This window comes from Misgurnus anguillicaudatus, chromosome 15, assembly GCF_027580225.2.
Source record: "Misgurnus anguillicaudatus chromosome 15, ASM2758022v2, whole genome shotgun sequence".
In the NCBI taxonomy this organism is placed as follows: Eukaryota; Metazoa; Chordata; class Actinopteri; order Cypriniformes; family Cobitidae; genus Misgurnus; species Misgurnus anguillicaudatus.
Window position 1 is genome coordinate 30,595,733 of NC_073351.2, and position 72,089 is coordinate 30,667,821.

A 72,089-nucleotide genomic window follows, 5' to 3' on the forward strand; every position below is an offset into this window, starting at 1 on the left:
AGCAAAGTCCTTGATTATTACACCAGAATGAGAGTATAATTTCTAACCATATCTGCCTAGAAAATCTGAACTTTTAATTTTCTGTCGGTCTTAGTACACAATGTAACTACAGAAGAGTGAAGTTTTAAAAAATATCGAAAATCTTTGGATATTTTTGAGCGTGATGCTAATGGTCTAATCAGATTCAGTGGATTATGCTAAGCTATGCTAAAAATGGTACCGCCAGACCACGAGATCGGCTGAATGGATTCCAAAATGGTAAGAATCAAATGTTTAACTCTAGGGGAGCTGGAAAATGAGCATATTTTCAAAAAAAGTGGAGTGTTCCTTTAACGCTACTTTTATGATATAGCTTGTCACACATGGTCATTATGAACCATCATCTTTCAATCATATTTCATTTACGTTTCAGTGAAAAAAAATACAGCAAAAAGGTTTGGGAATATGATGGACATAAATCTGACAGAAATATGTCAATATTCCAACATTTAATCTGAAGAAAAAATTCTTGAAATTCTTCAATTCATAATGTTTTTTTAAGTGTACTCCATGTGGTTAACAAATAAAATTAATCATTCAATAATAATAAAAAATTACAAAAATACATTTTATTGCATTTGGAGACCGATTCACCTAAAATTAAATGAAAAAGCAATAATGGGTTAAACCATGCAGCGTTGGGTCCATATCGCTGGAAAAACAGTTAATTACTATAAATTAATTAAATGTATTGTTGGTTTTTTCTTCTATGTCAGGAAGTGAGGAAGAACATGTTCTGTTAGTTGTCAGTTTTTTATGTATTGTGCACATACATAAATATAATATTTTGACGTGTCTTTTGCATTTTGTTAAGGTATTTAAAATTATTTGACATAATATTAACACTTAATGACATTTAAATGACCGTTTAATGTAATGTTAACCCATAAAGCTAGGTCGTTTCTTACGTTTAATAATTATTCTGCTATATCATGTTTATGACAAATTTATGACAAGTTATGATGTATTGGTTTATGTCAAGCTGTCATAAAGACAATTCAAACAATGTCATCTTTGCATTAAAAATGACATAACTGAACAAATGAAACATTGTCATAAACGTGCATAAAATCTCCTTCGTGTTCATGACACGTGTCATGTCAGTCTTATGAACAAGCCTTCAAGTAAAGTGTTACCACATTTTGCCTTTACAAGAAGGAATAGTTGTTTTAAATATGTTTGAAAACAACATTTGCTATAATATTTAAATCCATATAAAATCTTGAGAATATGGGGCTGTAGACTTGATTGAGAGGGCGACAGGATTTGATTCGATTACGATGTTCGCAAAGCTTTATGGGAGTGGGCTGATGCTGCTTGGATCTATTTCCGTGATTCCTGTTTCCATGGTAACAGCGACTTCTCTCATTGATGGATCTCAGTAAGATTGGGGGTTAAGAAATGTGAGAAACTAACTTAAAACTAAGCCGTCAGTACGGTGATTAGAAATGCATGATTTACCGAAATAATACTCGCAGACCTCCAAAGAACATATTGTATCTTTTTCACAAGAAGTTCTCAAACATAGGAGAGTGCAAACAATCATTTATTACACATTATATCAAAACTAACACAGACACACACGCATACACAAAGGAGAAGTACTGATATGCATCATTTTAATAAAATAAAAAAACAGGAAAGCAAAGTAATGGTGGGTTTAACCTCCAACAAGAATGTATACAAGCATCAATAAAGCTTTTCTTTTACAGGGTCTCATGTCACAGGTCTTAAAATTTCCTGAATAAACCCTTACAGTTCATTAAGTTTCCCAATTAGGTGGTAAATCCAGCAAATGTTTCATGACTTTCGAGTGCAGCTGCTGTTTTGAATGAATATGGTTTCTGTCTAATCTCCTGTGTATTTGCTTTTGTATCGTCCCCCAACCACAATGACACAAGAGGTTTGTCCAGTGTCATAAAAATAGCTGTTCTGGAACGCCTTCTGCGTCTCTGTAATCTCTTCATTCACAGATTTCATTCATTTCAAATGTCATACCCCATTTAAAATGTCCCTGTCCTTCAATGACACGGGCTACTTAATCCAAACAAATACAACATGTTTATTTTGGCTGTGCTTGAACAAAACATACTTTACACGTGTGCGATTGGAAGCGTCTGTCAGTAAAGCTTAACGTCTGGGAGTATTTGTGCTTCCCGCGACCCTCGGCTTTATTCGCTCTGACAGGAGGGAATCGTGTAAAGTTGTGGCTGTCGCTCCGAAAAGCTTACAGAGAAAACTGGAGAGGGAGGGAATTTTCACGCATTTGCAACAGGAAAACGCACACACAAACATGAGAGATGACAAAATAAACCAACTGTGAAGTGAATCGCACACAGTGACGTACGGAGAGATATTCAAGAAATGTGTATGTCCAGGTCCTGAGGGCTGAGTTAACACCGTAACTTCCCGGGCTCTTCTGTTCTTAAGGCCGCTGCGTGTGATATTGTCCATTTTTCCTTCTTTATCCCCACACAGACTTCTCTGTATGGGAGTATTGCAGTTGGACGGCTTCTCCGCTCTTCTTGTTGCCCTAGAAACAGGAACACGGATTTGAAAACGCAGCTGAAATGAGAACAAATCACTGAACGCCGGCGCGACAAATGTACACAAACAGAGCGCAGAATCGCCCTCCTCGGCAAGGTCAGCTCGCTTTGAAAAGCCTGCCCCGCGAAGGCCAAGGACTGTCCGCGGACACTGCGCGTTACCAAGGCAACCCGCATCCAACTCATACAGAGAGTTGTTGTTAAACAGAAAGACAAATGACCTGCAATAGCCTCTGTACGGCCGCGATGATAAATTGTCCGTGCTATTCACACATAAGCGTACCTAGTCCTACCTGGTTTTCATTGAAATGCAAAACCGGTTTCAAAAGATGTTCTTGTAGCTCAGTGGGTAAGCAATGCAAAGGTCATTGGTTCGATTCCTAAGGAACACACATAGGAAAAAAAAAAAGGTAGGCTATATGTGAAGTTGCTTTGGATAAAAGCACCTGCCATTGTGAAAAGTAGGCAGCAGTATTATGATGATATCTTAAATATTTAGTTTTTAAAAATTACTCAAATATGGACAACCCAACCATTGGGTTCAATTAAAGGATTAGTCCATTTTTAAAAAAAAAAACAGATAATTTACTCACAACCATGTCATCCAAAATGATGATGTCTTTCTTTGTTCAGTCGAGAAGAAATTATGTTTTTTCAGGAAAACATTACAGGATTTTTCACATTTTAATGGACTTTAATGGACCCCAACACTTAACAGTTTTAATGCAGTTTAAAATTGCAGTTTTAAAGGACTCTAAATGATCCCAAACAAGACATAAGGGTCTTATCTAGTCATTTTTGACAAGAAAAATTAAAAATATGCACTTTTAAACCACAACTTCTCTTCTTAGTCCGCCAGCGCGACCTCACGTAATTGCGTAATGACGTCAAGAGGTCACGTGTTACATATATGAAACGCACATTTGCAGACCATTTTAAACAATAAACTGACACAAAGATATTAATTTGTATCATTTGACATACAACAACGTCGGGACGGTCCCCTTTCTCCACACTTGTAAACACTGGGGCGTAGTTTCGCATTCATCATCCGTGACCTCTTGACGTGATGACGTATAACGTATCGTCATGCTGGCGCGTCACACGACCAGAGGAAGACGAGAAGTTGTGGTTTAAAAGTGCATATTTTTATTTTTATTACCAAAAATGACAATTGTTTCGCTAGATAAGACCCCTTTGCCTCGTTAGGGATCGTTTAGAGTCCTTTGAAACTGCAATTTTAAACTGCATTAAAATTGTTAAGTGTTGGGGTCCATTGGGGTCCATTGGAATGAGAAAAGTCCTGCAATGTTTTCTTCAAAAAAACATAATTTCTTCTCAACTGAACAAAGAAAGACATCAACATTTTGGTTGACATGGTGGTGAGTAAATTATCTGGATTTAATTTTTTTTTAAATGGACTAATCCTTTAATCCTTTAATTAATAATAAATTTCCATATTTGACGAAACCACCCCAGCACTGGTAAGTTCATACACAGCAGCTGGTTTAACCGTATTTTTCCCAACCCAGCATTTTTTGTAAAGTCTCACATCATGTGTATCTTTCTCAGATACGGCTTTGGAGACTGCACTGCGTCACAGACTTCCCCCATAACACACATCTGACACCAGCATACTGCATGAGATCTGAACGCGTTCCCACGGGAGGTCGTGTGGCTCTCTTTGGAGTGAACGTTTGAGATTTTAAGTGACAGTGGAAGAGAGTCGTGCTCGAAGAAAACTACTTTTAAACTCTTCTAATTGGCTGTGAACGCATGGTGACACGTCACACCTGTCTATACAAATCATCTGTCTTTAAATTTGCTTGAGTTAAACATCAAGGTATATACACACACACCCCCCTAGACTGTCAGCAAACCCCTGACTGCGGTCGCTCGAAGCACGGGTGAAAGAGAGAGCAAACATTTTTAAAAGTACAGGATGAGGTTGAATCAAGGTCATTTCACGAATTCAAGCACTTCCAAGAATGACCAACGGAGTAATAAAACAGAAACTGGTCATGTACAAGTCAACAATGTACCCAAACAATTTTTTTATGCGTTTTTGAAAAGTTTTGCATTCAGGATCCACGAAAACGACTAAAATGCTCTATCATGCATGCCAGGCTATACATTGGCAATGTTACACTATGTCTGACCATTTTATACGCAAACGCATGACATTCACATTTATATAGTTTACATGGGATGATTGTTTTTAAAAACAATGCCGCCCACAACAACACTTATGTAAATGAATAGCCAAAATCTATAAAAAGTTTGGAGTTTTTGTAGTTGAAAATGGTCATATAAACATCCTCTAGAAGAGGGGTTCTCAAATTGGGTCTGGGGACCCCTGGTGGTCCTCAATGCTTAGCCAGGGGGTCCGTGAAATAATTTGTTATAAATTATATAATTGTATTGTATTATAAAAAAAGGGATATACAGTATACATAAGGGGACCGTATAAGAACCATGTCAGTCTTGCTACTTTTAATTTTATGAAAGCTTTAAGATAATTAAAAAAGTTTAACTGTTGAGTCCAAATGTAATTTAAACAAAACAACCCTCTAAAAAACACATAAGTTGAATTAACAATTCAGGAGAGAATGTGTTTTTGTTTCTCACTATGAAACAAATGTAAAAATATGCTTTAAGGCAAGAATACGCTTAGTAACTTTCGAATTTAAAGAGGCTCCTTGGAAACTTCTCTCCTTTTTAGGGGTCCCTGACTGCAAAAAGTTTGAGAAACTAAGTGTTGATGCTTCTAACTTGCCTACATTTTAAAAAGTATTTCAGCAGTTTTTTCAGTAATAAGTACACATCTGTGCAATGCAGCAATGGGTTATTTAAGTAGGAGATATAGGCAGCCGGTTGTTATCGCAAAAATAAGCCCCGACAGTGTGATCAGGACCTGACACAAAGCAAATAAAATAAAATACATTTAATTTGCTCATTTTTAACAAATACAGACCTTCCACAGAAAACCTGTTTACTTTCGGTTTAAGACAAGACATTCAAATGTTACACACTATTTGGTTTAATCATTTGTAAATATGTGTGTATGTTATTAAAAGTAAAAATTTACCTGTCTACCTGTCAAAATGATGTGCAGCATCCGGGTTACTCTATGTCAGTGCTTCTCAATTATTTTCTGTCACGCCCCCCCTAGGAAGAAGTAAACATTTCGCGCCCCCCAACTCTCAGCCGCAACTGTAAATAGTACAATTTGTCTATAAAATGACACATCTGCAAAACACTGTATCCTTATTAAAATTAAAGAAAACACAAAAATAGAAATATCGATCAACTTACAACAAAGAATAACTTTACTAAAATTGTTTTTTAGTCTGTAACAAAAAAGTCTTAAAATGCATCAATTTGCCTGAAAAAAACAATCCTTATTTAAAGTATAATATTTTTTGACCACTTGATACTGAAAAATTTAATTAAATATAGGCCTAATCAATAAATAATAATAAAAACTCAAGCGGCTTATCAGCGTGATTGGGGTGTAATGTCTTTAAGTGACAGTGCAAAAAAATCACTTCCTGAAAAAGTATTTTCCCCGGGGTCTTGCGCCCCCCCCCCCCTGGTGTCGCCTTGAGCCCCCCCTGGGGGTCCCGCCCCACTATTTGAGAAGCACTGCTCTATGTTATTAATTTTTAAAAGGAATAACAAACATGCAAATGTCGCGACTGGCCAATCAGAATCAAGCATTCCAACGAGCTGTGTAATAAGTTTTAACAAAAACCCTTTGCTGTGCTTTGACTCACCTTGGTGGCAATAGCCTTTAGCTTGTCCATAAGAGTAAACTTTTTGGCAAAAACCACTTCATCATCTTCATTCTCCTCTCCCTCTCCTTCCATAATGGCACAGCTGTCTGCCGTTGGTAACTCTCCCTCCTTATTGGCTGACATCACAAGCTTTGAATATTTAAACTCCAGCCTATTAGAGCCCAGAAACATGATGCTTATTAGCATAAACCGGATCACACATGTAATACACCAATCAGGCATAACATTATCACCACCTCCTATTGTGTTGGTCCCCCTATTTGCTGCCAAAACAGCCCTGACCCGTCAAGGCAGGGACTTACACATACTGCTGGATTAACCATTACAGAAATGTTGGTACTGTTAGAGCAGCTGTGGCACAAACTTTACATTGGGTGTAATCAATACGTCTGTGATGGACAGCTGTCATACTTTTTGTTCTTCTTCCAGAAGTAGCAGGTCAAGGAGACGAGCAAAACGGCACATAACGCTCCAAGTCCAGCTCCCACCTTTATCCAAAAGTCTATTGATTCGCACGGAGATGTTTTCTTCAGGGGTAGAGCCAGTCCTCCAGTACATAGACGAGGTTCACTCCACACATACACCGTGTCCTTTGGATCACAGCACACATCATTACACACACTGTGTGTTTTTTAAACATTAGGAGAGCATCAATAAAAGTAATGCAGTACCTGCACTCCTCCCTTGCATGCTCCTTCAATGGTGTGATAATCCGCATCAGTGCAGCGTGGACATGCACCGGAGCTTTCCCATAGAAAGTAGAACGTGCAGCCGTCACACGTACCTGCTGGACATTTACTGACGAAGAAAAAAAAAGACATGTAGTACATTCTCAAAAAAAACAAAAGGTAAACAAGCTGTCACTGGGGCAGCAGTGCCCTTTTAAAAAGTAAACCTTTGTACTCAAAAGTGCACAATGGTACCAAACATATACACTCACCTAAAGGATCACTAGGAACACCTGTTCAGTTTCTCTTTAATGCTATTATCTAATCAACCAATCGCATGGCAGTTGCTTTAATGCATTTAGGGGTGTGGTCCTGGTCAAGACAATCTCCTGAACTTTTCCCATCCTCATCCAAACTGAATGTCAGAATGGGAAAGAAAGGTGTATTAAGCAATTTTGAGCGTGGCATGGTTGTTGGTGCCAGACGGGCCGATCTGAGTATTTCACAATCTGCTCAGTTACTGGGATTTTCCCCCACAACCATTTCTAGGGTTTACAATGAATGGTGTGAAAAGAGAAAAACATCCAGATGCGGCAGCCTGTGGGCGAAAATGCCTTGTTGATGGTAGAGGTCAGAGGAGAATGGGCCGACTGATTCAAGCTGACAGAAGAGCAACTTTGACTGAAATAACCACTCGTTACAACCGAGGTATGCAGCAAAGCATTTGTGAAGCCACAACATGCACAACCTTGAGGCGGATGGGCTACAACCGTACCACTTATCTCCACTACAAATAGGAAAAAGAGGCTACAATTTGCAGGAGCTCACCCGAATTGGACAGTTGAAGACTGAGAAAATGTTGCCTGGTCTGATGAGTCTCGATTTCTGTTGAGACATTCAGATGGTGGACTTAGAATTTGGCGTTTACAGAACAAGAACATGGATCCATCATGCCTTCTTACCACTGTGCAGGCTGGTGGTGGTGTAATGGTGTGGGGGATGTTTTCTTGGCACACTTTAGGCCCCTTAGTGCCAAATGGGCATTGTTTGAATGCCACAGTCTACCTGAGCATTGTTTCTGATTATGTCCATCCCTTTATGACCACCATGTACCCATCCTCCGATGGCTACTTCAAGCAGGATAATGCACCATGTCACAAAGCTGGAATAATTTCAAATTGGTGTCTTGAACATGACAATGACTAAAATGGCCCCCACAGTCACCAGATCTCAACCCAATAGAGCATCTTTTGGATGTGGTGGAATGGGAGCTTCGTGCCCTGGATGTGCATCCCACAAATCTCCATCAACTGCAAGATGCTATCCTATCAATATGGGCCAACATTATTAAAGAATGCTATCAGCATCTTGTTGAATCAATGCCACGTAGAATTAAGGCAGTTCTGAAGGCGAAAGGGGGTCAAACACAGTATTAGTATGGTGTTCCTAATAATCCTTTAGGTGAGTGTACATAAATGGTACATATTAGGACCTTTTTAAATGGCACTGTCTCAGTGACAGCTTCAGTACCTTTTCTTCTAAGAGTGTACTACACATAATCAGTTAGACCTGTGTTTCTCAACTGTACATTACATTACATTTATGCACTTTGGCAGTGCATTCAAAATATACATTTTTGTGGGTATGCGTGTTTCTGTATTGAACCCATGACCTTTGTATTGCTAATGGCGATTTTCATTGCATAGCACCCCACGGTTTAGGTCGGGTCAGGTCGGGTCAGCTCACCTTTCTTTGGCTTTGTTAGCTTTTCCATCGAGTTTAGTAACACTTCAGAGTTGGAGGGATTTAGGCGTGCCGTTATATTTGCGCTGTCTACTGCTGTGACATCATACAAGTGAGAGCGCCGTTGTACATTCCCATATTTATTTATTTATCAGTCTGCCACAAAATTAAAATTGACCACCACAAATAGATGTTTGCACATCACATTTATAACTACCTCTGTCTCACATGACAGTTTCTGTACAAATACCCGTGGCGTCAGTCGACGAGAGCCTCATTTAAGTTGCATATATGCGCACATGCGCGTCGCGAATGTAAATAGTAAATACAGCTCGGTTAAGCTTGGAACCCCAACGAGGTGGTACTAAAAAATTTATCAGGTACTACATACTGCACCCAGTGGAAAAGCCCCCAAAAGTAAGCTGACCCGACTCAAACCGTGTGGTACAATGCAATGGAAAAGCACCATAACACAATCCGCTACCAACTAAGTTGCAGGAGAAACTCTAAGGGTGGTAAGATGATTAAAAAAAGTGACGGCTGAAAATTTTGATATTTTTTAGTGTTTGGTTATTTTTGTGATCTTTCCAGGTATGCCAAGCTTTGAAATATGTGACCCTGGACCACAAAACCAGTCATAAGTTGCACGGGTATATTTGTAGCAATAGCAAACAATACATTGTATGGGTCAATATTAAAGATTTTTCATTTATGCCAAAAATCCTTAGGATATTAAGTAAAGATCACGGTCCATTAAGATATTTTCTCAATTTTCTTACCGTAGATATACAATACTTTATTATTGTAAGTGGATGCAGTTGCTAGACTTCATTTGGACAAATTTCAAGATTTTTTTCACACTCTCAGGTTCTCAAATAGTTGTCAAATGTTGTCCTATAAACAAACCATACATCAATGGAAAGCTTATTTATTTAACCTTCAGATTATATTGACCCTTAAAATGGACCTTATGACTCATTTTTTATTTGCTAATTTATTATTTACACAGTGTTTTTATTAACTGTTGGGTTTGCATTTAATGCATTTTTATATGAAAGAATATACATACAAAATAATGTCAAATAGCTCCCAGGAAAATTCCCTATAAAAACTCTGCAGTCCTTTTATGTTTAGACAAAAATATATTACTGTAATAAAGATCACGAAGAATGAACACACAGAAACACACAAATACATTTGTTGTTTCACCATCACTGTAGGGACTTTCTATTGACTCTTAGTGTTTTTATAATCACTTAATGGTTGTGTTTTTAATTAAATGCCTATGTTTTTAAAGGCATTTGTGCTGTGGGGATAGCGCAGAAATCTTTATGTGGGTCAAATCACAAATGAAAAATTAAATGAAGTGTATGAAAAAACAAAAACTACTTCAATGGCCCGTCCATTGACGTAATCTAAAGAGACATAGGAGATGCCCTGTGCTAAATTTAGACCGCATTAATGACAGCGTGTTTGTTTATGCGTGCGTTTGTGTACCTCGGCACAGATATCTCTCCTCTCGCTGTTTTCTCTGGGTTACAGCGCAATGAAACAACCGCGTTTCTGCCTCTCGGACATGAGGTCGTAACCTGCGTGGAACTTCAGAAATAAAAGACGCCAATAAAGATATAACTGAGAACAAACACATGTTATTATCAAACCCGTGAAACTAAAGCCCCATCATCCGTCTGTGAAAGAGGACACGGGAGGCACTTTGGGCTGATGACAAAATCTTTCTGCCAGTACCGGTAGAAGAAGTGGACATCTGAGACTGTCCTGGATGAGGATGGGAAAAGTTCTGGTCTGGCGGTTATACCATTAAGTGATTTTTCAACTGTGGCTCCTGTGGCACAAACACAGACACAGAGAGATGAACATCATATTTATTATTACAAATGATCACTGCCTTATGTTTGGCAGTTATTATGTGACAATGTGAACTAACATTGATGATAAACATGGTTATCTTTTCTGAATGTAAAATGATTATAAAGGCAATAGAAATGAATAACAACCTCTATTATATTTGATCAAAGGCAAGAGCTTACAGTATGTCTGAGTAATAAGATGATATGATCTTTTAATGAAACGCATCCACATCATTTTCTGGATTGTATAAACACATCCAAGCTTTTATGTAAATACTGCCTTTAATCTCTGTTCAGATATATTTTTGCAGCTAATGTGATTAATTTCATATTTGCTTTTACTGAAAATTCCCTTTAAATGTAAATTTATTCACTTACTTAGCAGAGACTTATCCAAAGCAATTTAGAAATGAATGGAGCATTTAACATCTTGCCTTAAGAGCCAACCATAAGCGCAATACACAGCTATGTTTAACAAGTCGAAATACTGAAGCTTGAAAAATACTAAAGGACACTCTATTTACTAAGTATTTACTCTAGTAAACTGTTTTATATAACATATTACTACAGTATACTGTATTATGCAATAGTATATGATTGTTATTAAACTATAGTATGATATAATTACAAAAGTATATTATAGTGTTGTGTAGTATTTACTCTAGTAAACTGTAGTATATTTGTATAATGTAGTATACTATTATAATTATACTCTAGTCTGATATAATTACAATACTGTGTTAGAGTGTTCTGTAGTATTATTTAACTAAACAGATAACATGTAGCAAATACTGTAGTAAGCATTTATATTTACTATTGTAAAGTTCAAAGACATTATAATATCTAAGATTTGTATTATGCGTGCAAAATATAGTGCATACATATAACAAAATGTAATAAAAACTAATTTCATATTATGGTTTTCACTATTCACAGTGGTCTTGTCATAAACATTAGAAAATAAATCTCATTATGTTCTCATAGGTGATATTGTATACTTACAGTACTGTATTGATCTTTTGAATTTATATTCTGCTAAAACGCTCCACACTGTGGGCGCGATCACATACCCGGCGCAATGCATCGCAATGCGCGACGCAAGTGTCTTTTGCTAGTTTCAACCCGGCGCAATAGAGACAGAGCGCAGTTATGCAAATTTGAAAACCACGCCCACCGGGGGGAATTCAATCCAACCGTCTCCATTGACTTTGTATTGCGAGAAGCCGCCTCCTTGTCATTTCTGGCTTATAACAAAAAACTGAATAATGCCTAAAAGCTGCTGTGTGACAATATGTACAGCTAACAAGCCAAAGAACACAGAAATACGTTTTTATAAGCTGTCGGGCCTAAAACCCAGCCTTTAAGGAGAATAAAGTGGATCGCCGATTACGTTTACCCCTAGTGGACGCAGTTCTACTAATAGAAGTACTATGAAAAGTTGCCTGTATCCATTTTTGTGTCTTTAAACGCTTGTTTTTTGGGGTCGACAGCTAATAAAAACTTATTTACAGATTAAACTTAAAAACAGAATAATACCTAAAAGCTGCTGTGTGACAACAAGGTGTACATCTAACATGCAAAAAAATAAATAAATACGTTTTATAAGCTTTCGACTTCAAAAAACGAGCGTTTAGACACAGAAATGGAAACAGGCAACTTTTCATAGTACTCCTATTAGTAAAACTGCGTCCAATAGGGGGAAACGTAGTCGGCGATCCACTTTATTCTCCTTAAAGACTGGGTTTTAGGCCTGACAGCTTATAAAAACTTATTTCTGGGTTCTTTGGCTTGTTAGCTGTACATATTGTCCCAAAGTAGCTTTTAGGCATTATTCAGTTTTTGTTATAAGCCAGAAATATCAAGGAGGCGGCCTTTTGCAATACAAAGTCAATGGAGACTGTTGGATTGCTTTCCCCCCCGGTGGGCATGGTTTTCAGGTTGTGACGCGCTGCGCTCTGTCTCTATTATCATTTTCACGTTTAGCGCCACGTTGTTTAAATAGCAAATGCATTTGCCCCCAATTTTCGGCCCATGGCCGTTTTGGTCCAAAAACTAAGTGTGTTCAGCCGTATTTTGGCACATTGCTATTTGAGGCAACTAAAATAGACTACACCATTGACCAACTAAAACATTGGTTAAAAGGGACGACATTGGTTTATTGCATGTTACGCCCAAAAAACACCAATTACTCATTACGAAAATAGGAACAACCCTTTTAGACTGTGTGCTTGGCGCATAAACCATTTTACTGTAAGTCATTAAATTAGCAAGAAGTGGATTTGGACATGCCCGTTTAGACTTTTTGACAATGCGCTTAGATCATTAAAATAGGGCCCAAAGAATGCATTTACTTTACATTCATTAAAAGTTTCATTGAGATTTGATTTCTATTAGCCAATAAAATTCAATTATTTAGTGAGAGATTCTGTAAAACAATCTCCAGCTTTCCTTCAGATCTAAAATGATGTTTCTCTTACCCTGAAATGTGTCCGCCAAGCTAATAGACTGAGAAGAAAGGGCTGTTCTTAAGCCCCGCCCATCAGAAGGTATAATTGTTGATTGACAGATAAAGGCCTCCACTGAGCTGCCCACGTGATCGCCTTCAGATTCGTCATTGGGCAGATTTGTAACATTATCTCTGCATGCCGCTGCCTTGTGACCCTTATAAAGAATTAAAAAAAAAAAATAAAGAAACATTCAAAGCAGGTGTGTTCAGGTGTGTGTGTGTGTGTGTGTGTGTGTGTGTGTGTGTGTGTGTGTGTAATACCTCTGCTCCACACAAGCTGACATTGAAGAGGTGGTAATACTTTGTGCCTTTGGCAGTAAAGCTCGGTCCACTCATAATGGACCCTGCGGTGGCCAGAGCACTAAAATCAAACTGAAGAGTCCGATTCGGTTGGATGTGTGTGAACAAACAGTCGCTAAAACACACACTGTGCTCCTGCAATAAAAACAATCAATAAAGACCTTTTATTTTTACATGAATATTGGATTCTGCTTGGTCGCCTGTAACGTGTAGTCATAACGTCAGGGTGATGATAACCTGATCAAGGTTAATTAAAAAAAACTGACTATACATTATCCCTGACTTATCAGACCACTGTGATTAAGAAAGGAAATGGTACAATCTTTTAGTTACTAGCAATTATCTTAAACCACTGGCCATGTGTCTCGCATCCCCCAATACAGATTTTAACAGGGATGAACTCAATCCATGTAGTAAAGGTCATCCGTCAATACACTTATATTCATCATACAAACACATAAACTGCAATTACACAACCTTGTTGCTTTTGCTGCCCGGCCCACATGGTTGGCAGGCGTCTTTGCCATAGATGTGATGTCCAGACAGGACAGTATTTGGAGGACACTCTTGGCACTGGTTGGTCTCTTTATCAATGTAATGTCCAGCAGGGCACGGCACACACGAAGAGCCGGTCCGTTGAGACTGCAGGGCACACGCCCGGCACCCTGACGCCACCCCGTCTACGGCATTAGTGACCGATATGGAGTAAATCTTTACCATATCGTTTGCATACTGACGCACCTGGTGGACAATTAAATTTCATCTACATTTTATAGCAGACTAGTAGTTGAGAATGTAACACAATGTCTTAATATGTAATACGCATGTGCATAACATTGCAATGTACACAAAAACGATAGCACTTTGAAACTCATTCAATTTTCAGGTCCCTCAATATGTTGTTGTGTAAATATACTGCAGAGGGCATAAAAAGTTTTCAGTTTTTAGTAAAAAAAAAACATAATATTGTGTAAACACCCCCTTAGAATACATCTAAACATACTTTCAATCTGCGTGTGCATGCGTGCACTCACATCATTTGCTTGGCTCGTGCGTTGGAAAGCCCATGTGTAGGCAACAGTTGAGTTTTCGGTCATGATGTGCATGTAGCTCTGTTTCATTTGACTCCCTTCCCATGATTCAACTACGTTTGTGCTCCTTCTGTTCATATCCTGCAACGTCAACAAAACCAACAACCTTTCACGTTAAGACGCAGATCTGCCCACGTTAAGACACAAATAACTGCTCACTTTCTGTCAATCAAAGCAGAAAAACAGCATGCAGCTGTTGGAAAACAACACGTACATAAACTCAAAATAAATAGCAACCACCAACACACATAACATTGTGACACGCATATGGTACGTAAACATGCTCACATATATGCAAGTCAACTCACCATCATGAAGTAAAACTCGCAGTCGGCCGAGCAGGTGGTTTCAAACTCGAAAGTAATTCGGCCGTACTCGCTGCCAGTCGCCCTTTGTACTGACAGCGGCAACCTGACACAACAAATCATATAGCTATACTACAGAGACTTACAGCACAGAGCAATACACTACAGAATTAAAGGGACACTCCACTTTTTTTGAAAATATGCTCATTTTCCAGCTCCCCTAGAGTTAAACATTCAATTTTTACCATTCAGCTGTTCTCCGGGTCTGGCGCTAGCACTTTTAGCATAGCTTAGCATAATTCATTGAATCTGATTAGACCATTAGCATCGCACAAAAAAATAACCAAAGAGTTTCGATATATTCTCCTATTTAAAACTTGACTCTTCTGTAGTTACATCTTGTACTAAGACAGACGGAAAATTAAAAGAAGTGATTTTCTAGACAGATATGACTATGAACTAAACTCTCATTATGGCATAATAATCAAGGACTTTGCTGCCGTAACATGGCTGCAGGACGCACAATGATCTTACGCAGTGGCCGAAAATAGTCCCCTGCCATTGAAAGTTACTAAGGGGACTATTTTCGGCTGCTGCGTAACATCCTTGCGTCTCCTGCAGGAGGACATGCAACAACTAAAAAGATTCAAAGTTATCAATGTTACCTTATTTGAAATTACATTGCGGATCTGTATCTTCCCATATACACACAAAGTATTATTGCATTAAAGAGGGATATATGTGCTTTTTGGAGCTTTAAAATGTTGACCCCCTCTTAAGATAACACAAAATTTGTAAGAAAATAATTTTCTATTGTTTATTGTATTGTATATTTGTAATTATAGTGATGTATGTATATATCATGCACTGTCTTGCAACTATGCAACAAAAAAATCACAATGTGTTCTCAATGTGAACTGCACTGAAGCAAACGCAGCATGTACGACAGCACAGGGCTTTTTTTAAACACAGTCAATGAACACAATGTACTGTGGGTAGCACTTGAATACATAACAGTGTGCTTATGAGATGAAGATGGCCAAGTGCTTAGACTCACTTGAATCCAGGTACTCTGAGGGTTAAGATGAGATAATCATTATCTGAACGACCTGTTCCAGAATGAATGTGATCACCTGCTACCTCCCAACCTAACACGCACGCACACACACACACACACACAGCACAGTATTGTACAAGCATAAATGCAATAGAGAAAATACCACAGTGATACTTTGGAAACAATACATTTGGAGAATGTAGAAATGCTAAGCATAAAAAATGTTGTTCCCCCTAAATCTCACATATCAGTGAATAGAAGCACAACAGCGACATCTACCAACCAAAACAGACATTACAACACTGACACCATGCAGTCCTTGTGTAATCTCACCATTCAAGCCATCGCAATTGCTGTTGGCCACGTTGAAGCAGGATGTCTTCATGTTGGCAGGCAGAATGTTCCACCACTTATATTCATAGCCAAGCACAGGTTCTGTGCCAGACGGGCAAGGCTGGCATGCTACGGGTACCACACAATCCATATATTATTTAAAATCACATTCGTATTGAAAAATAAAGAAGTAAACAAAATGACCTTTAACTCCATCCGAATAGGTTCCAGGTTGGCATGGAGAACAGGTAGCCGTGTCGTTGTTATAGAAACCAGGATTACAGGGAGGACATGGCTCGACTTGACCAGTAGATGGCAGTTTTACTGCACCACGAGCCTTTTCCAAACAAATCTGAGGCTCGATCCATTTATAAATGACATGCGTCTGAGATAAAAAGAAAATATTGAAAGAACAAAATCGTAAAAAAAAAATCTGATCAATTTGTGAAATCCAGGCTTACAGTAAGTCTTATAATCTAATGATGACATTAGAAGAATCAAAGTTTGTTTTCACATTGACTGATTATTAATTATTAAAGATATCAAGGTTATATTTTTACAAAATAACGTTTTACATTGTGTAGGATGATTTTATGTAGAAAACAGTAATAACAATAAAATGTCTTTTTGTCAAAGTGTGGGGTAGATTTACAATCCCTAACCAACCTGATGAATCTTTTCACTGAAACAATTTTACAAAGACGCTGTAAAAAAAATTCTAAGAGTCTTGTGATTTTGTTGTATGCATGGTTTCAAGTAGTTCTCATCCTTATCCTAAATTTGAAAGAGGTAAGTGTGCATCATGCTTTCCGATGATGTCTTGATTTCTGCATAAAATGTTGCAGGTTTTTGAATACAAACTTATTCCACTGTGCTCAAAATGAACATTGTTGAAACGGATAAGAGGGATGGAAATCTTCTGTAGCCACAGCATGTTATAACTTTGAACATTTCGGTAAAAGTATTAAGTTACCTTGCTCTCCTTATCACAGGTGCTGTAGGTCTGAATGTAGTCTTTCTCTGAGCATGGTGGTCTGCGTCTGCATACTGTCGAACCTTCAGCTGTTTCCAGACAGTAGAGAGACATAACAAATATTACCATAAAAATGCATTTTATGAAGATTATCACCATCATCAATATACATCAATAAACACACAGTCATTAAAATAATATAATGCAAGTAGTGGAACGTGAGCATGAGGATGGAGACAAATTGATCTGAAGTCACACAGACAACATCAATAAAATAAAATAAAAATGTATAATTTTTCTGTAAAGATTTATGCATGTATGCTTGCATTACATAACATCCAGTGATTAAAACAGTGCATTTGGAGTATACATTTATCAATCCACGCATTACCTAGAAATCAGTACAGTATAGTACTCATTCCTTATATTTTTCCACAATTTATTTTTATTTATAAGTTTATGAGGGCACATGAATAATGAATAAAAATTATGATCCACACAAATAAATTGTTTATAATTAACACTACAATATTTCATTAAAAAAATAAGAATAGTCAATCTGGCTGGTCCCAGACCTCCTATAAGCATTGAAATTTGAAGGGTCCCTTGGTTTTTATTAAAATTAAAATACTACATAAATTTAAAATGATCATGCTGCGCTGCCACAAAGCGAAACTGTCCATTATTTGTCCCAATTTCGCAATAAAGCAATCCAAGAGATTTCTGTCTGAAATAAATGTAAACTCTCAAGTGCGCCTCACACAGATTGACAGATTGTTAGATTAAGGATTTCTCAACCTATTATTTCATACACCTTTGAGGGGTAAGAAATGGTTAGGGTTTGAGTTAAGGGTCATTTGGGGTTTCTTTGATTAAAACATTATTACAGATCCAACAAAACATGTTGATCCAGGATCACATCTTACTTTGCAAAATCACAGCGACCCTTTAATGACGATGATGCTTAAGGGGGTCGCGCAGCTCAGCTAATCGCCGCGCCTTCTAAAAAAAGGCGCCTGTCCGCGCCGCCCAGCTACGACTCAGGAAGTTGCTCAAATCCCTGTCGCGCCACTTACATAGTTTAAAACTAAATAACATCATATTTGTCCCAAATCATTAACGATTAACATTGGCTTCTAATATATATTTTGCATTTTGAAGTAGATGCTATCTGACTAGCTCGCGCTATTTAATGTGCACTTCCGTTGTATGATACCTTCGAGTTGTCCTAGACGCGACGTGGCGCAGCGCAGCACTGCGAGTCCAGTGTGAGACCCCCTTTAGGCTAGAGGACCCCGATAATCTTTGACATCATTCGAAAACTGGTTTTGATTTCATGGGGACTTTAAACATACACCTTCATATTTAAAGATTGTTCACAGAATCATTTGTCAAGTGCATATAAAGCACCATCCTCTAGTTATTGAGCTATTAAAGAAATATATCATGCTTGTAAATATGCCAAAATCACACATATATTTACTCACAGGCGTAATGTGTTTTGGTATTGCAAGGTGTACAGGAGCTGGCTCCTCGGCTGGAATAAGTGTCCCTGGGACAGGACTCACAAGAGGAGGAGCCCGGTGCGCGACTAAAAGTACCAGGCTTACAAGGGAAGCACGCTGATGTGTACGCAACACCTGAGAAAAATAAAGAAGCCTGTGGAAGTCTCTCAATGTCAACGAGTGATTTTCAGACAAGACAACGTATTCATAAAACATTGTCACCTTCAAGCCGTATGTCCTTCAGGAGCACAGGTTTGACTGCTTTAGCCCCCAGACCGACTCTTGTAGTCCTCCAGTAGAGGATATTAGTGCCAGAATTCAGATTAACCTGATCATAGCATGAGGATTATACAGCAATTATACATTTTATGAGCAGTGATAAATGTGTTGTTAAAAGAATACAGAATTAAAAAACAAGCATTTAAAGAGTGAATATATGTGTGTTCACTTACAGTATGTGTCCCCCACTCTCCGTGATTGGTCAATTTGATCCATTTTTTATTTGAATCCTGGTCCATCTCTTGACACTGGTCATTCTGAATCTGTCCCAAATATCATTCAATTATTAAAGAAAGCCTTCTTGACAAATTAAGATACTGATGCATTTTGTGCAGCGCTAAATGATCTGCTCATTTCAAACTTACATAGAACTCAAAGAAGATGCTGTTGTCCACATATTGGTATTCAAAGGTCACCGAGCCAGGTTTCTTTAAATGCACAGTGTAGATCAGAGACACGGTACACTCATCCCTGTGGGACTCCAGATATGACCCCTGTGCAACCCACTTTGCGCTAAATCAACACAAACATATTAAAGAGGACACATCCTGGCGACTTCCGTTTTAAGTTGCATAACAGGATAAAAATAAAAAATCCTACTCTTATGTAAAAAGCCTTGAGAGGCAATTTTTTATTTTTAGTATTTTTTTATATTGTACACTGCAAAAATGATTTTCAAGAAAACATTTTCTTAGTATTTTTGTGTTGTTTTTAGTAAAAAATATAAAAAAAATCTTAAATTAAGATGCTTGTTGTTGAAGAGCAAAACGACCCAAGAAAATAAGTCTAGTTTTTAGACCAAAAATAAGTGATTTTGGGCATAAAACAGGCAAGAGATCTGCCAATGTGGTAGGCAAATTTTTCTTGAATTTTTCTTGAATTTAGTGTTTAAGAAACATATTCAAGATTTTTTTGCTTACCCCATTGGCAGATTTTTTTGCTTGTTTAATCCACAAATTCACTTAAATTTGATATTTTTGGTCTAAAAACTTGACTTATTTTCTTGGGTCGTTTTGCTCATCAAGAAAAAGCATCTTAATTTAAGAATTTTTAGATATTTTTACTTTAAACAAGACAAAAATACTAAGAATTTTTTTGTGCTGGTTTGACAAATTATCTGTCAAATGTAAATGTAGCTGTTTAAAAAAACAAACAAATACAAACTCACTATTATACAAATGCTACGTCTGACCACACCTCCCCATGATGTCACTCACCTGCTGCAGGTGGATGCATTCTGCCCAGTGGGTGAGTTATCAGGGTTTGTTGCCAGACTGCTGAATCCAGGAGGGATTTCGTCCCACTCATCGAAGCGTAGGCCACTGCCCAATGAGTATGTACCAGCAGCACAGGGTGTGCACTCCTGAGCAGACATTTCTAGAAATTCCCCTGCCTCGCATGAGAATGCTGATTGGAAGGGAGGGACATAATGAGCTATAGCCAATCAATGACAGAGTTCACATTGACAAATATATTTAAGTTCTGTCCCAAATGAGGCTCTATACTGAAAATATGCACTATTAATCATTAAATGGAAAACTTATGATGGATTCACACCAAACGCGGTAGAGGGGGCAAAAACGTGCTATTCGCACGTAGTTGGACGCTTGAACATTTTGAGTTTACTCGCTTTATTAACGTGAAATTCTAGTCATTCGAGACATTCAAGCGGAAATTCGCGTCATGGGAGAGGCTTCTGCGACGCCACTCGCTTCCTGTAATCACGTCACTACTAGAACAAGCTCCTGATTGGTTAACGCGGCACGATTTTCCGCCAAAGTTCAGATTTTTCAACTGCGTTTCCCGCAGCAACGCTCATTGAGGCTGATTCACATCTACCACCCCAAGCTAAATGCCTCATTTGCGCGTGAGACCTCCAGACGCACGTTAATGCATCATTACATTGACTTAAAGGAATAGTCTACTCATTTTCAATATTAAAATATGTTATTACCTTAACTAAGAACTGTTGATACATACCTCTATCATCTGTGTGCGTGCACGTAAGCGCTGGAGCACGCTGCGACGCTTCGATAGCATTTAGCTTAGCCCCATTCATTCAATGGTACCATTTAGAGATAAAGTTAGAAGTGACCAAACACATCAACGTTTTTCCTATTTAAGACGAGTAGTTATACGAGCAAGTTTGGTGGTACAAAATAAAACGTAGCGCTTTTCTAAGCAGATTTAAAAGAGGAACTATATTTTATGGCGTAATAGCACTTATGGGAGTATTTCGACTCGGCGCAGTAACACCCTCCCTCTCCCATTATGAGAGTGAGAAGGGGAGCGGACTTTTCAGGCAGGTCAAATTACTCCCAAAAGTGCTATTACGCCATAAAATATAGTTCCTCTTTTAAATCCGCTTAGAAAAGCGCTACGTTTTGTTTTGTACCACCAGACTTGCTCGTATAACTACTCGTCTTAAATAGGAAAAACGTTGATGTGTTTGGTCACTTCTAACTTTATCTCTAAATGGTACAATTGAATGAATGGGGCTAAGCTAAATGCTATCGAAGCGTCGCAGCGCGCTCCAGCGCTTACGTGCACGCACACAGATGACAGAGGGATGTATCAACAATTCTTAGTTAAGGTAATAACATATTTTAATATTGAAAATGAGTAGACTATTCCTTTAACATTGAAATCACTCGCACTTGACACCTCTACCGCAGCTGGTGTGAACGCAGCATTACAGTTCTTAAAGGGATAGTAATCAAGCAAATATAGGAATATAGGAAATATGAGCACCCTTGACTTCCATAGTAGGAAAGAAAAATATTATGGAAGTCAATACTATGTGCTAAAAAACAGTTTGGTTACCAACATTGCTCAAAATAACTTTGCGTTCAGCAGAACAAAGAAATGTATACAGGTTTGTAACAACTTGAGGGTGAGTAAACAATGACAAAATTTTCATTTTTTGGTAACTATCACTTATAAGAAGCATAAGAAGTTTCCCACATGAGGGAAATGATGTCAAACGCATAACACAAATGTTTGTACATTTTATTTTTTATGTCAGTCTTATTTGCGTTTTACACAGTACGCAGCAGCCGCTAGTGTCTGGTGAATTTTCAATAGGAGACATGCGGAAAGTGGCAAAACAAGAGCGTTACAGAGGTAAACCTATACATGGCCCCGGTCATCCTCTCCTTAATACAGTGCAGTCGCCCTGTCCCATGTGCAGAAAAACACTCCAAAGCATGATCCTACCACCCCCATGCTTCACAGTAGGGATGGTGTCCTTGGGATGGTACATATCATTTTTCTTCCTCCAAACACGTTTAGTGGAATTATGACCAAAAAGTTCTATTTTGGTCTCATCTAACCACATGTCTTTCTCTCATGACTCCTCTAGATCATCCAAATGGTCATTGGCAAACTTAAGACGGGCCTGGACATGTGCTGGTTTAAGCAGGGGAACCTTCCGTGCCATGCATGATTTCAAACCATGACGTCTTACCAAGTGTATAACCAACTGTAACCGGTGGTCCCAGCTCTTTTCAGGTCATTGACCAGCTCCTCCAATGTAGTTCTGAGCTGATTTCTCACCTTTCTTAGGATCATTGAGACCCCACGAGGTGAGATCTTGCGTGGAGCCCCAGTCTGAGGGAGATTGACAGTCATGTTTAGCTTCTTCCATTTTCTAATGATTGCTCCAACAGTGGACCTTTTTTCACCAAGCTGCTTGGCAATTTCCCCGTAGCCCTTTTCAGCCTTGTGGACGTGTACAATTTTGTCTCTAGTGGCGGCTCCTCTTTGGTCTTGGCCATGTTAGTAGTTGGATTCTTCCTGATTGTATGGGGTGGACAGGTGTCTTTATGCAGCTAACGATTTCAAACTGGTGCATCTAATTTAGGATAATAAATGGAGTGGATGTGGACATACTAAAGGCAGACTAACAGGTCTTTGAGGGTCAGAATTATAGCTGATAGACAGGTGTTCAAATACTTATTTGCAGCTGTATCATACAAAAAAAATAGTTAAAAAAATCATACATTGTGATTTCTGGATTTTTTTTAGATTACGTCTCTCACAGTGGACATGCACCTACGATGACAATTTCAGACACCTCCAGTATTTCTAGGTGGGAGAACTTGCAAAATAGCAGGGTGTTCAAATACTTATTTTCCTCGCTGTATATACATTTATGTGTGTGCATTTATCTATATAAAGTTATTATACACAGTTCACACATATATGGGTAATTCTCACGAAACCATTGAAACACCACGGCACTAATGATTTTAGCTTTAAAATGTGTAATATAGTAACATTAAAAAGCATCAAAATTAACACAATACTGTGTTCTACCTTGCACAATGTGTGATTTCAACATAAGAATTTATAATTGGAAATTTTATCTCATTTTCTGCTGAAATTCTCATTACCACAATGTGTCCGGCTGTGTTTGGACATGCGTTATGTTGTAATTTAATCAACTTAACACAAAAATATTAAGAAAAAAAATAAATGGATGTTTTGCTAGACTACTTTAGATGACAGAAAAAATATTTAGTGAATATTCATGTATAATGATAATGAAGAAAAATTAGGAAAATGATGTGTCCATGCCTGATGTTCTCATCCTCCGCAACACTTTTTGAGAACAGTTTAAGCACACATACAGAATTTTAATAAAGTTTGATTTTGAGTGACCAAGCACATGGACCAGTTACTTCAAGATGGCTACCAGGTAAGATCATTTCTTTACAGTTAATTTGAAATATTGTCTTGTCAGAATGCTTACACGACATTTTGATTATCATTACCGCAACAGATGCTTATTAAATGTTAATTTAATTAATAGAAGCATAATACGTTGATTTTAAATGCATGTGCAGAATCTCCAAATTATGTTCTTTCAGGTTTGTCATGTCATTTTGAAAGTATGTCAGTGTTGATGTTTTCTGACTGTTGCGGTAATGAGATTTTTTCGGACTAATTTTTTAAATTATGTTACAAAAAGTGTTAAATGATATGTAAAAGTTTTTAAATTAATGTTCCCATTTACTCCAGACTTTGTTTTTCAATGTCTGGTGGGAAAAAAGTAAATTTAAGCAATTTTTACATTTTCATGCTTGACATTTTTAAAACCAAGTTTTTGTGAGAATCACCCATATATGATGTAAACAAAAACTTTTATTCTGCTATAGATTAATCACGATTAATTATTATGCATTCCTATCTCAGATATTTGGGGTCTCTACTGCAGGGGACTATGGATATATTCTGTCCAAGAGGAAATTCCTCTGTGCTGATAAGGGGTGACAAAAATGTTGTTCAGAAGCAAATGCTTTTGTGACACAATTAGGAAAAGAACTTTACATTCACGCCAAAATCCACACTCCATTTCCACATAAACATTATGTGAACCTACTGCAGTCTGTGCCCTGCACAGGGTCTGGTAATCCTGTACACTGATTGGGCTTTAAAGGAATTGCCACCCTCCATCTAGATCCTGTGCTGTCACATTCTGTGTACTGAAAGTAGTAGTCAGTCTGCAAAATAAAAACACAACAGTCTAAAATAAACAGGAAGCATATGGTGATTGAGTTCTGTAAAGTTTGACTGTAAGACAGCAAAGCATGTGATTTTTATGATTTCCAGTTATTGTACCAATTTAATGATGTACCATCTTGATGTAAAAACAAAGGACACACGAAGGCTACATTTACATCACAACAATTGCATTTTTGAAAGATTTTACATTTACACAGCAACGCGTTTTTGTAGTTTACACGGAGACGCCAAGGCCGTTGTTTTCAAAAACTTCCCCGATGAAACCCATCTTCAAAAGTTTGCACTTTCAGGACCCCAAAATTGAGCCAAAATCAAAAAACTGTCCTGCTTTCAGTTTAAAACACTGTGTAAATGGTCCATAATAAGTGAATGACTCATGGTCCATCCTGAGACTGCACTTGTACGTGTTTTTGCATGTCATTTCCTTGTTGCGTTAGTCGAAAGAAACACCCCATCATTCTTTTGATGCAGTGTGAGACACCGTCCGCAAAGCTTTAGATAGTCTCGCAGAGACTTACTGACCATCATCATGAAGTCTGATCTGCTTATTTTGTTCTAGAATTACCCACTTAGACAAAAAGAGATCAATGTAAAACCATCGACCACAGCTTAGATGTCAATAAAGAAGTACAGTAGAAAGATCTGGTCTGCTTATTGTCCAATACGCATCAGAGTAACAGACCCTGGCTGTCCTATTCCAAGAAAAAACAATGGGATTCATGTGCGTCCATGCAGCCTATATACACAAAACCTCAGATTTCAATGTTTCAGCCTTGAAAATGTTCCTCATTGATTTTTGTGATCATATCGACTGATGCACTAAATCATTTATTTAATAAAACCACATTCTTGTGCCGTCCTCCAGCACTTATTGAGTGAGTGGGAAGGAAAGGAACCGCCATCAGGAGGAAACTGATAATGAATCCCAGAATGCCATGCAGGGTTAACATACGGCAGGGCAAAGAGCTGGCTCTCAAAACAGGAACAAGACTTTGACAGTAACTCCCGCTTTAAGACATTACACAAGATACAATACAAAGCACTAGTGTTAACCCGACCAGACTGATTTCTAGAATTTAAACAGTGTACTACCATTGATACGACTGAGCAGAAAATATTACCGTAATGGAAATAAATAAGCAATCAATAATGACATAATTGTTTAAGAGCACATTATTACAATGAATCTCAATTGAAGTCAAGAGAATCAATGCATCAAAAACATAATGTTTTTTTTTCACAATTAAAGGGACAGTTCACCCAAAAACTTTGTCATTATTTATTCACCCTCATGTTGGTCTCCTAATGTCTTTCTTTGTTCTTCACAACACCAATGCAATTTTTTAAAGTGTTGTTTGGGGTTTTCTGTGTGCTATGGGAGTGAATGGTGCCCATCTCTACAGGCTTAAACAGGACCAAAAAGACTCCTCGACTACACGTCATAAATTTTAAGTGAAAACAAAAAAAACACAGAAATACATTGGGGGTTCAAATGACATGAGGATGAGTAAATAATGAGAACGTTTTTGCTTTTGGGTACTGTCCCTTTAAAACTGCACTGTCAAAAAGACTGCACTGTCAAACTGGATTACAAAACATACATAGATTTGAAATAAGTTGTTGCTTGATGTGTCTGTGTTTCTGTGCTATTAGTGAGCACACAAAAGGCCATGAGGTGCTCGGCTCTCAGAGAAAGCTTTTTCGGGGAGACTATATTTAGCATCCTATCACCAGGCTCTTGAGATGGGCACACAGACTATCACTAAAACAGTGCTTGACACCTTATTCAGCTATTAAAATAACACTTGAGATAAACACCTCATTGATAGTTATTTTGTGTAAAATCATGTGTAAAATAATTTCAGCAGAAACTGAGTAAGACATGTTTCAAAGTGGATACCATCCCAAAATGCAATCTGACACCAATCAATATACCCAAAGAAAAAGCATATCAGTGACTTAATCAATAGGCAAGCTGCCCAGTCAAAAACATCAGAATCCTAGTAAGTAAAATTTAACATTGTTGAGGGTTGAAATATGATAATATTTAATATACCTGTATATGACAATTTTTGTGTTTTGTTTGTTTATTAACATATCAAGGTTAAATTGTGTTATGCAATAACTAATATAGGCCTACATGTATGTAAAACAATTTAAAAATCCTATAGTGAAGAGCATTAAAATCCATTAAGAATTAAGGTGGGTTTAGTTACCTTGGGGAGCAATTTTGGTGGCACTGTTGCGCATTAATTTTTATGTGTAAGGCTTTCTTAAGAAATCATTTTTTCAGCTGGGCCCTGAAGTAAAGACAAGAGCTCATCAACAAGCCTACAAATAACTCATAGCATGTCGTTAAAGTGCGTTTAGGGGTTCTCCAAAAAGTTACTGATGCACCTGCTGTATTAATTTAATACAAGGGGGTACCCAACGTGAGAAACACTTTCCGCACGTGTCACTTGGCTACTTTGTTTGGTCCTTAAAGTAAATAGTACACTTACGCTAACACCCATCACATAGACGCGCATTAACTTGCGCATCAAAAACAATAACGCAAATGTACGCAAAAACTCCGGCACTGGTTTCTCTCACCTCTTTACACTGACGGACACGACTTGCAGCCACGGAGGATGGGCTGAGGAATAAAACGCAACAAATCCACGCAGTAAAACTCAACACATAATCCCTTCGGTGGCTGACAACGGGTTTCTTCTCACGATCCATCGCCTGCTGAACTGAATAACCGATCTGTCCCATTATTTCAGAGACGTCAACACACAACGTCATCTGACGGAGCCGACAGAAATGACGTCACACTTCTGTTACCCCAGTCACCTGGGCGCTTTTAAAGTGATGCGTAAAACGAGCATTGAACAAATAAATGTACTACCTTAAACAAAAGGACAAGCAGCCATGCTAAGATGTTATTGTCATAATATAACACAGCTTTGAAATGGAGTGCTATAATAATAATAATAATAATAATAATAATAATAATAAAATTATATTGTAATATTTTTGGGATTAATTTGAATAATACAAAGCGCTTTTGCCTTTATATTCCCCCATGTTAAAAAAATTTACTAGATATGAAAATTTAATTTCTGTTGACCACTAGATGGCAGTCGAGGCAAACCAGAAGCACTAAAAAGTTTCCCTGATAAGACTGCAAGCAGACTAATGTCTGGCTTCTAAAACTATTTTTAAACTACACTAATTCTTGTATACGTATGCATGCAATCATTTCATTGACACATGTTAACAGAGAAAAGTTATATGCACTTTTTTTAAAGCAACCATGTGGACTTCATAAAAACAAAAAGTAAAAAAAAACTATGAAATTGTTAGGACAGGTTCTTGTTAGTAGTTTATATTACACTTTCCAGTTTAAAAAAAAATCATATTGTCTGACATTCTTTCAGATTACAGTTTATTGTATGTTCAGTTATTGTGGTTTTGCATATTCATTAAATATGTAGAAATCAATCACAAACATTGGTCTTTCTAAAAATGGTTTATGGTGCCATCTTGGATCTAAACTGTACATTGTACTAATACCATATAGATCTGTACATTTAATTACCCATGCACACATCTCAGCCTCTTTTCTAGCCTATTCATTACTTCATTAATGTTTTAACAGAGTTATGTTGTCTAGTGCAAGCAGTGTATCTATTCCAAATAATGGTCATCTGCCAACATTATGGAAGTACAGATTAGCACATAGACACAGAAGAATAATGCAACCTATGGAATAATAAATAAGACCACGGAACTTGGGATCCAGATCTCCTTGCCGATACCAGAATATCTGCAAAAAACAGAGAAGCATTAAATATGTATTATATAGTCTTAATAAAACTAAGACAGTACATGCAGCTCCGATTATTGAAGCCGATGGGTTACTAATGTTTGAATAGTGATTTATTTATCATAAAGCACTGGCATGAGCTGCCCCATGGTGGCCAACTTATTTTATTAAGTACAATGTGAAAAAGGTATAGAACAGCAGGTAGGTAAACTTTGAATTTTTAAGCAGAATTTTAAAATACTAAAATTTTGTTGAACTTTGGCGAGTTGGCAAATGGAAATTACTAGATCAACGAACAGATGTTATTCCATGTTCAGGGTTCCCACACCTTAGTTAAAGGAACAGTATGTAGGATTGTGGCCAAAACTGGTACTGCAACCACAAAACTTGTGGCTAAAACTGGTACTGCAATCACACAACTGGTTGCCAATACACAACATGACAACATAAACATCAGTTGAGGGTTGCAACTCCACTTTTTAAATGACAATATCCTGGCCAGACCACTGTTTTCAGTGATATACGTATTTGAAATAAAAATAATTTCTTAATGTCTAGTGACATATCAGGGCCATTTTATGATAAATTGATATTAATTTCTTACATACTGTTCCTTTAACTTCAAATTCATGGACCTTTCAAGGACTTTCCAGGTCCAATAACCTCAAATTCAAGGACTAAATGTGGGGACACATTTCAAGTGAGAGCAAGGTTACATCGTGTTACATTTTAAGATACATTGTTACAGTTCCCTTTCGAGGGAACTCACGCTGCGTCACTGCGGTGACACTTTGGGGACGCCTCCAGGGTTAAGTGCATCTGAATGTGTATATCAAATTCAACGAATGGTGAAGCTTAATGACAAAGACAGGATGACGCAGGAGCCAAGTATATCGCTATCTGAAATATTCCCAAAGTATGGCAAGAGAGACGCAGTGTCTCGTTCCCTTCTCAGGGAACAACAGTTACATACGTAACCCGAGACGTTTTCATGTGTCAAACACAACTATGCAAAAAAGCATTTTGGTATGAACCAACATTCGCTTACAGAAGATATAAGCATTTAAAGCAAAAAGTTTAGTACGTGTGCTTAAACAGTCTAGAATGTTTATGATATTAATACACTACAAAGGGAATAATATGGATTTTTTTTCCAGAAAACTTCTTGCAAAAAATAGATTCAAGCACTTTCAATGGCCTGTATCTATATATGTATATTTTCAAAAACTTCCCAGGGCCATGGATTTTTTCCCCCAGATTCACAAACTTTCAAGGATTTCAAGGACCCGTAGGAACCCTGCATGTTATTGATAAAGTTTAATAGCAACAATTATGCAATGAAAGGGTGCATATTTTAATAATAAATTGTATAAAGCACTAACCAGCACAAGAATAGATGAACAGATCATGATAATGCAGAGCACAAAGAAGATATTTAGTGCGGTGGGAGGAGGTGTGGGGAAAACAAAAGAACTGATGACAGTTAACTGAAAAAGAAAAACACGATATATAGAAATATCAGCAGAATTACACAGGAACTCGGTCACAAAATGAATGAAACAAGTGCGTGCGTGCGTGCGTGGTAGTTTTTCAGCTATATTACTTACCAAGACTAATAAAGATGTGAGTCCACCAACAGTAAGGTTTACAATTTTGTTCTGAAATTAGCAAAACATGGAACATTATGTTTGTTTAAGCATTGAAATTCATATTAAGCATGCTTCTCGTGAACAAAACAAATATGCACCCTGTTTGGGCCATATTCCATTAGAACCAATAAAATTCCCAATAAAACCAATAGAATTTCTGTGATGGTGTCGATTGGTTTTTTAGCAGGGCAAAAAAAAACATGTAAAGTAATTAAACAAATATTATCTATCTCAATTTAAGAATTTTCGGATATTTATACTAGCAAACAAGACAAAAACATTTCTCTTACCCTAACTGTCTCTTCAAACAGCCTGTTGTTTGAACCAAAGATCCGCGTGCGCAAATCATCCATGTTGCTGGTCTTGAGCAGCGGCTGGTCTGTGAGCCCTGCTCCGGCCTTCAGCACTCATAATCATGCCTGCTGTTGATCAGACTTCCAGAAAGAAAACAGTCGTGCCTCTGGCCGTAACAACACTTGCAGGCGTAAAAGGATGAAATTATCACACTTTATCTTCTAAGACAAGGCTTTGTTATGAGAAATGGTCATGAGGTTTATACGTTATGGAAAAAACAAAGGAAACATTGTTTGAAGTGATTATGACAAAATGTTAATGCGCTCTCATTTGTAAGTCGGTTTGGATAAAAGTGCTAAATAAGTTCGATTGGCAAAATGCTGATAACTGTATCATAGAAATAAACAGCGAGGGCGACAGCAGTATGACACGCGAATGGTCAGCCCGAATATTGCACCTCCAATTTAAAGTTCATCAGTGTTATGTTCGATTTTATGGTCCACGGACGTCATGTGCTGTATGGTGTTGCAATCTTACAGAAACATACAGTGTATATACCCTAATCCAAACCACAGGGAAATTTGAAAGTTTGAGGGCTTGACATAAACTACGCTAAGGTCATGTAAACAATCGAAACGGCAAGTATTTAGTATTTAGTGAAAGCCGGCTTACAGATTGACATCAAATATCGCGAGAACAATTCGAGAGCAGACTGCTCCTCATGCTTTGAATCGCTCTCGCGGTATTTTGATGTCATAAGCTGATCGATCTGCGCATCGCCGCTTGAAGTCGAACATACCGTGCCGTCACGTGTTAACTGTTAATTTTCCAAGCTCTGGTCAGGATGCCACAGACAAATTTTAGTCATAATTGCTAGATAATCGACAAGTCCTGTCTGCAATGCATAAGGTTTAGACATTTATGGGATTGTAGCCGAAGAACCACTGCACTATATCACAATGTGTAATAGAAAAAAAAAATAGTATGATTTGAGAGCTGGATTTGCATTTCTGAACCATCATTTGCTCCTTGGAAACAGTCTTTAAAAATACATGCTGAGGTCAGCGGTATTCAAATTTTAAGAGGTCCAGTTAGCGTCCTAGATTGAACGAGTCATACATCCATAGAAGATGGCGCCATATTTCGGCACATAGCATTTACTGCATAATCTGTGATAGCATTTCCGTGGATGCTGTGCATTAATAAGAATGTATTTATTTTTATTAAATCACACACTGCCCTTGTAATTTTAAATAAATCCTTTATTTTACCATATATTTAAAAACAAATATTAGAATTGATTTAATTGGGTTTAGCATACTTATACAATCTCACTTAAAATACATTTCCTTACACATAAAAAATGCATAGACTTATTAGTGTCAAACAGTACATTATAAATATCATTAGATATCTGTTATTGTAGTTATGGACAGGTCTACATAGTAAAGATGTTTTACATATGATTGCGAAGAAATTGTATTAATAAAAATAATCTGTCAGGTCGGTTGCCAAACTTCTCTTTGAGATAACAGTTCAAGCTCAAGCTGTGACTGTATGTCATATTTCATGATTCAACATTAACAAAAGAATATTATAAATATTTACAAAGTAATGATATAGCCACTAAAAATGAACAGCAACATTGAGGTCTGGATTGAATGCAGCTTGAAAAAGGCTTGAACAGCACCTTCATATAGTGAAATAAAACAGTAACATGCACGTACTGCATTATTACAGTTTTTTAATTAAAGCATTTTAATTTTCTATATAAATATTTTTGGAAAGACTGATGAGGGTTGAGAAACAAATTCAAGATAAAGGCAATCTGACCTACGGTAGTACTACTCGAACCAAGAACACAAAAATGTTTTTTTATTGGCAAGAACCAGGCACTTCCGGCTAATTTGATATATTTTATAAAATAAATGATAACCATTGAAAAAAGCAAAATCACAAATTTCACATTTTGGCCTTCAGTGGCACCATATTGAGAGAATTCACAAAGTTTTCCAGAGTGGACAGATATTCCTGAGGGTGGGTACGTAGATGACCCGCATGAACAGACTTCTCCCATTTCTTGCTCTCCACGGTCATGCCCCGACTCCTCCATAACTTCACCATCTCCTCCACACTCTTGTAATCACACAGCACATCATTTTCAGAGAAGAAGAACAGAGCAGGAGACGTCACAGGAGTGTTCCAGAACATACTGATCCCTACGTTGAAATATTTGACTGTCTGGTGTTTAAAGACATGGAAGTACAGAAGGCTAGCCCTCTTCACGAGACCTTCCATCCGGGGGAACATGGTCTTACCGAGACCTGAGGAACAAACAAACCACCCGAAATGATCAGATAACAACAACAAGATTTTAGTTAGTAGTAGACACTGTTATTCAAAACAGCTGTTATTCATAACATGTAGGTTGACAATTAACAGTATGAACACATGAGGGTGCTATAATGCATAAACAGGAAAATCAGCAGGTCATGTTGCCCATTGGCATGGTTAAAAGCAATGATTTCTGAGAGCTCATAAAATACTTTACATTCAGCTGAATGATCAAATTCCTGTAAGGGTCACAAAAACAAATTGCATTGGATCATGTGTTGGATTAAAAGGGGACATATCATTAAAATCTGACTTTTTCCATGTTTAAATGCTATAATTGGGTCCCCAGTGCTTCTATCAACTTAGAAAATGCGAAAAAGAACAACCCTGTAACTTAGTTTTGGTAAACCATTCTCTGCAAGCATGTGAAAAATAGGTCATTGAAATTTAGCTCCCCTTGTGATGCCAGAAGGGGTAATACCGCCCCTTAATCTCCACTATCCAACCACGGCACTGCTATTTAGTGCAGAGATCAGCTCATTTGCATTTTAAAGGACACACCCAAAACAGCACATTTTTACTCACACCTACAAAGGGGCAATTTTAACATTGCTATAATAAATGGTCTATATGTTCAAGGATAAAAAAACTGTAAAAACTCTATGGGGCAGTTTCCCGGACAGGGACTAGACTAGTCCTAGACTTAAACACTTTTAAAAGCTCTCCAAACTGAAAACAACTTGCACTTACATATCTTAAAATACATCAGTGCCCTTTGTTTTACCTCAAAATGCACACAGGTAATGTTTTTAGTAAAGCATGTTTGTTAAAACTAGTTATATTTCCTAATTAAACTACGGCCAAGTCCTGGCTTAAGCTAATCCCTGTCCGCGAAACCACCCCTTTATGTTTTGATCATCATTCTGAATCTGATCTCTAACAAAAGTCCTTTACATAATAATTATGTGTATATAAATATGCACACATGCATGTATAATTTTATATATATATATATATATATATATATATATATATATATATATATATATATATATATATATATATATATATATATATATATATATATATATATATATATTTATTTATTAAGTATTTATTGGGGCTGTCAATCAATTGAAATTTAATTTTATTAAAATTGAAATTTAATTACATACTCTGTGATTAATTAATCTAAATGAATCGCATACATCATTTTTGCTGTGAAAGTAATACATTTTTAAATTTTAATGAATCAAGGAATAATCAGCATTAGTGACATTAAAATTCAAAAACTATTTTATTATTACTTTCCTATTTGAAAAATATTATCAATATTATTTTTACCTTTAGTATTACGGGACATGCTAGGTCGTACCTCCGGATTAACGTTAACTCCTGGATGCTTTGTGTTGATGTGGTACTTTAGAGTGGACATACTCCGTTGATATGCAAATTCCTTGCTGCAGACATTGCAGACGACTTTATTTTTATCATCACTTTTATCAGGCCGTTTTTGTAAGTAAATGTTCCAATCAATGATCCAGCCACCGCCAGCACGTTCTTGTCCACCCTCCTTTATTTGACAGTTGAATGGTGGCTAGAACGTTTCCATATTCAAAGGTCAATACAGAATGGATTAATCTGCGTTTTTTTTTTTTAATGCGTTATTTTTTCTCAGATTAATTATTTGAAATGAACGCGTTATTTTGACAGCCCTAGTATTTATTTTTATATATAATATAAATTATACATAAATATGCACATGTATACATTTCTAAAATATATAGATGCATGTGTGTGCATTTATTTATACAAAGTTATTATACACAGTTCACACACATATGTAAACAAAAACTTCTATTCTGCTATAGATTAATCGCGATTAATCGTTATGCTTCTCTATTTGGTATTTTTGAAAAAAACTACCCATATTTGAAAAGTAATAAAAGAGAAGAAATAAAGATAGGATAAAACTTTTTAGTTTAAAAGCAGAGGGTCTGTTGTTCTTTCATTTGATACATTGTATGTTTATATATTTAAAGAAGAAATTTGTCTGGAAGGCAATAAACTTTTGAGGAATTATAAAAAATTCTGAAGCTGGCTGGCAACTTTAAAAAATAAATCCTGGTAGGAAAATAATTCAATAACAGCCTTGCTTTTTTCAGCTTTAGAATGGCATTGGATAGTGCCCCATTTTTAAAGCTCAAAATACATCAATACAGTTAAAGTATCAAATGTCTTCTGAGCTTAAGTAATGGGTCTTTATAGGGAAACATTTATGTTTCAAAGTTTTTGATGGATGTAACCAATCGGCAAACAATCGGAAGGCAGAAACGTTCAGCGGCAACCAATCAGAAAGCATTCAGAGAATGCATTCGAGCATCATAGCGTCCACTACACCTTTTCTAGAGCGTTGTTGGCAGGGCAGCCAGAGCTTTTGTTGACGCTCTCGCCGGTGGTGTGAATGCACAGTAAGACTTTTGCACAGTACTGCATGTACTTACTGAGCTTCATAAATGGGCACTACCCGCTGCCATTATAAAGCTGAAAAGAGCCAGGATGTTGTTTAATATAACTGCAACTGTGTTTGACTGAAATAAGAAAGTCATGTACTTCTAAAATATCTTAAGGCTAAGTAAAATATAGGCTAATGTTTAATTTTGTGTAACCTACTCCTTTAAAAGGAAGTACAATGTGACAACTTAATTTATGTGTTGTTTTTCATTTCTGCAACTTCCTTCTGGCTCTGAACTTTTATTTCAAAGGCATGACACGTCACTCGAGTAACCACAATTTGAAGTTTAGGATGGGAATGTATGCTGTTGTTATTCATAAACCTGAAAAACGTGATGCTTAATCAAGTAACCTATAATTATTGACAGTGAACACAATACAGCTTGGCTGTATGTTGCTTATACCACAGTAGATGATTGCTCGGCACTTAACAGGCAAAGGGGTTCACATAACCCTGGTTCTTAATTTTACGTTTTGCCTTGGGCATCAGTAAATATTTGTATCTTTTTGTTATTGCTGTGTTTAAACCTCTGAATTGTCCTCAGTGTGAAAAAAATGAATCTCTACACATATAGTCAATGATGCAAAGGGGTCAAAAATGCTGGAAACATGCAGGATCTAAAGAATTTTGAGTAGACAGTTTAATGGCTAAGATCAAATAAAAGATTTTTTGTCATGTAGTAACAATGCAACCTGAAATTTTTGAAATAATAAATATACAATACAAGACACAATCTCTCTACATACCGATAGCCATGTGATCCAATGAACCCATGACCAAGCTGTCGTAGATGTGACCCCTGATCCTGTTTGTCAGCTCTTGGCAGCGCTGAGTGTCTTTAGCCACTTGAACGAGCACCTGACTGAACGTGTATCCCCCTATGGAGAAGGCATGGACCAGCAGGGGGCGCTGAGAAAAGCGTTCACTCTCTAATAATTCAAGCACATGGGCACCGTATTCCAGCCCCCAACGAGGCCATAAGAACTGGCTCACCTCACTTTCCACAACAAGTACATCAAAGCCGGTTCGGATGTAAATGTCACAGTACTTGGCGATGGCCTGCGGTCTTGAGCCTAGCCATGGCAACAACAGCAACAACGGTTTTGGCTGAGGAGGTGAAACAGCAGAGGCTGGAGTCGGAGCTACGTCATTTACAAGAAAGGTGATGTGCTTACTGATCTTCTGAGCGGACACCCCTACCATCATTCCCGCTCTGGAAAGCATGGCATCAGGAGAGCAGGTGAGCTGATAAAGAGACCACAGATAGAAAATACAAGTTTATTGTTGTTATCAGTGCAGCTGACTTATATATACCATACCTTACACATCCATTGGCACACAAGAAAGCCTAAAATGAATACAGCCTCTTGTCGAAGATAGTTTACCTTGTCATGTGTTTGCAGAATGTATGTGATTGTCAATGCATTGTCAATTCTTGATTCAATTTGGAGAGATACAGATTACAATTTCTCTGCTAATGGGCAGTTATAGCAAAGCGGCTTTAAGGCAAACCTGCAAGGTTAGCATAAAAACCCATAATGCTGCCGGGTTTTTTTATGTTAGACAATGGAGAAGATTTTGAATAAACTGATTTAATGAATTTTTTTTGCTAGTGCTGCACAATTAATCGCATCGCAATCGCAATGTCAGCCTGTGCAATTATATGACAGCAAAATGTTGCAATTATATTAAATAAATAAATGTGAGGACTTGTTAACACAAACTTTCTGATAACAGTTTGATGATTTTCCTTGTTGCTTAAAAAAGAAGGAAAAACGAACAAAAAAGGAAGTGCACCATGTGGCATGCACGTGTGTGGTGTACGTCGTCACTTATTGACAGTGATCTGGTAGCAAAAAAAAAACTATGTCTGTTGTATGGCGGTACTGACACTGAGCAGTTGCTACATCACGTGGCAATACGAAAACATTTCTAGTTTTACAAATACACATTTTAGCTAAACTGTGTGTGGATTTTCCTTAAAACCCATCATGTTGACTCATGATACCATTTAGTATAATCGCAATCGCACATCGCAATATTAGCAGCAATAACCGCAATGGGAAAAATTACCCTAATCGTGCAGCCCTAATATTCAACATGTTTTACACTAAACAATACTTAAAAATATCGGTTTTCCTGTCATTAAAATGCTATATTTATAAGAGGAGGCATCAGATAGGACTCATTTATTGCATTACCCCCAGTCTTATACAAAGACATTGTCTAATATTATCTTATATTGTATAATATCAATGTTTTATTTCAAGGTTTCTCAGGTTTCTCGAATTAAACCATATTTTTAATTGTAATGACTATAACTGTCACATATGGCTATGATACTGATATAATGAATTAACTTAGTATATACAAATATTTTTTCCTAAAATTTTACATACATGTGTGTGTATTTATATACATAATTATTATACACAACACACACATATATGATGTAAACAAAACCTTTATTCTGCAAATGATTCATTGCGATTAGTTAGTTATGCAGCCCCATACAAACCAATTTTTTTCACATTTAAGGGGAAATTTTATATTACAGCAATGTGTCTATGACTGGATTTGGGTTATTTGACATGGAAATATTTATAATATAAAGCTAAAATAAAAAGCTTCAGTGCATGTTATACTATAAACATTTATAGAAACGTGGTATTTGGTGAGCAATATAGAGACAATAATAAGGAATATAAATGTGTCCAAGAAAAATGTTCTCATCCTCCGCAACAATTTTCAATCATTGTTTAAGCTCTCAAGAAACTAACATTTTCAAAAAAAAAATGTTGGAAGGGACATAATTGACTGTGACACTCAAGATGGCTACCAGGTAAACAGTTCTTATTTTTTCTCTCCAGATAAAAGTTGAAATTTTGTTTGTCAGAGTACCTAGACAACTTTTAAGTTCTCATTACCGAAACATGAGTTTGTAAATGCATATATTTAACGTAATATCATGTTGCAGTAATTATATTTTTTGATAATGATAATCTAAAAAAATTTAATAATTTATAAGAAATATTTTTTATATTCTCTAAAAATAATGGTTATAGTAAGTTCAGACCTTAAAATAAATTGGCTTCAAGTGCTTTTTAAAAAAAAATCTGATGCTGGACACATTCTAAGTCTGGATTTCGTCAGAATCACCCATAAATAATATTTGTATTTCTAATAACTTATGACTTGAATTATGACTGGGACAATGATACAATGCTTCATTATAAATAATCAAAAAAAATGATACATTTTATTCTGAAGTATTCTTGCTATGGCTTCCAGATTACATTACATTTTAGTGACTAATATCACTGCTAGGTATATCTAATAAAGCTGTTTGTAAATAACAGATTAAAATTTTATCTTAAATTGTGGAAAGAAAGTGAATAACATGACTGTCTTGTGGTAACTTGGACAAATGATGCCTAATACATTTTTTTAAAGCAGTGGTGCAAATGCCATCATAAAAGGGTGAAATATCTTGGATCCTCTCCTAATGTAATAAAGGCCCAGATTTAATTTAGGATTTTCATATTTCACCTGAAAGGCAGGTATTTGAAGTGATTTTGGACCAGTATTGTGTTTAAACCATACTGTAATAATTATGTATGCTCAAAATGATAAATGTCAACATGACCGTGACAGTCGCATGTGCATTATAAAGCAGTCAAAACATCACTGCAATGTTATTGCTTCAAAATGTCCAAACAAAGGGCATGCTGGCACACATACAGTAAATATCACACATAAAGTACTTTCACATTCTTTTGTTTTAAAGGTGTGAATATGTCATGCATGCATATCACTTCTAAAGGACACGTGATCCTTTCTAAAACCAATGATGAGAAGCTAACAGCTCAGGAAAGATCTGAATGTAGTTAATCTAAGGTATAAATGCGTGCTCAAAGATCAAGGTCATGCTAAAGTCAAGTAAAACATGCCACTCATGTTAAAAGATACAATAACACCCCAGTACAAAAAATATTTAATAATATGAATTTAATGAATATTCCCATCACATAACTCGGACGACGCTGTACGTTGCTAGAAAAAATTAATATATGTTTATTAAAAACTGCTAACACAGTTAGCAGCAAGCTCTTACACAAACTAGCATTTAAATGGCAAAATACCAGTAAAGAAAAGTATCTGGAAGATATTCTTGGTTTTTAACTTTATCCCCACAATATACATTTAGTTTTTTTGAGCAGTCTGTGGACGTTTCAGCTCGTTAGCATGACTAACTTAGCTGTCAGCTGTCAAGTTACATTAACAGACAAATCCCGCATTTTTAGCACTTATTAAAAGTTGTCCCTGAAATCTGCTTTTTCATTAAAGTTTCTATAAGTTTTCACGTTTTAAAATTATGCAAAGCACACACCGCTGTTCTTACCTGCTGCTGCATTAAATAGCAAAAGGAGACAGATGCTGCTGCCGTGAACGCATGCGCAATCTCACTGAGAACTTGGCGGAGACGCGCTGCGCGTGAAACAGATGCAGGCGCGTTCATGCTGGAAAACAAAGTGCTCCCCATTGTATTATAGTGAGAGGAGAGAATCAACACAAAGCCGTAAGATTTGGTGTAGAAGGAGGTCACGGAGCATTTATATCCGATTCTACATCTGGTGTGTTATGTAATGTGTCTGGACGAGTTTGATTTCATCAATCGGGTACAGATCATGCTGTAAAGGTCACATCTGCTCATATTTCATGATTTCAGGACAAATGTGATACGTACTGCAAATAATCTTTATCAACAGCAGATGGCGTATTACAGGAGTCATGGAGGACCAGTAAAATCTATGCACCATACGGTACATAGGGATCTTGACTAATATGACTAATGATTATGACTAATCATTCCTGTCTGAAGCATACATCATTTGCTCTAATGCAGTGGTTCCCAAACTTTTTCAGCGTGTGGCCCCCCTTGTGTACAGTGCAGTTTTTTGCGGCCCCCGAAAGAAAAATTTATGACAAAAACAGTTTTAAAATGTAATATTTTAATTAAACAAAACATATAAAATTATACCTAGTAGTGCTGTTGGTTAGTTGGCTTATTATTTTTTAGGTTTAATTACACAGAATTCATAATAAATGAATGTATTTTATAAAATGTCATAAAACCATCTAGCGCACTGCAAAAAATGACTTTCTTACTTAGTATTTTTGTCTTGTTTTCAGTAGAAATATCTAAAAATTCTTAAATTAAGATGCTTTATCTTGATGAGCAAAATGACCTAAGTAAATAAGTCTACTTTTAAGACAAATAATATACAATTTAAGTGAAATTGTCCCCAAAACAAGCAAAATTATCTGCCAATGGGGTGAGAAAAAAAATTGTGAAATAAGATTTATTTTTTATTAAACACTTTATTCAATAACAATTTTATCACCCCATTGGCAGACAACCCTGCCCGTTCCAAGCACGAATTCACTCAAATTGTATATTTTTTGTCTAAAAACTAGTATTATTTTCCTAGGTCATTTTGCTCATTAAGAAAATACATCTTGATTTAAGAATTTTTAGATATTTCTACTGAAAACAAGACAAAAATACTAAGTAAGAAAGTCATTTTTTGCAGTGCGGTCCGTGAAAACCACTGCTCTAATGCAGTGGTTCTCAAACTTTTTCAGTGTGCGGCCCCCTTTGTGTACGGTGCATTCCTTCGCGGCCCCCCCAAAGAAAATTTATGACAAAAACAGTTCTAAAACTTCACATTTTAATTCAACAAAACATTAAATTATACAAAGTAGTGCTGGCTTTTTTTTAGGTTTAATTTCACAGAATTCATGATAAATTAATGTATTTTGTCATAAAACTGGGGCCCCCTTGGCACCATCTCGCAGCCCCCCTGCGCGTTTACATGACCCCACATGTTATCAGTTTATTAAGCATAATCGGCGTAAGACTGTGCATGTAAACGCACTCAATGACTTATTTGAGTTGTCTGTATTGAAATGTCAGTTTGACGTCATTTGATTTCAACTCACGTAAAGTAGAGGCCTTCACAGGTCCACTTAAATCTGAAAAACCTGAGGTCCGACCCGACAGGGTTTGGGTCTAAAAGTGTGCCTTGGACACTGGTCAGGTATAATATTAGTGGTCTCAGATGGACCCGAGAAGACCCAAACTATCTTGCGCAACATGATCTCACAAATTTCCGTGGTATAGTCATGTAATATTTTGCTCAATTATCCATGTCATTGTCACGGATCTCCGCATTTTTCCGTGTCCGTACCACAGACTTTCTTTTCTGTGTCAGTTTCACGTATTGGTTACTAAATTGTTTTTCCTAATCCCAATTCAAAGGCTGGATTTTAGCTGCGTTAAATATAGACACATGTGAGAAATGTTTATGTAAAGAAAGTAATACATTGTAGGAAATTTAGAGAAATAATCATCTGGAAGTTGATGGGCATTAATGAAGTTTCTGCTCTTATCAGGAGAATTTAAGAGAAGCCATGACTTCACACAATTTAGTATAGTAAGGGGCAGTATGCCTTTCTCCAATTGCATCACAATCACACACGCATACTTGTGTAAACTACTGTTTTATTACAGTGTGCGTTCACACTTGTTGGTGCTGTCTTGTTTGCAAAAGTCAGCATTGCTGGTTCCACCCCAGCCAGTCCTCTTCTCATCAGCACTGATGCATATGATTGGTCGAGCCTTAAATGCAGCATGTAGCCTGTGGGGATCTGGCTATTGACCATGCTGATGTCATATGTTTAATCAGGTCATCTGGGTCATTGTCCTAAACCAAAAACCTCTTTAGTTCCAGCTCATTTGGTGCCTTCCTGGTTTACTATTAACAACTGCAGTGTGCAATGCTTTAACTGTTTTGCACTTCCGGTGTACAGCATCTCTGTGATGTCAGACTTTAAGTTGAGCCTGTTTTGAGCAAGTTAACATTATTATATAGGCTATATTAATATCATGACATCATTTATAAATAACTTTAAAGCATATAGTAGTAGGGTAATTTTTCTTTGAAGAACTCGGCTGTATAGCATATCATCTCGCCATGACATCATCACGTGTTAGTCAGCTTACTAACCTATACACACATTTATAGTGCATAAACCCCAACCAGTCCTGACACAAGTAGCTTTTTATGGGACTGCCCCAGTTTACATTCTCTCGGGGTCTCTTGTTTTAATAAGGATTGATCTACATCCTGCTCATTCTGTCTGACCACACACATTAGTGAATCTCTTGGGGCCATCCATCCTGAATTCAAGTTTTAAATATGCATTGAGTGTTTATGTTTTATGAAATAGGTGGTTGCACTCATTTACCCATAAGCACAAATACTGTTTAGATGCACAGAGAATTGACAAGAATAATGTACATTTGCAAAGTATTTATTTACATTATTGTTTGCCATGAAATACATACGGTACTTATCTGTGTTTATTTGTCATGTACACTTAGAAAAAATGGTCAAAAACAGTATGTACCCGTGCTGTCATTGGGGCAGTACCCTTTAAAAAAGGTCCTAAAATACTCATTTTCAATATTAAAATATGTTATTACCTTAACTAAGAATTGTTGATACATCCCTCTATCATCTGTGTGCGTGCACGTAAGCGCTGGAGCGCGCTGCGACGCTTCGATAGCATTTAGCTTAGCCCCATTCATTCAATGGTACCATTTAGAGATAAAGTTAGAAGTGACCAAACACATCAACGTTTTTCCTATTTAAGACGAGTAGTTATACGAGCAAGTTTGGTGGTACAAAATAAAACGTAGCGCTTTTCTAAGCGGATTTAAAAGAGGAACTATATTTTATGCCGTAATAGCACTTTTGGGAGTACTTCGACTCGGCGCAGTAACACCCTCCCTCTCCCATTATGAGAGTGAGAAGGGGAGCGGACTTTTCAGGCGAGTCGAAGTACTCCCAAAAGTGCTATTACGCCATAAAATATAGTTCCTCTTTTAAATCCGCTTAGAAAAGCGCTACGTTGTATTTTGTACCACCAAACTACTCGTCTTAAATAGGAAAAACGTTGATGTGTTTGGTCACTTCTAACTTTATCTCTAAATGGTACCATTGAATAAATGGGGCTAAGCTAAATGCTATCGAAGCGTCGCAGCGCGCTCCAGCGCTTACGTGCACGCACACAGATGATAGAGGGATGTTTCAACAATTCTTAGTTAAGGTAATAACATATTTTAATATTGAAAATGAGTAGACTATTCCTTTAAGTCAACAGTGTTGGGGGTAACGCATTACAAAAAACGTGCATTACGTAATAATATTACTTTTCTGAAGTAACGAGTAAAGTAACGCATTACTTTATAAATGTACACATTAATATTTGAGTTACTTTTATAAAAAAGTAATGCAAGATACTTTTCAATTTAATTAATTCGATTTAAAAAAAATATGTACTGAATTAAACTGAATGTAGTCTTGAATTAAACTGAACGTAGAATTACTCAATTTATGATTGCAGGAACAGTTTGAGTCAGAAAGGGAGATGGCAGGCCAGAGCTTCACATTTTTGCGATAGAAATGTGACATTTCTGAATGCAGAACTTCTCAGTCATAAAAAGCTCCTGCTAGACCTGAAAGAGATCAAGCCTAAGCCAAGTAAGAAAAAGTAACGCAAAAGTAACATAAGTATTTAGGGCAAAATATGTGCGTCGATTCATCAAACCCAAAATGGCGGCGCCGGAGTGTAGCAACAACGCGAGTGGCTCACATATGTGCAAGGCGGCACGCACTCGTTCATTTAAAGTGTGGGAATTCTTTAATTTAAAGGAAACAATTCGTGATATGTCGTCTTTGGAAAATGGAGATGGCCTTCCATTCAAGCATCATGGCAATGCACCAGCACCTTAAGAGGTGCCACCCGGGAGCAGCTGCAGATGACAGAGCACCGTGAAAAGCACGTGAAGTGCTTTAGTTACTTTTAGTTACTTAGTTTCTTTTCCATGAAAAGTAACTAAGTAATGCAATTAGTTACTTTTTTGGGGAGTAACTTAATATTGTAATGCATTATAACTGTCCCCAACACTGTAAGTCAATGTAAAGACGCGAATAGGCATCCTGCGGCGCGGTAAGCACGAATGGCGTGTTCCGTGCGAATTTAGCTTTTTTTCCAATTGGTTGGTTCCGAACAGAAACAGTATTTTAACGTTTCCGGTTTTTGGTTCAACCCTAAAATTTACGTTCCTGAACCGGTTAAACCAAAAATGAAGTTCCCGAACTGGTTAATAACATTCCATGTCAGCTGTGGGGCATAGAAATAAGTAGGCTGATCATTAAGTCTCTATCTTGTCATCAAACAATAAGAAAGGCTACATTATGTAAGCGGCATAACTGTAATTCTGACATGTCTACATTTGTTGAGTGCACTTAAACACGCACACACACATAGATGGAGGACGAATTCCAAACAACACTTCAGGAAGAAGATGCAGCATAAACAGTCGCTCCACATAAAGTGAAAATTACGTTGTTTTTCAGTGCTTTATTCGCCAAATGTATTTTAATCGACTACAGTATGAGACACAGTAGCGCAACTCTCAAGTTTATACATCAAAAGTTCTGGTCTTTGAAGGGCATAGGGATAATCACGTTTGATTGGAGTTGGACCGAACACATTCAACCGCATGTGCGTCTGTGTGTACAGAAAATTGTGAACCGGTTCAAAGCCTTGCAAGTTTACTCAATTTGAGCTATATAAGCCCCTCCCATGATGCAAATGTATGTATGTAATGACTAGAATTTCACACGCGACTTTCAGGCTCGAATGAAGCGAGTAAACTAAAAATGTTGAAGCGTCCAACTAAGCATGAATAGCGCGTTTTTGCCGCCTCTTCCGCTTCTGGTGTGAACCCACAGTAAGCACTCTTTTGGTACCAATATGTAACTCTAAGGTACTAATATGAACTCTCTAGGTAAGGTGTGGTTTTTGAAAGGGTACGGCCCCAGTGACAGCTGGGGTACAGATTTTAACTCCTTATATTCTCACAGTGTTTTTACAAACTATAATACCACTCTTGCACTTTAAAGTTGTAGCTGCACTGTCAAACTTGAAGTTAACCGCACTTGACAGGTAATATAGTAAATAAGTGAAACTGAGGTAAAACATGAGCTTTTAATTTTTAAACAGATATGCAATAAGTAGCCTTGTGAAGAAACAACTAGTACAGTACATGGTACCAGTGCTTTACCTCTCATTACTCAATACAATCTGAGGTTACAGCATGATTTCTTTTTAACAAACATAGAGGTACATGGGGGGGGTAACCAATACGTACTCTGATCATTTCGCACATTGATTTATTGGCTGCACATTGATCTCCGTCTCTCTGGAGGATTCAGAAAATTACACTCAATATTTTGTATTGATTCGGTTAACAGAACTGCCAGGAGAGCTTGATCCTCTTGAATTTGTAGTATGCAGTGAAAAAGCATTTCTTTTTCAGATCATCTCTGCAGTGGATAGCTTTTACATCAGCAGTATGCTCAGTGATGTAAGACCAAGGAAGTGAAACACTAACGTGGTTAATCCAGCTCTAGAAACAAGAAAGAGATCAGACACCTGACGCTTTGAAAAAGACTGATGTCCTGAGAAATAGATGGAGAGAGAGGGGATACAGAAAGGGGGTGTGTCAGATGGTGTGTGTCCATGTGAAAAGGACTGAGATGGGTACGTGTGTGTGTGTGTGTGTGTTTAAGAGAGAGTGCTAAAACACACGCGTGCGCAGCCACGGGCAGAATCAAATCTTTTCTGCAGCAGGACGGCAGGGAGAAGGATTACTCCTATTTTAGACTCTTTATCCATGCGTCCCAGGGTGAGCACTTCTTTTGTACCTTAAATCAAAGTTTGTGTCTTTGTGCATGTGCGAGTTTGGTTGCTGCTGTGTAAAAATGTGTCACCGGATGATGCCAGTGTGGAGAAGATGTAGAAGCGGTTGGTAATGTTGACCTGCATTTCTTCCTATTGCACATACATAATAAATACTGCATCAAGGAGACAAAAAAAAACAAGTATAGAAAGATTACATTTTTTTTACATAAAATAAAACTTCAAGTAAATCTAAATTACTAAACTGGAATTTTAGACTGTTTAAGTCATAATATATTTTAAGTTCTCTTATAGTAAGCAGTGTAGTATGACCTTTGTTTATAAGTGTACACCATTGTGTATTTTCTAAGGACACAGTAAGAAAACTGCCGGTTGTGTATACTGTATGAATGTAAAGCAGGGGGTTTTAACCTTTAGAGACAAATAGACACCACACACCCAGAACCTTAACCAACTCAGGACAACCAACACAATTTATTATGCTGGGTTTCAATCCAAAACGCTTGGTTATTTTCAAGCCAGCGTTGGGTCAAAAAGGGACAAATTCAGCAGTTGGGTTAAATTAACCCAGAAAATGTGTATATATGACCCACTGATGGGTTGAAACAACCCAGCATAGGCTATATTGCACCTGTGCTCCTATACTGTATATAGAGCAGCAGTGGTAGCATTGTGTTAAAGGAAAACACCACAGTTTTTCAATATTTTACTATGTTCTTACCTCAACTTAGATGAATTAATACATACCTCTCTTTATTCAATTCGTGCACTTAATCTTTGTACAGCGCATTGTAAATGTGTTAGCATTTAGCCTAGCCCCATTCATTCCGTAGGATCCAAACAGGGATGAATTTTGAAGCCACCAAACACTTCCATGTTTTCCTATTTAAAGACTGAGTAGTTACACAAGTATAGTGGCGCAAATTAAAACTTGGCGATTTTTTTAAGCTTAGGTTGCTACACTTCGATCTCGGGATCGCAGAGATCGAAGTGCTGCAAACTAAGTGCTCTTCCGCCATACAATATAGTACTCATTTTTTGATCTGCTTAAAAAAATCGTCACGTTTTATTTTGTGCGCCCATACTTACGCGTTTAACTACTCATGTAACAGTCTTTAAATAGGGAAAACATGGAAGTGTTTGCTGGCTTTTAAATTCATCCCTGTTTGGATCCTAAGGAATTCATCCGTTAGGTTTAATTAACCCAGAAAATTTTATATTTGACCCACTGATGAGTTTTCAAAAACCAAGATAGGCTAAATAGCACCTATACTGTATATAGCGCAGATCATTGTGTTAAAGGAAAACACCACACTCTTTCAATATTTTACTATGTTCTTACCTCAACTTAGACGAATTAATACATACCTCTCTTTATTCAATGCGTACACTTTTAATCTTTGTACAGCACGTTGTGAATGTGTTAGCATTTAGCCTTGCCCCATTCATTCCTTAGGATCCAAACATGGATGAATTTTGAAGCCGCCAAACACTTCCATGTTTTCCTATTTAAAGACTGAGTAGTTACACAAGTATGGTGGCACCAGTGTTGGGGTAGTTACTCAAAAAATGTAATTAGTTACTAGTTACTAGTTACTTCTTGAAATTGTAATGAGATTACTTTACTAGTTACTGCATTTGAAAAGTAACTTCACTACTTATTACTTTACTTTACTTTTTCTTAATTTACCACATAGATACATGGACATGGTTTAGGCGGGGTCGGCTGATGATGAGTGACTACTTTAAATGACCGGCCAGGGCTCTACAATAACTTTTTGCACTGGTTGCACTGGTGCGCCTAAGAAAAAAAAAATTTCTTAGGTGCACCAGCACAAAAGTTAGGTGCACCCTAATTTTTGACCCCATCGGATTTATAGTTCGCCCAAAAATTAAAATTCTGTATAATGTACTCACTCTCATGTTGTTACAAACCTGTATAAATGTCTTTGTTCTGGTGAACATGAATGAAAATATTTTGAGGAATGTTTGTAACCAAACCATTCATGAGCCCCATTCACCTCAACAGTATTATTTTTTCCTACTGTGGAGGTGAATGGGGCTCATGCTTGGTTTGGTTGTTGACATTTCTCAAAATGTGTTGCTTCGTGTTTATCAGAGCAAAGAAATTTGTACAGGTTTGTAACAGAATGAGGGAGAGTTAATGATGACAGAATTTTTTTATTTTTGGGTGAACTGTCCCTTTAACACCGCAAGTTAGGCTATTTTATAATTTTCATGTTGTCATTCCATTTTCCTTATACGAGTCATGCACAGTCCTGTTTGATAACCCGCATCCGCGCGATTAAAATAACAGTTGACCCGTTATCCGACATCAGCATCAATTTATTTCATACCGTTTTACATAAAGTTTGCGACCGGCCGCACCGCAAATCGTGATGTAAGTAGAAACCTTTAAAGATCTTCATGCAGAACATTGACAGAAATAAGCACAGGACCATGACGGTTCAAATATATTATCATTTAATGTAAAACTTTGTGAGGGTCGGCAGATTGACAGCTGAGCGGTCAGCAGTGTTTGAACACTCATAAGCGCTGCGCTTATATTTATTATTACCTTATAAATTGATGATATGATTGCAGTGATTCCAAAGGGATGTCCAAAAAAACTCAAGTAGGATGTTAAATGTTTAAAGTTTAATGTCTCTTTCTCGCTGCCCTGTGTAAACCCACGCGGGTGATGGCATGAAACGCGTGAGGAGCTTGCATTTTGCATTACCTTAAATTACCTTAAATTATGGTCATACAAATAAAAGTAAAACAACATTCAAAACTGTAATGTGTACATTTATTTATGTAAAGTAACACTCGCAATAATAACAAAACATTGTGCTATTTTAAATAGGTAAAAAGTGTTTTGTGCTGCATCGGTATGGGAGCACGTCACACAATAAATAAACTCATATAGGCTATAGGCTACTTTTGAATTCGTTTTGTTAATTTGCTAATTATTTAAGTGAAACACATTTAATATAGGCTTATTTATTTTATTATTTTTTCACCAAAGAAAGACGTAATCATCACGTTCTATTCATTTTAATGCTTTTTGCGCATTAACTAAACCCTTGGGGGAATTATTTATAAATTAATCAACAACGCAAATCAAGGAATTAACTTATTTCTCTATTTAAGACAGTCTGGCAGGGCGGTAACAGCGATTCATCAAACACCGAAAAGTTTATAGGATTAGATTTGGAAGTAAGATTATGAAGAAAACAGCGGTCCTGACTCCTGGCTTTTTTCTATAAATTGGGCGCACGCGACATTGCTGTTCGGGTTACGTTCAAATAATTTTCTTTAAAAGAATTATGCTCTGGGTCTAACTCGATTGAGGTTCATTAACTTACCTAATTCCGTCTTCGGGTTCGGACCTCTCGAGCCCTGACCGGTAAGTTAAGCAGGATCTTTCGCCACAAGTGTTGTATTGCCATGCTGGGCTTACAAATGCTCAGACAGGTTGCTCATGGCGTTGTGAGCAGTTGAAAGACACTTGTCGTGTGGGCATAGTGTGCATTTCACACGAATATTTTTGTACTTTCGAGCAATACGCTGAAAGTAATGTGAATCGCCCCAGTGGCTGCAACCCTCCGTCTTCATTTCCCGCTCCCCTTTGCACCAGCAGCTACGTCAAATCAATCTCTATGGCAACGGCACACTTACAGGGACACGCATGCACGCACCACTTAAACAGACAGAACTTTACACCCAGGCAAACACTGCTTGGGTAACGCAGGAAAGCGCGTTCCTATAGTCTAGTAAAGTAGTGTAGTTACCAATATTATTAGTGTAATGCGTTACTTTACTTCGTTACCCAAAAAAGTAATATAGTTACTGTAATCCGTTACTTTGTAACTCGTTACCCCCAACACTGGGTGGCACAAATTAAAACTTGGCGATTTTTTAAGCTTAGTTTGCTACACTTCGATCTCGAGATCGCAGAGATCGAAGTGCTGCAAACTAAGTGCTCTTCCGCCATACAATATAGTACTCATTTTTTTATCTGCTTAAAAAATCGTCTCGTTTTATTTTGTGCGCTCATACATACGCGTTTAACTACTCATGTAACAGTCTTTAAATAGGGAAAACATGGAAGTGTTTGCTGGCTTTTAAATTAATCCCTGTTTGGATCCTAAGGAATGAATGGGGCTAGGCTAAATGCTAACACAGTCATGACGTGTTGTACAAAGATTAAATGCATGTATTGAAAAAAGATAGGTATGTTAATTTGTCTAAGTTGAGGTAAAAATATAGTAAAATATTGAAAAACGGTGGTGTTTTCCTTTAACAGTGCAAAAGGTCATGGGTTCACACACATTGAAAAAATGTATAACTTGTAATGCACTTTAAGTCGCTTTGGATAAAAGCATTTGCCAGATGCGTAAATTACAACACAATCAATTGAGTTTGTTGCTTTTTGACTCAACGTTAGGTTGAAAATAACCCAGCATTTTTTAGAGTGAATATACTGTAAATACCATCGATTTTCAGAGTCACTTTTAATAAAAACATTTTATTAAAAACATTACAATTTCATTCACTTTAATCTTAATGCCACAACGTGGACCAACACATATCCAAATCTGTGTTTCTTTAAAATCTGGATCTGGTTACCCAAGGCAATTACCCAGCTGTCATCTTGTATACTTCACAGGTCAGAACCTGCACAGAATGAAGATAGACCAGTGACTTTCTGAAGTGCTATATTTTGGAAAGTGTGTCAGTATGACCTCTCACAGTGAAGCACTTTTGCTGGTCCTCAGTTTCTCACTGTGTGGTTGTCTGTGTGCTGTATCTTTAAATCAACCCCTGTCTTCCACCAACACGGAATCAACCGCTAATCCGGCTAGCAGCACATCGTGGCTTACCAAAATTATTACGACTACCCCAAGCATCCTTAGTTTATACCCAAATGCATTGCATTTAGAAGAGACCAGCAAAGACCCTCAAGGTCCAGTTCCTGTTGAACCAAATCGCTATGTCTCACTTTCAGCCACAAAAGCAACACAAACCAAGAGTTCCTTTCCTGGAATTATTTCAGACATGCAGAGAGACGAAGAGAGACCTGAAACTTCTTCACTACCACCTTTACCTTCTCCATACTCTCAGACCTGGAGTACAGAGTCTGCTTGGAAAACAGAGACATATACATCTCAGATTCCTGCTGAACTGGAAACATCTGAAACTCACCAGACATTGTGGAGGTCCTCTGGTGTTGAACAGACACCATATGCCAGAGGAACTTTAGATGGTACAAATTTGCCAAGAGGGCTGGTAGACTATCTGTGGCCATCTGAGAAGACAAAGGATTCGACAGATGCACCTACAGGTAATCAAATTAATAAAACTTTAGTGCCAACTCTTTATTTCGTGACTGAATTCGATATCGTGTGAGTGTATATGATTAACTTAGACCATACAGATTTTAGTGCTGCTTAGGCTGGTAAGTGTAGGTCTAAAATGGTCAAAATGTGTACCCCAGCTGTCAATGGGGCAGTACCCTTTAAAAGAGTCCTGATATGTAGGTACAGATATGTATACATTTGGTACCAATAGTACCTCTGAGGTACAAAGTTGTACTTTTTGAAAGGGTAGAGCCTCTTTTTACAACATAACCTCTTCTAAAAGAAAATATAAACACCAATTGTATGTGTACAGCAGTGCTTCATCCACCACTGGTTAACAGCACTTTATTGGTCCTGAAGCTGCAGTGGATACATCAGTATTCCAGCAGCAAACAAGCCGTTTATCACTGCAGACACGAGTGGGCTATACACCCTTTGACTCGCTGTTAAATATTACAGAATGTAATGTACATCTCTTTTAAATCTGCTGAAATCAAAGTTTTGTCATGGAAATTATCTGATCAGATGCAATAATGATAAACTAGCTAAAATTCCTGTATCTCTCTCTCTAAAATATTATCTTTAACTGATGTAGAGCACTATATAATAGCTTTCCAGTGAGACCATGAGTATATCCTACCCAGTCTCATGTAGAAGTGTAAAAATTGTGCAATACATACGCCAAATTCCACTTTGACGTGCATACGATACGTCCTTCCTATATTCACTTAAACGGCACATCTTCGTTTTATTTATTGGTTTCTCAATCTTTAAACCATTTTCGCTTGGGTTTAGGGTTAGATTTCAGATTTGCTTAAAGGGGCAATAAGTAGGATTTACCCCCGTTTAGTGGTTGAATTGTATTTTGCATTCAAACGAACAGTGCTCTCTAGCGCCTTCCCTTTCCAAATGCGTTTTGCAACTACGGTAGCCGCTATGATCTCCTTGTCCGTTGCAGCTGGTTCACGTGTTCTGAATGAAAACGCGTTGTGGAAATGTGTGTAGGCTCGTGCTTTTTGTCCCTTTCTGCTATTATAGTTTGTCAATACGGTGGAACGACATGGAAGCATCTTTGGACTTACCCGTTCAATGTAGGTAAAGAGGAGAAATTCTAAGCTTACAAAGAAAAGTCAGATCACTGACAGAGTTCATTTGACACCAATGAGGAAATATTTATGAATAAAGACATTGATTTTGATTAATAAAACACTTAAAATCCTACTTACCGTCCCTTTAAGGAGGTTATTTAATATACAGGTTTCTCCATGTTTTTGTCTATACTTAAGCCATGGTTGCTTGGAGTTGGGGTTAGAATTGGGGTTTGGTTTAGGATGTCATTTTTATATAACAAAAAGTACCCTAAACCCAAGCGAAAATGGTAAAAAATAGCATACAAATTGAGAAACCAATAAATAAAACGACAAAAAAGATACCCCGTTTCAGTGAATGGGAAGGACTGGCGTGAGACTGGGTTGGTATATCTTAACTATGAAGTTTTGAGATGGGGTCTAACTAACGATGTTTTGTCAAACACTCTTTTTGTGTGTTGGTTTTTCAACTGTATTACATAAAATAAAAAATAGTTTTATAAATTTCAACATGGTGGTATTACTGGGGGCCCTCCAAATATTTTGAATTCAAAATAACTTTTTCTGAAAAATAAAATTAGGCATCAAACAAAAATGCATTAATAGGTTAATAATAGAAATGATAAACACTTGAAAGTGGTAAAAAAAATTGAAATCAAGGTTTCTAAATAATGGTACAAAACAACCCCAGTAAAATCTATTAAGTAAATTTAAAGAGCACCTATTTAATTGCTAAAAAACAAAGTTATTTTGTGTATCTGGTATAAAACAATGTGTTTGCATGGTTTATGGTAAAAAGAAATTCATTTTCCACATACCGTACATTTTTGTAGCTTCAGATTTCACTCTCTTCCTAAAATGTAATTTGAAAAGCGCTGTGTCCCTGATTGGCCAGCTAACATGTACATTGTGATTGGCCTGAATATCTCTGACGTCAGCCGGAAACGTGACACTCCTTACCATGTTTGTAAGATTCGCTTACAATGCAATGCTAACAGGGGTTAACTTACAGGTTGTGAGTCCGAAGCGGGAGGAATTATGATAATGTTGGTCTTTACTACATCACCAATCCCAGGAAGTAAACTGTTGCCAAAAACAATCCAGTCCAAAAAAAAAAGATTTACGTTTGAGACGATAACTCACGGCATCGTTTACTTTGGGGTTTGTACCTTTTGCATATCGTTAACATGAACTAATACACACTAACACACCTAAGGAAATGTAAAAACGGGAATCGGACAATAGGTGCTCTTGTGTTACGTAGTATGTTAAACAGTATGTATATGTATATGTGTATACATAAAAGGTAATTTTAATATCTTTGTAACAATAACTATTATAACGAAGTATGTACAGTAAGTCTTAGTTTTGATACACGTACTGGGAGTCCTTGCTCCTCCATTTTTGGGTCCTTGGCCTGAAAGGTTGAAGACCTCTGAGTTAGAAGAAACAATAGAAATAATGAAGCTTGCTATTTTGTACCACAATCTAACAAAGTTCAGTTTTGGCTCTTTCTTTAGTAAATGTGGTCCTTGTTACCTCAATATAACTGCAATATATAGAGGTACACCACAACCAACCACAGATCATCTGACCTTACATAACATACTGTAAAGTACTGACTTAAGTTTCAGCCTGCAGTGTATTCTTAACCATTATTGAAGTAAACACTTACTGATAATCAATACTAATCAATCAACTCTGAACAAAAGAAATAAATGCCTTTTCATCAACAACTACTGTGGATTTATATAAATTAGGTTGTATTCTCAAAGCCAATTTTTCTTCATTCAGCCCTTCGACTTGCAGGTATTTAGGTGATGCCATTTTGTGCAAAGTGTGTCAATTTCTAGTTTTTAAATAGTCACACACAAGAGAATGGCAAAGGAGTCGATGCCCTTTTTTCTGTGCCACATCTTAATGTGTGTCAGAGAGGAAGTGTAGCCTATTTAAAACAGCCTACTTTCACGTCTCTTCTGAATAACATAGTCATTCTTATACCGTAAAGGCTGATGTCCCATCTCATATTAATGCTGATGTTTGTACTGGTGAGCTAGTCTGAGAGGCTTTTGCCTTCCATTATTCAAGAAAACAATCTACCGTACATCCAGTTTCAGATTTCCAATTTAAAAACTGCGTACCTTACAGTTTTGGCTGTATATTATATATATATATATATATATATATATATATATATATATATATATATATATATATTCTTTTCACTGATAAGAAAAGATCTGTAATTGTATAAAACATCACTGCATAACTATTTGTTTTCTGATCTTTAGGTGATGACTGGCCAAAGTCTTCCACAACTCCAGACTGCAATTTGGTTGGCACCGGAATCTGTCAGTCCCCAGACTCTTTCAAGAGTCGTGTTTCAAGTAACATGACTTTGTCAACCCCACCTCCTTTGACTGAAACCACACCCCCTGGTATCATAACCCCACCCCTTGATGCCCTGACCCCGCCTGTTCTGGTCCCTCTGCTGACTGACTGGAATGCTGCCATGGCGACATGGGGCCTGGCCTGGGAGTTGCAGGTTTACGGGCTTGGCTGCGTGTTTTTGCTCGTTGCTGTGCTTTCTGCTTTCAGTCTGATGTGTTTGCCGTTGCGCTGGCCCTCTGGCTGTGCCCACTTTAGCCTCCTCCACCTCATCCAACTCCTGACAGGTTCGAGCCGGGCCCTGTGGCTGCTCTACGATCCGTACGGCCAAAAAGATCGACTTCCAGCGGCCTGGGAACGACTGCTGCACGAGGCTGCCTATCCATGTCTCACGGCATCTTTCGGTTTGCTGCTGTTACTGCTTACCGCCCGTTCTTGCACTCAGCTGCTTTCCCAGAACACCCTGCAGCGCAGCTCCTGTCTGTTGGCTGCGCTGGTGCTGCTGCACGTGGTTGTAGTGATGGTTTCCATGGCCATACTTCAACTTTTTCCAACTCTGCGAGTTGTACCTCTAATACCACCAGCAGCCTTTTTGTTGATGTCCTTAGTTCTGTCCATGACCTACCTGATTCTGTACTGCTGTGCCCGCGCTGACACCAAGCACATCTATCGTCTCAGCGAGAATTCCCCAGAGCGGACGACGTGTCACGCCAGCCGGTGTCCCTTTACAGAGGCACGTATGTGGGATAGGGCAACCAGGGCGGGGGTCTTCTCTTCTCTCTTTCTCTTGGCATGTGGCGGACTCAGACTGTACGCTATGCTTCACGCGGAAGGACTCACCGATGGAGTTATGGTTGGTTTGATGCCTTGGCCTTGGTGGGCTTTCCAGCTCAGCTGCCGAGTGTGTGAAGCAGGTGTATGTCTCACCCTTGCTCTAGTTATCACTCACCCACTCCTCTGTTGTGGAGTTCCTCTTACTAAGCCCAGTGGCTTCAGCATGCTATTCAAAAAGTCACAAATAGAGGGCGGCATTTCTTCAAAACCCACTATTCTCTCAAGTCGATGTGGCTGGTCTCTACGGCCTGCAGAAAAGCTGGGGTTGTGTGAGGGCATATCGCGGCGAGAGAGCGAGAGCGTGCCGCTCTACACTCTGGTGGAGCTACCGCACAGTGAATCGGACGGCTTGGACCTCCATTTTCCCAGCAGCCCTCAGCACGAGATCTCCAAGAAAAGCAAAACATCTCTTTCACCATCCTTTGCCAGCCTGGATGGCGACTCAACTGTAGATCTCTGCCCCCCTTCGCCAATCGACCTGCGACGTAGCATCGATGAAGCTTTGAATAGCGAAGCTCTCTTTCAACATAGTCTCTTTGGCTCTTCTAGGCTCTCTCTCAGTACTCGTGCACCTCCAGATGGACAGCCCTGTCGGGAAAACTCAACAGCTGAACCCAGCCTCTACCGCACAGCCTCCTGTGGGGAAGTGGACCCTCCTAGCGTACCCACCCGAACCAGGCAATGGAGCACTATATCTGGGAGACCAACTCTCAGTGATGGCACATATGGAGGTCGGGTGTCAGTCTATAACAGTGGGTTTAACTCAACACAAGAGTCTCAGAACAGCCTACACAGCAAGCCAGGTCTCCAGAGACGATACACAACCTTGGGTTCAACTTCCTCCAGAGGAAGTCTGGATGTGGAGACACATTCACATGCCGATGAGCTGGCCATTCAGGCTGAATTCATCAATGTGTGCAGGCAAATTGATGCTCTCAGTGTCACCAGTGATACAATTGAACTGTAGTAAATATTTTTTTTATGGAGTCAAATAGGGATTGTAATGTACATTGTCACCAAAAACTCGTCAAAAACTCTCCCTAGCTGTCACTGGTGTGGTACACTTTAAAAAGGTCCTAATATATACCATTTAGGTCCAGATACAGTATGTATACATTTGGTATTTGAGGTACTAATGTGTACACCTGAAGTAGTAATATTGACTCTTTGGTACCGATATGTGTCCCTAAGGTAGTGATATGAACCTTTTGGTACCAATATGTCCCCTTAAGGTTGTAAAATGGACTCTTTGGTACCCATATGTACCTCTGAGGTAGTAATATGGACTCATTAGTACCAATATGTATACATGAGGTAGTAATATGGACCCGTTAGTACCAATATGTACCCCTGAGGTAGTAATATGGACCCGTTAGTAACAATATGTACCCCTGAGGTAGTAATATGGACTCTTTGGTACCAATATGTCCCCTTGAGGTAGTAATATGGTCTTGTTAGTAACAATATGGACTCAATAGTACCAATATGTACCCCTGAGGTAGTAATATTAACCATTTGGTACAAATATGTCCCCTTAAGGTTGTAAAATGGACTCTTTGGTACCCATATGTACATCTGAGGTAGTAATATGGACTCCTTAGTACCAATATGTATACATGAGGTAGTAATATGTACTCATTAGTACCAATATGTATACATGAGGAAGTAATATGTACTCATTAGTACCAATATGTACCCCTGAGGTGGTAATATAGACTATTTGGTACCAATATGTACCCCTGTGGTAGTAATATGGACTCATTAGTACCAATATGTACCCCTGAGGTAGTAATATTAACCATTTGGTACCAACATGTCCCCCTGAGGTTGTAAAATGGACCCTTTGGTACCCATATGTACCTCTGAGGTAGTAATTTGGACTCTTTGGTACCAATATGTACCCTCGAGGTAGTAATATGGACTCGTTAGTACCAATATGTCACCCTGAGGATGTAAAGTAGACTCGTTGGTACCCATATGTACCTTTGAGGTAGTAATATGGACTGGTTGGTACCAATATGTACACCTGAGGTAGTAATATGGACTCTTTGGTACCAATTTGTGTCCCTGAGGTTGTAAAATGGACTCTTCGGTACCCATATGTACATTTGAGGTAGTAATATGTACTCATTAGTACCAATATGTACACCTTATGTAGTAATATGGACTCTTTGGTACAAATATGTACCTCTGATGTAGTAATATAGACTCAGAATTTACCTCTGTGGTATCATTATGAACCATTTAGGTACAAAGGTGTACTTCTTAAAAGGGTACAGAACCAGTGACAGCTAGGGACCATTTTTTGACAATTTTTCTATGACAGTGTAGACATGCACAAAAAACATATTACAACCTGAAAAATTATAAACATTTACTTGGATAAACTCAAAAGGTCTGTAGGACTTTTTCCAGAATAGAGAACAATTCACTGGTGTAGCATTGAATTTCGAAAAAATAAACGGCACAAATCTCGAAAATGACATAGCATAAACTTGTATAACAGCGAATGACCTCTGAAAGACTTGCTTTCTATGAACTGTATTTTTAGAAATTGCCAGAGACTACACCCATCTCATACTTGGCAAATATCACATCTAACCTTTGAAAATGCCCGGATTGACTTAAACTTCATTTGCACTCTTCATATAAAAAAGTTATGTTTTTTAAACTACATAGGGCTTTTTGTGTACCTTTCAGCAATAAAGCTATAGCACTTATGAACATGATTTATAATAAGAAGCCATGCTGAGTGTTTAGATTTCACATGAGACATTTGCAACATTCATTGCATTATTGTTATTGCAGCAAACCCATTTGAAATGTGGGAGTTCTGTCTCTCGGGTAAAATTTTGCTTTGGAATGAGACACTGATGTCCTGCTGTTGGCACACACACTTATGGGAAATAAGTCTTAAGCAAAAAGATGCATGAAGACAATAGTGTAACACTGAAAATGAATCCCTGCTATTTAATCTGAAATGCAAAATAAAGCAAATTAGTGATTGTATGTATACGTTCTGGCATCTGAGTGCTTCCTTTACCCACACTATGTTAAAAACAATATTTGATAAAAATACAGTCATTCTGTAACATCCAATTCATATTCACTATTGCATACTCTTACTATGGAATAGCATACTACACTCTAAAAAAAAGAAAAAAAAAGCTGTGACTGGGGTGGTACTCTTTCAAAAAAGTACTTATTTGTTCTTAAAGGGGACATATCATGAAAATCGGACTTTTTCCATGTTTAAGTGCTATAATTGGGTCTCCAGAGCTTCTGTCAACCTATAAAATGTGAAAAAGATCAACCCAGTAACTTAGTTTGGTAAACCATTCTCTGCAAGCATGTGAAAAATAGGTAATTGAAATTTGGCTCCCCTTGTGATGTCAGAAGGGGATAATACCGCCCCTTAATCGGCACTATCCATTAGTGCATAGATCAGCTCATTTGCATTTTAAAGGACACACCCAAAAATTTAAAAATCGATTAAAAATGCGAAATAAGGTAACACTTTATTGTAAGGTTGTATTAGTTAATGTATTAGCAAACATGAACTAACAATGCACAGGCTTATTAATCATAGTTAATGTTTTTTTAATGATTTACTTATTTTTAAAATCAAAAGTTGTAACTGTTAACATTAATTAATGCACAAATAAATAACTAATATGAACGACTGTTAGCTAATGCATTTACTAATGTTAACAAATACAACCATATTGTAAAGTGTTACTCCATTCTGAACACAGGGACACATCTTTTACATTGTGGTGCATAAATACTGCCCTCTATTGGTTGTGGACATGTAAATCACATAACATTTCACAAGTTACAGTATGCCATTGCCATCTTTATTAAAGCAGATCTTTGTGACTCAGAATAAGCAGCAAAACACAGACAGAGGAGCAATAAGCAGCTTTCACATCCCTGCCTGAAGATACTCTAAGATCACATCACAATTTGCCTTCATGTATTTTTGTCTCAATTTATTATAACTAAATCTCTGACAGTTTCCAGAGGTCCTCCTATATTTGGGGTTAGTAAATAACCCACTGATACATTCATCTATTAAATTCTCTTATTTACATTGCATCTGTCTTTATAAAGTTTATAAATATACTTCAAATAATTACAGTAAGCATGGTATTAATCTAATCTGAGACACTTAAGACACTGAAACTATAAAATTGATAGTTGTCCTCACATTCTGCCCTTGTAAACTTTGCTTCCTTATATAATGTACAGTGTTTGATATCTGTATATGATGCAGATGTATAAAGCTATGAAATAAATATACAGTAAGCAAGGACCGCCTTTAGTGTCTATGTACTGTGTTGACTACAGTAAGGCGTGTAATAGTAAAGTATCCCTGATTTTAAGGCTGATACTCCAGCATCGCTCTAGTTCTGGCAACTAACTTGTGATTTAAATGGTTGTGACGTAAGCAAACATGAAAAGAGAAATGCATTTCTTTAACGAATACCCTATCGAACTCATAACACTCTAATGGCATCACTTCCAATAGTGTCCCACAGAAAGTATTATTGCTAATAAAACAACATACAAACTCCATTAGAAAGACTTCAGGGAGGCAAAATGGCTAACATCAAACACTGCTACATCATTGCTAAAAGTAACATACCCTGTATACCTCATCATAACAGACGCTCCCTATAACAAACAAACATACACAAACAATGATGCAGTACATTAACAAGATTTAAAAAATAATCTCTCTATACTGCTACATTTACTTCTTACAATGAAGCGCAGACACGCAGACGTGAAAGTTTCTGTTATTCCCAGTGTTAAGTATCCTGTAGTTTTACCGTAAATCACACTTAGCTGTGCTCAGCTTTTATTCAGAAGAGATAAGAGGTGCAGCACTTTTAGCCGCTGTGATTGGTGACAGCTGGTGACGGGACGTTGGGTCCGGATCTCATTTGTCCCTTGATGCCCGCCTCAGTATAATCGCTTCTCATAACTGCCAGGTACAGAAAAGAAACACCACATTATTTTATATTATATTGTTATATATTACATATTACATGGTTATGCAATTCAACTGAAAAAGCACAGGCTATCGGTGCAAAATATGTTTAAAATAATAGCGCACCCTAAGGGAATAGTTCACCCCAAAAAATATACAAAAAAGTCATGCATATTTTTTCTTAAAACTGAACTGATTTAAATCAAAGTTGAGAAATACTTGTACTTCAAAACATCTAATTTTGTGTTCCTGAGAGGTCGCACAGGTTTCAATAGTTCACCTCAAACGAAAAATGTGCCTATAATTTCATGCATTTTTTTTTCTTTTAGCCACACATAGTCAAAGTTATATTAAATAATATTCTGTCTCTTTTCAGCTTTATAATGGCATTAGATAATGCCCTATTTTCAAAACGCGCATCCATCCATCAAAAACGAATCCATACAGTTATTAAATGAGATAAAGTGATGGGTTTTGTATATGCGTATATGCATATGACCATAGTTTATAAAGTAAGGGTACATTTTTTGAAATTGAAATGTATACATCATCTGGATAATATTGGGCCGACTTTTTGACAAAAGACTATTTGAAAATCTGAAATCTAAAGCTGCAAAAAATTAAAAAATATAAAATATTGAGAAAATCACATTTAAAGTTGTCCAAATGAAGTCCTTAGCAACCGATATTACTAATGATAAATAAATTTCTATATATTTATGGTAGGAAATTTATAAAATATCTTAACTCTTTCCCCAATAAATCAATATGTCAATCCGCAATACTATTATCTCTTCCGCAACTTATAAAACCCAGAAGTATCGCCCTAGGGCAAACAGCTGTATGTCCTAAGTTTTATAAAAAGCTCTATAAAAAGTCCTTCGCAAAAATGTCTGCCATTATTGGACAAACTGATTAATCCAGGTGTGTCTGATTATTGTTGTTGTGACTACTGAGGTCAGGCACACCTGGATTAATCAGTTTGTCCAATAATGGCAGACAGGAAACAAGGAGCTGGCCGAAGTTCAGGAAGCAGTACAGCTGGGCATAAAGCCTATTGAGCTACTGGAAAGCTTATTCATTCTTTATTTTAGGGTGAACTATTCATTTAAAGTTGCAGTAGGTTTGTCGAGAGTTTCATTCAACATCCTTTTAAAGATTTTGAATATAAGTGACAGTGAAAGTTTAATGGGTATACAACTAAAGCAGGACACTGTGATAGTGAACACTATGTACATGTAATGAGAGAAAGAGGAAACTACATTAGGTAATATCTGCCGTCTCAATGCCCACTACATAGCCCTTACCGCTGTTCATCTACAACACAATCCCCTCCACCAGAACTCAAAAGTCATTATAAATGACATGAGGACTGAGTACTTACATGGCACAAAAGAATATCTATGATGAGAGCATAAGAGAAAAGAAGGAAAGACATTTTCACATGAAAACTCTACTTTTCCATGAAATGTTATAAAGGAGGGGTTTGGGGATCTCTGGGAAACACTTAAAAATACAAAGAGGGGATTGATAAGTATATCAACGCTAGACTGAATAAAAAAATAATCTAAAATTAGCCATTCTGTTGAAGGCATATGCTGTGAGGAAACGGACACAGAGATGATCGGTCAGGTGGGTGTGGTTCAATTATGAGTAGGCGGAGACTTACGAATGCAGCCCATGAACTCCGCCTTCAACCTGTGCAGACATGGTCCTCTTCTCAAATTTTAGCTCTCCGGAATACATCATCGACCTATATAATGCAAGTGAGACTTACACAGACGAATGCAAACATACAGGCAAACCCTGACAGACCCTTCATTACATTTGGAAATGTAAATGCGACCATGTGCAAAAATAAAAAAAATCTGTTATTAAGTAAGTACATACAGATTCAGTGTCTCCTTAACCCAATTCACAATGATAAGCTTATAATAATGATTCATAGTTTGAGCTGTCGGGTCAGATTTCATGGGAAAGATTAATTGTTTAAACAAAAATAAAGTACATAAAGAAACCTGCAATTTTATTTTTCAAACAGAGATGGCGAGTGAAAAGCAAAAAAGATACAGATTGCAGCTTTAAATCCATCATTTGAAAGTCACTTTGAATAAATTCAAATGAATAAATGTAAATATGTATGTGAAAGAACCCCAACAGCTTTTTGTTATTGCTATAGGTAGGTTTTAGTATGAATTTACGGGAAAGGAAATTTCTCATTAAAGGATTAGTCCATTTTCTTAAAAGAAAAATCCAGATAATTTACTCACCACCATGTCATCCAAAATGTTGATGTCTTTCTTTGTTCAGTCGAGAAGAAATTATGTTTTTTGAGGAAAACATTGCAGGATTTTTCTCATTTTAATGGACTTTAATAGAGCCCAACACTTAATACTTAACTCAACAATAACAGTTTTTTTCAACGGAGTTTCAAAGGACTCTAAACGATCCCAAACGAGGCATAAGTGTCTTATCTAGCGAAACGATTGTTATTTTTGACAATAAAAATAACAAATATACACTTTTAAACCACAATTTCTCATCTAGGTCCGGTCCTGAGAGCGCCAGCGTGACCTCACGCAATACGTCATAACGTCAAGAGGTCACAGAGGACAAACGCGAAACTCCTCCCCAGTGTTTACAAGTGTGTTGAAAGAAGAGCGTTCCGACGTTGTTGTATGTGGAATGATACTAATTAATGTCTTTGTGTCAGTTTATTGTTTAAAATGGTCCGCAAATGTGCGTTTTATATATGTAACACGTGACCTTTCCACGGCATCACGCAATTTCGCTAGGTCGCGCTGGACCGGACCTAGACGAAAAGTTGTGGTCCAAAAGTGCACACTTCCACTTTTCCTGTCAAAAATGAAAATCGTTTCGCCAGACAAGACCTTTATGCCTCGTTTGGGATCGTTTATAGTCCTTTGAAACTCCATTGAAAAAACTGTTACGTGTTGAGTCAAGTATTAATTGTTGGTGTCCATTAAAGTCCATCAAAATGAGAAAAATCCTGCAACGCCCTCCCCAAAAAACACAACCTCCTCTCGACCGAACAAAGAAAGACACCAACACCCCGGATGACATGGTGGTGAGCAAATCATCTGGATTTGTGTGTGTGTGTGTATATATACAGTCTTGTTCAAAATAATAGCAGTACAATGTGACTAACCAGAATAATCAAGGTTTTTTGTATATTTTTTATTGCTATGTGGCAAACAAGTTACAAGTAGGTTCAGTAGATTCTCAGAAAACAAACAAGACCCAGCATTCATGATATGCACGCTCTTAAGGCTGTGCAATTGGGCAATTAGTTGAAAGGGGTGTGTTCAAAAAAATAGCAGTGTGGCATTCAATCACTGAGGTCATCAATTTTGTGAAGAAACAGGTGTGAATCAGGTGGCCCCTATTTAAGGATGAAGCCAACACTTGTTGAACATGCATTTGAAAGCTGAGAAAATTGGTCGTTCAAGACATTGTTCAGAAGAACAGCGTACTTTGATTAAAAAGTTGATTGGAGAGGGGAAAACCTATAAAGAAGTGCAAAAAATGATAGGCTGTTCAGCTAAAATGATCTCCAATGCCTTAAAATTGAGAGTAAACCAGAGAGACGTGGAAGAAAACGGAAGACAACCATCAAAATGGATAGAAGAATAACCAGAATGGCAAAGGCTCAGCCAATGATCACCTCCAGGATGATCAAAGACAGTCTGGAGTTACCTGTAAGTACTGTGACAGTTAGAAGACGTCTGTGTGAAGCTAATCTATTTTCAAGAATCCCCCGCAAAGTCCCTCCGTTAAAAAAAAGGCATGTGCAGAAGAGGTTACAATTTGCCAAAGAACACATCAACTGGCCTAAAGAGAAATGGAGGAACATTTTGTGGACTGATGAGAGTAAAATTGTTCTTTTTGGGTCCAAGGGCCACAGGCAGTTTGTGAGACGACCCCCAAACTCTGAATTAAAGCCACAGTACACAGTGAAGACAGTGAAGCATGGAGGTGCAAGCATCATGATATGGGCATGTTTCTCCTACTATGGTGTTGGGCCTATTTATCGCATACCAGGGATCGTGGATCAGTTTGCATATGTTAAAATACTTGAAGAGGTCATGTTGCCCTATGCTGAAGAGGACATGCCCTTGAAATGGTTGTTTCAACAAGACAATGACCCAAAACACACTAGTAAACGGGCAAAGTCTTGGTTCCAAACCAACAAAATTAATGTTATGGAGTGGCCAGCCCAATCTCCAGACCTTAATCCAATTGAGAACTTGTGGGGTGATATCAAAAATGCTGTAAAACCAAGAAATGTGAATGAATTGTGGAATGTTGTTAAAGAATCATGGAGTGGAATAACAGCTGAGAGGTGCCACAAGTTGGTTGACTCCATGCCACAAAGATGTCAAGCAGTTTTAAAAAACTGTGGTCATACAACTAAATATTAGTTTAGTGATTCACAGGATTGCTAAATCCCAGAAAAAAAAATGTTTGTACAAAATAGTTTTGAGTTTGTACAGTCAAAGGTAGACACTGCTGTTTTTTTGAACACACCCCTTTCAACTAATTGCCCAATTGCACAGCCTTGGGAGCGTGCGTGTCATGAATGCTGGGTCTTATTTGTTTTCTGAGAATCTACTGAACCTACTGGTAACTTGTTTGCCACGTAGCAATAAAAAATATACTAAAAACCTTGATTATTCTGGTTAGTCACATTGTACTGCTATTATTTTGAACAAGACTGTATATATATATATATAAATATAACCAATATAAATATAACCATTTTTTCTTAAATATATACATGATTGTGTGTGTTTTTATATATAAATAATAATTACACACACACATGTTATGTAAACACAAACTTTTATTTTGAATGCGATTAATCGCGATTAATCTTTTGACAGCCCTAATTTAAATACTAAAATATCTGCTAAAAGTTTATTTCATCAAAAGGTCTATAAGGATGTATTTGGAGGCAAAGTGATTCTCTTACCGCAGGATGGACAGGCTCTTTGCACCAATATCCTGGCAGCCATGTTGGATTCCAGCAATGAGGTACGGCACAAACTTGTGTATTGATCCTTTATCTTGAACTGAGCCAGAAACTCCCTGAGCGACCTTCACCTTATCACCCTCACTGTAAAACACAAACAAAACCCTTCATTATGCCAAAAGTTTACATAGTAACTAGCCAGAAGAAAATTTATTCAAAACAAAGTAATAACAGAAATAAGTTTAAGGTGTGTCCTTGTTTAACCTACATTATAGGAAAAAAAGTCTTCACTTGTTTAACTTGTTAACGGTTTTAATGAAAATGTATACAGGTTTATATTCCCTTTAATGATAGCATCACAGGCGTATGCACACCTGAAGTAACGCTTCTGGCTGCTGTTGTTTTTCTCCATAGCGTCCAAAGAGCCCATCCCGCGATACTTCTTCAGTCGTACGCCATCCGAAAAAAAATACTCACCTGGAGCTTCTGTGGTTGCTGCTAGTAATGAACCCATCATCACTAAAAGAAAAGAAAACAAGCAGATGGGAACGGCACTGTCTGACACAGGCAGTAAAATGTTGGCAAACAAATTGCTGCCAATGATAACAATGATCCTTCAGGCAAATCACCCAGAAACACAAGCACACACCTGTAGAAGCTCCCAGCGCGAGGGCTTTGACTACATGCCCGACTGTCTGGATGCCACCGTCTGCAATGACCGGAACTCCGAAACGGCGGGCGTACTCGGCCACCTTATACACAGACGTGCCCTGCGGCCTTCCACACGCCATCACTAGAGATAAACACACACACACATACAGTACAGTATGTGCGATATAACATGCTTGCCTCTCAGTTGAAATATATAATAAAATGTAAATGCAAAATTAATATTACATCAGAAGAGGATTAAGGAGATATTATCACACCATTTATGATAGCAATTGCACTACTGCTGTGAAAACAACAGTATGACATTTGGAAAAGCACCAAATGTAGGTACCTTATGTGACCCTGGACCACAAAACCAGGGTAAATTTTTTGAAATTAAGATTTATATATCATTTATATAAGCTGAATAAATAGGACAGGACAATATTTGGCCGAAATGCAACTATTTGAAAATCTGCAATCTGAGGGTGCAAAAAAATCTAAATATTGAGAAAATCGCCTTTAAAGTTGTCCAAATGAAATTCTTAGCAATGCACCCATCACAAATAAAATATTTATGGTAGGAAATTTATAAAATACCTTTATGGAACATGATCTTTACATAATATATGAAATACAATTTTGACCTATACAATGTATTTATGTCAAATGCTACAAATGTACCTTTGCTATAAGGTTTTGTGGTCCAGGGTCAAATATGTCCATGTTACTAATACACCATATATTGCTTGGTCATTTTTTCTCATTTGAAAATGATGTTAGAAAAGTTGTAAATCTGAAAAATTTATATGACAATTTTTCAAAAATAATTGAAGATAGTACATGTGTTCTGTCTGTGATACTGATTAATTGTCCATGTTATCAACAGACCTGGACCAGTATTGTGTTTAAACCCATATACCGTAAAAACATAAAAACATCAAATAAACCAACTTAAAATATTGTTTAGTCAGTTTCATAGTCATAACCATTTAGAGAACATTCATAAATAATATATTAAAGAGCACCTTTTTTATTGCTAAAAACAACGTTATTTTGTGTACCGTATTTTCCCGACTATAAGTCAATTCATAGTTTGGCTAGTCCTGTGACTTCTAGTCAGGTGCGACTTATATGTCAAAATGAATTCATATGAACCAAGACAAACCATTACCGTCTACAGCCACGAGAGTCCGCTATATGCTGCTCCTGTATTTATGTAATTCAATGGATTCAGTAATGTGAAATGACTTCGGGACCTTTTTGAACTTGATTTGGCTTGTCATGTTAATTTAGCCAATTCAGCCTCCCAGGTATGTTCTGTATGCTATTGTGTTCGGTGAATAAATGGTAATGTTACGTTAATATGTACGAACACCTATTCAGCCTGCTGTTCTGTGCTATTGTTTAGTTGAATAACTTGCCTTTCCAGATTAAATGTCTGTTCTTGGGCTTGGATTTTGTGAAATCATTTTCTAAATAGACGCGATGTATAGTCCAGTGCTACTTATATATTTTTATTCCTCTTCAAAACACATTTCTGACTGATGCGAATTATACTCCTGAGCGACTTATAGTCCGAAAAATATGGTATTTGGTATAATACAATGTGTTTGCGTGGTTTATGTTTAAAAACACATACCGTACATTTTTGTAGCCCCAGATTTCACTCTCTTCCTGAAACGCACAGATTTGAAAAGCTCTGTGTCCATGATTGGCCAGCTAATCTGTGCGTTGTGATTGGCCTGAATACCTCTGACGTAAGCCAGAAATGAGACGCTCCTTACCATGTTTGAAAGATTCACTCACAATGCAATGCTAACAGGAATTAACTTACAGGCTGTGAGTCAAAAGCGGGCTGAATTATGATAATGTCGGTCTTTACTACATCACCAATTCCAAGAAGGAAACCGTTGCCTACAATCCGTGTGTTTGTTGTAGTCCAAGAAAAGAGATTTGTGTCAGAGACGATAACTTGTGTCATTGTTTACTTTGGTGTATGTACCTTTTTCACATCGTTAACATGTACTAATACACACTTACACAATAAAGGAAATGTAAAATTGTGAATCTGACAATAGGTGCTCTTTAAAGGAGCATTTCACCTGTGGACAAATTAATCTTTATTAAAAGTGGATCATATTTGTAGTCAAAATGTAACATAAATTTCGAATGCAGTGCCTATTTGACCGAGAAAAGGAGGATATAGGACTTCCTTCTTTCAATGATGCAAAATGACGATTTTTACATCATTGAAAGAGGGAAGTGCAACACTGAAATCCATATTTCTCCTGTCTCAGGGGAAACTGAGGGAATGATGCATGACCATTCAAAAAAATGACTGGGTTTCTAACTATACAAAGCTTAATGCAAATGGGTGAAGTGTCCCTTTAATCTTCATGGCACTTTTTAATACGTTTGTCCCAAAAAGCAGAAGCCATAAACACACACACAAACCTTCCTGTGTAATACAGATGGATCCACAGCCCATTCCAACTCTTAAAGCATCAACACCAGCATCTATAAGATTCTTGGCCTGAGCAGCGGTCACCACTGTAATTGAACAGTAAGAAAAGAGTAAGAAAAACTGGCACAGGGCAATTTAACACCAGTCCTGGAAGACTTTTTCACTCTAAACAAGACTGGCATGTTTGATAAGGGTTAAACAACAAAACTCTAAGGACAAGACTTGAATTACATCAAAGTGTCTATATGTGTCTACCCAAGCGTGTATAGGGTTAAAAATACACACAAATGTGAGAAAGACTCACCGTTTCCTCCAACCACTTGTAGTTCTGGGTATTTCTGTTTGATGTAGTTTATCATACTGATCTGAAATACTGAGTTTCCTTGAGAAGAGTCCTAAAAAAACAAACAAACCATCACACATCCAGGTCACCTGACTTGTGTAGTTTAAAGCTAAGATCAAACCATGTGGGTGAAATTCAGCCAGCTTCAAGTCTGCAGTCTAAAACAAAGGCACGCAGGCTAACTCTCGATGTATGTCTTATTAAATTAGAACATTCAGGTTAGTTAACAACTAGTTCGTTTTTAAACTAACTCTGTACTCGATATGCATGCACCATTTGTTCTTAATGCAAGTAGGTGTCAAGTAACGTGTAGATGGGTCAAATGGGTAAATGGACAATGGGTTGAAACAGAGGGATGAAACACAGCTTGTCGAGTTGTTATTTAACTTATCATGGGTTGTTTCCACCCAAAATGCTGGGTTGTTTTAACCCATTGTTGGGTCAAATACTGTATAAACATTAAATTCTGGGATCATTTAACCCAACAGCTGGGTTGAAAATAACCCAATTTTTTTTTTAGAGTAATCATATCATATAACCTTTACTAGCCTTCAGACTTCAGACACAAATGACTGGTTATATGGTCTTATTACAAATTTCTTTTATAACAGTTGATGTTTCAAACTTATTTTGTTTATGTCAAATGGTTGTAAATGTTGGAATACACATTTAAAAGAAATTAAATTACTTGACCTAAAGTAATGCACAAGCAATACGTAAATACTAATACAACAAACCTGTTGACCAAACAAACTACTTGGAAAGCTCCTGCTGTAATCAAATAAGAAGTTGAATGTGTGCACATCCGAAAACTTTTAAAAGGCAAGTGATCGATAACAAGAATAAAGACCTGACGAAGACCTGTTTGGTCGAAACGTTGTCTTTTAATTAATAATATTGAGAGCAGTATCAGAAGTGTGCCGTTCTTCATTTTTGTATTACAAGCTCCTACTGTAAACTTGACATCCCAGTTTACATAAAACGTTACAAACTGCCAATGTCACCCTACCCTGGCAATGTGCCATCGAACAGAATTTAGGTCCAACCCTGTTCTTCTGAAATACTTGTCAGTACTTTCCGAAAAACTTAATTGACTCCTTTAACCAAACCGGGTGTGTTTAACTAAAGATGGAATCTAAAGGTGCGGTCACATAACCTACCCTGTACATACCCATGAAGAAAAGGATTTCTAAATGTACAATGTGTACAATTGTTACAATGTGTGTAACCCTTATAATTCTGCCCTAGGCCTCATAAGTTCCCATCAAAGCTAAAAGTCTGGTGAGTAAAAAAATCAGATCAAACGTATATGTTAACTTAATTTCACAATTTACAATGCTACGTTGCTTTAAAGTGGCTATCCATGAAAAAAGAAATCACAGAAAATGAATTATTGAATATTAAAATATAAACTAAATTATTTTATACTAAACAGAGATGACAACAGAGGATCCAGACGCCAGACATCGACCTCTATGCTCAATATAAAGAAAACAAACTAGATAATAGAATAGACCGGTTATTTAGATTATTTTTTTTAATAATCTACCCCTACACCATAACATCATATCTTACTGAACTAATTCTCTATCTAATCCTGCAGAATTTAGTTCACACTTACATGCAATTGGCAAACGCTTTATGTGACATACAGTGCATTCAAGCTACGCATTTTATCAGTACAGTATGTGTGCTCCATGAGATTCGAACCCACAACCGCTGTGTTGCTGACGTAATGCTCCACCAATTAAGCTACGTTTGGTACAGTATGTTCCTGTACTTCCCACCCTGCTCTTTATCACCTGATACTATCTACCATAAAAACAACAAACTTGATTGGCTTGTTCAGGTGTGTTTGAATATAGATTGAAACTCAAAGTTTTGGTTGTAATGTGAATGCACCTTAAGGGGGTTTCACAGTACTGGGTGTCAGACAATTTTGAAAGAATTTTGGCTATATACAATCCCAAAGGTCCCTCTATCAGATTAAGTTATGACGCAACGAAAAGCATATCCGGGTACAAAAGCTTTAATAAACCCACAAACGGTGTATTCTCCAGGCTCACGGCATCCTGGATATTAAAAACATTAATTACTATCTAGGAATCATTTTTTTGATATGGGGATAAAAATTTGAAATTTTGTGATGTTTTTTGGTAAGTTTTACAGCACATTGTGAGTGTATATTAGTATAGTTTATTGTTTGCTTTAGGCATGTGATAGGGCATTTAGACCAAGAAGCGACTGTGCATGATATCAGATTTAAAGGGCACCTACTGTATAATGCATAATCCACTTTTACAAGGTGTTTGGACATATATGTGTGTTGGCAGTGTGTGAACACAACCACCCTACAATGAAATGCCATTTTGATTCTCATATCAATGTGATGTCACACTGATAAAGCCCACCACAGCCACTGACTGACAGTCATGCATTAGCATAGTTTCCACTCTCAGCAAGTTGTATGGTGTCCACCATATCTCAATTGTGAGATACTATTGTCTGAGACTGTATTTTGTGTATTTGGTATAATACAATGTGTACGCGTGGTTTGTGGTTAAAAAAACATTATTGATTTAAAAAGCTCTGTGTCCCTGATTGGCCAGCGAATCTGTACGTTGTGATTGGCCTGAATACCTCTAACATCGGCCGGAAACATGACGCTTCTTACCATGTTTGATAGATTCGCTCACAATGCAATGCTAACAGGAGTTAATTTACAGGCTGTGAGTCTGAAGTGGGAGGAATTATGATAATGTCGGTCTTGTCTACATCACAAATCCCAGGAAGTAAACTGTTGCCTACAATCTGTGTGTTTGTTGTAGTCCAAGAGATTTACGTTTACTTTGGCGTATGTACATTTTGCATATAGTTAACATGTACTAATAAACACCTACACACCAAAGGAAATGTAAAATCGTGAATCAGACTATAGGTGCTCTTTAACCGAAAGCATTTTTTGTAAGGGAGCTCATTTGCATTTTCGCT

The 72,089-nt window shown here is 37.3% G+C and overlaps 5 protein-coding genes across 14 annotated transcripts in view; 1 reads left to right on the top strand and 4 right to left on the bottom strand.

The window, feature by feature from the left end:
* Positions 1 to 1,564: 1,564 nt before the first annotated feature.
* On the bottom strand, positions 1,565 to 27,354 carry elapor2a (endosome-lysosome associated apoptosis and autophagy regulator family member 2a). The gene is made up of 22 exons (XM_055174513.2): positions 27,129 to 27,354; positions 24,394 to 24,514; positions 20,228 to 20,417; positions 19,376 to 19,523; positions 19,184 to 19,273; positions 18,954 to 19,059; positions 18,714 to 18,866; positions 17,227 to 17,315; positions 16,458 to 16,638; positions 16,254 to 16,382; positions 15,921 to 16,011; positions 14,867 to 14,969; positions 14,502 to 14,639; positions 13,945 to 14,208; positions 13,429 to 13,602; positions 13,139 to 13,322; positions 10,540 to 10,636; positions 10,291 to 10,392; positions 7,054 to 7,180; positions 6,794 to 6,972; positions 6,362 to 6,533; positions 1,565 to 2,572 (listed from the first exon to the last, which is right to left on the bottom strand). The coding sequence occupies exons 1-22, from the start codon at positions 27,321 to 27,323 to the stop codon at positions 2,504 to 2,506; spliced, it is 3,102 nt and encodes a 1,033-aa protein (XP_055030488.2). The 5' UTR covers positions 27,324 to 27,354; the 3' UTR covers positions 1,565 to 2,503.
* A 595-nt stretch (positions 27,355 to 27,949) lies between these two features.
* On the bottom strand, positions 27,950 to 30,940 carry tmem243a (transmembrane protein 243, mitochondrial a). The gene is made up of 4 exons (XM_055174389.2): positions 30,287 to 30,940; positions 29,955 to 30,005; positions 29,730 to 29,834; positions 27,950 to 28,347 (listed from the first exon to the last, which is right to left on the bottom strand). The coding sequence occupies exons 1-4, from the start codon at positions 30,347 to 30,349 to the stop codon at positions 28,225 to 28,227; spliced, it is 342 nt and encodes a 113-aa protein (XP_055030364.1). The 5' UTR covers positions 30,350 to 30,940; the 3' UTR covers positions 27,950 to 28,224.
* A 591-nt stretch (positions 30,941 to 31,531) lies between these two features.
* LOC129419507 (transmembrane protein 53) lies at positions 31,532 to 39,764 on the bottom strand. The gene is made up of 3 exons (XM_055174638.2): positions 39,542 to 39,764; positions 35,886 to 36,384; positions 31,532 to 32,614 (listed from the first exon to the last, which is right to left on the bottom strand). Exons 1-3 carry the CDS (start codon positions 39,680 to 39,682, stop codon positions 32,253 to 32,255), a joined length of 1,002 nt encoding a protein of 333 aa, XP_055030613.1. The 5' UTR covers positions 39,683 to 39,764; the 3' UTR covers positions 31,532 to 32,252.
* Positions 39,765 to 45,438: 5,674 nt separating this feature from the next.
* Positions 45,439 to 57,108, top strand: prrt4a (proline rich transmembrane protein 4a). Its single transcript, XM_055174976.2, has 3 exons — positions 45,439 to 45,961; positions 50,648 to 51,322; positions 54,718 to 57,108. The coding sequence occupies exons 2-3, from the start codon at positions 50,719 to 50,721 to the stop codon at positions 56,613 to 56,615; spliced, it is 2,502 nt and encodes an 833-aa protein (XP_055030951.2). The 5' UTR covers positions 45,439 to 45,961; positions 50,648 to 50,718; the 3' UTR covers positions 56,616 to 57,108.
* Positions 57,109 to 59,483: 2,375 nt separating this feature from the next.
* impdh1a (IMP (inosine 5'-monophosphate) dehydrogenase 1a) overlaps positions 59,484 to 72,089 on the bottom strand; it is a 25,337-nt gene continuing 12,731 nt past the window's right edge. For 6 of the 10 annotated variants that reach the window (XM_055174274.2, XM_055174275.2, XM_055174277.2 and 3 more), the window contains 8 exons: positions 69,060 to 69,150; positions 68,746 to 68,841; positions 66,287 to 66,430; positions 66,012 to 66,156; positions 65,638 to 65,781; positions 62,314 to 62,397; positions 62,029 to 62,045; positions 59,484 to 60,638 (listed from right to left, as the gene is read on the bottom strand). In XM_055174274.2, coding sequence (XP_055030249.2) covers positions 60,544 to 60,638; positions 62,029 to 62,045; positions 62,314 to 62,397; positions 65,638 to 65,781; positions 66,012 to 66,156; positions 66,287 to 66,430; positions 68,746 to 68,841; positions 69,060 to 69,150 — 816 coding nt within the window. In that variant the 3' untranslated portion in view covers positions 59,484 to 60,543. The remainder of the gene's footprint in view (positions 60,639 to 62,028; positions 62,046 to 62,313; positions 62,398 to 65,637; positions 65,782 to 66,011; positions 66,157 to 66,286; positions 66,431 to 68,745; positions 68,842 to 69,059; positions 69,151 to 72,089) is intronic. The other 4 variants (XM_055174279.2, XM_055174280.2, XM_055174281.2 and 1 more) reach the window with 1 other exon arrangement.

Coding starts and splice junctions, on each gene's coding strand:
- elapor2a (XM_055174513.2), bottom strand. CDS start 27,323: ATGACGTTGTGTGTTGACGTCTCTGAAATAATGGGACAGATCGGTTAT. Junction 16,639..17,226: donor CCTGTGATAAGGAGAGCAAG/GTAACTTAATAC, acceptor TTTTTATCTCAG/ACGCATGTCATTTATAAATG. Junction 13,603..13,944: donor CGGGCAGCAAAAGCAACAAG/GTTGTGTAATTG, acceptor TTTTTATTGCAG/GAGCACAGTGTGTGTTTTAG.
- tmem243a (XM_055174389.2), bottom strand. CDS start 30,349: ATGGATGATTTGCGCACGCGGATCTTTGGTTCAAACAACAGGCTGTTT. Junction 30,006..30,286: donor TGTTTGAAGAGACAGTTAGG/GTAAGAGAAATG, acceptor TGCTAATTTCAG/AACAAAATTGTAAACCTTAC. Junction 28,348..29,729: donor GTTCATCTATTCTTGTGCTG/GTTAGTGCTTTA, acceptor TGTTTTTTGCAG/ATATTCTGGTATCGGCAAGG.
- LOC129419507 (XM_055174638.2), bottom strand. CDS start 39,682: ATGGGGAGCACTTTGTTTTCCAGCATGAACGCGCCTGCATCTGTTTCA. Junction 36,385..39,541: donor GCTATTTAATGCAGCAGCAG/GTAAGAACAGCG, acceptor TCTCTTTATCAG/CTCACCTGCTCTCCTGATGC. Junction 32,615..35,885: donor ATTGGATCACATGGCTATCG/GTATGTAGAGAG, acceptor TTTGTTCCTCAG/GTCTCGGTAAGACCATGTTC.
- prrt4a (XM_055174976.2), top strand. CDS start 50,719: ATGACCTCTCACAGTGAAGCACTTTTGCTGGTCCTCAGTTTCTCACTG. Junction 51,323..54,717: donor TTCGACAGATGCACCTACAG/GTAATCAAATTA, acceptor TCTGATCTTTAG/GTGATGACTGGCCAAAGTCT.